At 39.2% G+C, this 67687-nt stretch overlaps 4 protein-coding genes across 7 annotated transcripts; 3 read left to right on the forward strand and 1 right to left on the reverse strand.

Moving 5' to 3' along the window:
* The first annotated feature begins 520 nt into the window (after positions 1-520).
* LOC102722465 (DNA polymerase epsilon catalytic subunit A) lies at positions 521-21611 on the forward strand. The gene is made up of 49 exons (XM_015833123.1): positions 521-739; positions 1240-1305; positions 1374-1433; positions 1541-1636; positions 2604-2764; positions 2977-3065; positions 3146-3363; positions 3746-3832; positions 3929-4063; positions 4452-4574; positions 4868-4951; positions 5110-5274; positions 5412-5588; positions 5995-6108; positions 6350-6454; positions 7675-7793; positions 7860-8001; positions 8078-8172; positions 8634-8739; positions 8988-9067; positions 9154-9330; positions 10808-10892; positions 11002-11082; positions 11202-11345; positions 11478-11573; positions 11681-11881; positions 12078-12132; positions 12215-12357; positions 12454-12887; positions 13250-13391; positions 13510-13707; positions 13789-13863; positions 13939-14129; positions 14555-14726; positions 14816-14880; positions 16239-16371; positions 16449-16550; positions 16637-16720; positions 17378-17452; positions 17539-17598; positions 17682-17938; positions 18199-18247; positions 18424-18584; positions 18657-18723; positions 18819-18944; positions 19068-19238; positions 19713-19916; positions 20122-20228; positions 20881-21611. Exons 1-49 carry the CDS (start codon positions 521-523, stop codon positions 21239-21241), a joined length of 6657 nt encoding a protein of 2218 aa, XP_015688609.1. The 3' UTR covers positions 21242-21611.
* Positions 21612-23177: 1566 nt separating this feature from the next.
* LOC102709144 (auxin-responsive protein SAUR19-like) lies at positions 23178-24192 on the reverse strand. The gene has a single exon (XM_006647206.3). It carries the CDS (start codon positions 23704-23706, stop codon positions 23284-23286), a length of 423 nt encoding a protein of 140 aa, XP_006647269.1. The 5' UTR covers positions 23707-24192; the 3' UTR covers positions 23178-23283.
* A 6989-nt stretch (positions 24193-31181) lies between these two features.
* LOC102708685 (RNA pseudouridine synthase 7) lies at positions 31182-37667 on the forward strand. Of its 4 annotated transcripts, none has more exons than XM_015833349.2 (13): positions 31182-31516; positions 31613-31656; positions 32285-32362; positions 32644-32744; positions 33326-33413; positions 33990-34068; positions 34206-34288; positions 34417-34482; positions 34772-34828; positions 35249-35371; positions 35853-36094; positions 36181-36336; positions 37347-37667. In XM_015833349.2, exons 1-12 carry the CDS (start codon positions 31432-31434, stop codon positions 36308-36310), a joined length of 1176 nt encoding a protein of 391 aa, XP_015688835.2. In that variant the 5' UTR covers positions 31182-31431; the 3' UTR covers positions 36311-36336; positions 37347-37667. The 4 variants fall into 4 exon arrangements, with proteins under 4 accessions (XP_015688835.2, XP_006647268.2, XP_015688834.2 ...); XM_006647205.3 differs by lacking the exon at positions 37347-37667 and adding an exon at positions 36816-36968; XM_015833348.2 differs by lacking the exon at positions 37347-37667 and adding an exon at positions 36692-36780.
* Positions 37668-58189: 20522 nt separating this feature from the next.
* Positions 58190-58597, forward strand: LOC102708407 (glutaredoxin-C3). The gene has a single exon (XM_006647203.3). It carries the CDS (start codon positions 58190-58192, stop codon positions 58595-58597), a length of 408 nt encoding a protein of 135 aa, XP_006647266.1.
* Positions 58598-67687: the final 9090 nt, after the last annotated feature.

Consider the following 67687-nt stretch of genomic DNA (forward strand, 5'->3'; position numbering starts at 1 on the left):
CTCACACTTCTAAAGTACAATTTCTTAAGAAACCTTCTTACACTGCATCATTAACTAGACTATCTATTACCGAGTACAAGTTATTTATGAAGCTTATCTATTAAAATATTAATTTATCGTGTTAAACAAGCCAATACTCCACGTCAAATAATCCACGCAAAAATCAGTTTCAAACTCCAAGAAAACCTTCAAGTTGGGCTGTCTAGGTTGGTTGGCTTGCCGCGTGGCCCAAACGCAACAAGCAACAAATCTGATGGGCCGTGGGCTGGGCTCCCAAATTGAAAACAACGAAACCGGAGGGACCGGGATGCAAAATGACGCGACGGTGGCAGAGGCAGAGCGCGGGAAAACCCCCGCCACGCCACCCCGGACTTTGGCGCCCATCTCATTTCGCCGTCCCCCAAAACCCAAATCTGATCTAGGGTTCCTTCTCCCCATTCCCGCGCACCACGGCGCGAGCAGCCGAGGCGATCCTCCTCGTCACCCCGCGCCCCGCGTACCGCACGCGCGCAGGGGGAGCATGGGCGGCGGCGATGGTCGGCGGCGGAAGCCGTCGGCCGGAGGAGGAGGAGGAGGAGGAGGGGGAGGGGCAAGGGGAGGCGGTTGGAGGTCTGGGTCGTCGGCGGCGAAGGAGCAGCGGCTGAGGCTCGGGGCAGAGGAGCTCCTGGAGAGCAGGCTTGGCTTCGCGCCCTACACCGACGGCGAGCGCCGGCTTGGATGGCTCCTGACATTCTCCCCTGTAAACTCTCTCTCTCTCTCTTGGATTATTTCTAGTAGCTTAAATTTGACTATTTCTAGTAGCTTAAATTGAAATGGAGTATCCTTTTGCTTTAGTTTAGTACTCGGTGAAATCACCGAGCGAATTGTCTTGCCATTGGTGAGTTGATTTGCCTGGGAAGGGGATTTTCTCAAATGCCATCACAGACCGTAACCAATAGCAACAGTGAACCCTTCCCCGTCCTCTTGATGCTCGTGGGAGATATGGGGAGGGGTTTTTCTTTCTTTTTTTTTAAAGTAACTGCATTAGGGAGAATTTGTGTTCCATAAATAATTCTCCCATACAATCTCTTAACAAAATGATGAAACCGAGCTGCTGTTGCCATATCTGGTGGAACTATTGAACGTAACGCAGATCACAGAAATTGGACAAGCTTATTAAGTTAACTCTCGCTGTTTTGCAAAATGTAATCAACTGCCTTTATTCATGGCTTTCTTGATTCACCTCAAAACACCTTGCAGTCATCATGGGAGGATGAGGACACTGGGAAAATATACAGCTGTGTTGACCTATACTTCGTGTCCCAGGTAAATTGCAGTTTTAGCAAGAAACCTTTTGACCTGTCACATGTCTAACTGTGTATGATTTCTTGCAGGACGGTTCTACATTTAAAGTGAAATACAAATTCCCCCCTTACTTTTATGCCTCGACTAAGGTGACCTTGAGCTCGTGGCTTGAATCATAGGATGACTTTTACTAGTTTCATCTGTTGCATGATTTTTCTTTGCCGATTTCATATTTTGGAATTATGAAATGTTGCAGGATAAGATGGAGTTAGAAGTTGAAGCATACCTCAGGCGACGTTATGAAGGCGACATTGCTGACATAGAAATTATTGAGAAAGAAGATCTTGATCTAGTATGTGCCTTGTTTTTATGTTTATTTCAGCACTTCATTTCTTAGCAGCATCAAATGCTATTATAGTGATGAATTTGGCTGGTTAAGAGTTTTGATCTTGGTAAGACTTATTCACTGGTGGTTGTCTTTTGTCTATTTTTCCTTAGCTGTTTGTTGTAGAAGATTGACGATGCTGCAGCCTTAGGATCCCAGTCACTTCATGTACTGCTTGCCTGTGCTTGGTCTAACATGTCACAGCTGTGGTGACCTGATCCCACATTGCATTGTGGTGGTTGTGTGTGACACAACTGCACCAATGTTACTGGTAAGAAATTCACCAAGGGGGCCAACATCAACCTGGTTGAGGAGTATGTTGTGGACTATGATGGTTGAGAGAATGACAATGACGACTTGCGATTGCGGGGTTGAAACTTTATGGTCAGTTAGGGTTGGGACCCACCTTTGATACCATATAGAGGATATGATTTGAGTGTTGTACTTGGGACCCCACTCCCACTCTCTAGTAATAGTGCTTAGGACTACAGCTTGACTAGCCAAATACCCATGCATTTCACTAAGCCTCAAATAAACATATAATAAAGTTCAGTTTCAAATTTTTATCTAAATCCTAGAAGAAGACATATTCGTAACAACAAATCAATCCATTAATAACATTATTACAAGCCACATGCTTACAAACAACATGTAGAAATGATCTACTTAATCTTTGACGATCCCACCAACTCAAAAGGAGGCGGTGGAATAGCAGATTCAAAACAACCACCACCACTAGCTTCTTTTATGTAAAAGAGATACTGAAACTTGTTACGGTAGAGTAAGATTCATGGATTGGGTAGTCCCTGAAAGCTTTGAACAGACTTGTTACAAAAATGTGCCAATGTTCTTATTCATATACTATATTTTTTTTGTTATCTAGAGTTAATTGGGTCAATTCTGGAAGGTAATTATAACTCTATTTGTCTTTCAGAAAAACCACCTTTCTGGTTTGAAGAGGAAATATTTGAAGATCCAGTTTGATACAGTACAACAATTAATGCGTGTAAGAAATGACCTATTGCATGTTGTCGAAAAGAATGAAGAAGACCTAAATGCTGCAGAGGCATTTGAATCAATTTACGGTGTAAAAAGGTACCTGTAATGTATAGTAGTAAATCTTAATAGTCATGGGCTAAGATTCTTCTGTACAGTACCCGTCTTAATAGTTATGAGCTATGCTTCTGTGATGTGTTTAAATATACTCTTGTTTGACTCTTTCCACATTAAGTTAGTGTAAAGTACCTTTAGCTGTCATATACGGTATTTTTTAGCCTATGTTCTGATGATCTTGTGCACTATGACAGAGTAGAAAGGCCACAAGATTACATAAATTGCATCATTGATCTGCGTGAATATGATGTTCCCTACCATGTTCGGTTTGCTATCGATAAAGGTGAGTCTTATGCTTCTTATTTTGAATGTCTCATGCTTCTTATCATTGACACTTCTTGTTTTGCTCTAACTTACTTGCAGATGTGCGGTGTGGACAGTGGTATGATGTTAGTGTATCTAGCTCTGATGTTTTGTTACACAGAAGGGAAGATCTACTACAACGTGCAGAAGTTCATGTATGTGCATTTGATATTGAGACCACGAAGCTACCTCTGAAGTTTCCAGATGCTGAATATGACACTGTAATGATGATTTCTTACATGATCGATGGGCAAGGATACCTGATAATAAACCGAGAGGTTACAGAAGTTCTTTCTCTATAACCATTTATCAGATTTCAGCTTACTACATTCAAGTTATGGCTTAATTCTTTATCTGTATTCATTAACTGCTATCTCTCTCTATACACACACACATATTCCAACTTCTGAAGTGACATGCAGTTATCTTTAATATGTGTACAAAAACTCTTTGTTGTTTTGTGGTCTTTTGTGTTTAAAAAATGCTAATGGCCAAAAGGCCAGTTACATTGTATACTCACCAGACGATTTAATGGTTGCCTTGTACAATCGAACATTTGTTTACTCATAATTTCAGCCGGACTCTGTGATTCCTGATTGCAGTTGCAAGATGCAAGTTTTTCAAAATCAGCATAATATATTAGTTTGTTGTTCCATGCAGTGTGTAGGGGAAGATATTGAAGACTTGGAGTATACACCTAAACCAGAATTTGAGGGGCAGTTTAGAGTTAAGAATGTTGCAAACGAGGTATCACCAACTTTTTTATATTTTTGTTCAATGTCATTTTGATTTAAATACACCCTAACTATTTCATCAACTCCACTTTATTTTCTGTCTCCATAGTTGGATCTACTCAAAGCTTGGTTTTCTCACATGCAAGAGGTTAAGCCTGGTATTTATGTTACATACAATGGTGACTTTTTTGACTGGCCATTTTTAGAGAAGAGAGCTGCTCACCATGGAATTAAAATGAATGAGGTAGCTGTTTATTTCTCCTTAAGTGCCATTTCTTTAATATGGCTTATGTAGTCCAATCATAACTATATAACGAGATGTCCAAAATCTCGATCAAAACATAACTGCAAAAACAAAAGAATCTAAAAAGAAGTCATCCACAGACCGCACTTCTGCAGCTAAGGCGACAAGGACTGAGTTGTTTTTACTTGCATCCTCTGTGCTGTTTCCTTTCGAAAAACATAAATGCTATGCACATATGTTTTGCATCTGCCTCTGTGCTGTTTCATTTCAAAAAAACATATATCTTATGCACATATGTTTTACACTTGTTATTGTTATATACATTTCCTTGAAATGCCAAACAATATATAATCTCATATTTTGTCTCATACCCTCTTTGTTCTTACAGGAGATTGGATTCCAATGTGACAATAATCAAGGGGAATGTCGAGCTAAATTTTCTTGCCACCTTGACTGTTTTGCTTGGGTGAAGCGAGACAGTTACCTTCCACAAGGAAGTCATGGTCTAAAGGTGGTACATTACTTGCTGAAAGCCTGAAATAAAACCATCTGTTTATTTTGTAACTAATCTAAGCTACTGGATGTGTCAGTACAGAATAACATATCAAACTTGGATTTTAAAGAAATTACAAAGTTTTGTAGTGATTGATTATGTATAAAAAACCATTCACAGGTTTTTAGATAACCACTCAGTGGTATCATGTCATTTTTTCCCCATTATACGCTTCTTATCCTTCTTATTCTGAATATGCTGCAATTACTTTCACTTCTCTTAATTTTTATTTTCCATTTTCACACTGACAGGCTGTAACAAAAGCCAAGTTAGGTTATGATCCTCTGGAGGTTAATCCAGAAGATATGGTTCGCTTTGCAATGGAGCAGCCTCAGGTACCTTTAAGTTTGTCTATGATGGCGTGTTTTAAATACATGAGCGCATAACAACTAATGCTGAATATTGCTGCTTCTCTATGTGTAGTTCTGCTAATTTTAATTGTCTTTGTTAACCTAACATGTTCTTCTGCTCATTTTCTGTATTTTTTTTGCAGACAATGGCTTCTTACTCTGTATCAGATGCTGTTGCAACGTACTATCTATACATGACTTATGTCCATCCGTTTATCTTTTCCCTTGCAACCATTATACCCATGTCACCAGATGAGGTTTTACGGAAAGGAAGTGGGACATTGTGTGAAATGCTGCTAATGGTCCAGGTTTGCTGAGTAAACTTTTCTGCCATGTCCCCTAACCTTTTGAGCTAATCCTTACATCAATATTCTGTCTTATGAAAATTTTCAGGTAGAACTGTTCTTTGTTATGCTTGCTGACTTCATTTTATTCTGATTCATAGGCATTCAAAGCTAATATCATTTGTCCTAACAAGCACCAAGCTGATATGGAAAAATTCTTCAATAACCGTCTATTGGAAAGTGAAACTTACATTGGTGGTCATGTTGAGTGTCTTGAAACTGGTGTATTTAGATCTGATCTTCCTACAAAGTTCCAACTTGAGCCGGCAGCATATGAGGTACTGAATTATACTATTCTGAAAGTGTTACTTCATTTTAGCTTAAATATATAAATATTGGAAGAAATTTTCTGAACTATTTATCTTACTCTATTACATACTTCCTCCGTTCCAAAATATGTTTAACAAATATTAAGGTTGGGTCAAAAGATACCCTTTGTCACTTTAGTGGTCAATTTTTGAATTTTCAATGTTTTAGACTCCCTTCCAAGCTTCTGATTGGTTGAGGAATAATTGATGTGATGAGAATCATGGGAATCAACTCAGGAGTGCTTATATTATGGTACAAAATTTGAATCCTAGAAATGCTTATATTTTGGAACGGAGGGAGTACTAATGTTGTCCCAATTTGAAAATTTATGCATATACATTTAGTATATTAACTTGATGGCATTTCTTTTTCCAGCAACTGATTGTCAATCTTGATCGTGATCTGCAATATGCCATTTCTGTCGAAGGAAAGTTAGATATTGATTCTGTAACAAACTATGATGAAGTCAAGGATGCCATTAAACAAAAGGTTCTATTTCTAATCCTGCTGGGCTCTTTTATCTTCACTCCCTGTCCAGTCAGTTAAAATGCCAAAGTGACACATGAAGATTTTTAAGTAAAGCTGATGCCATGAATTCCAGCTCTGTAGCTCATATATTGTACGGACACCAAGATATTTATTGTTCTTCTGACTACAGAAACATTATTTTACTATGTTTTGTAATTTGTGTTGAGCTTGATTGGCTTACATTGCTATGTCAAATTTACAGCTTGTTTCCTTGCGAGATCACCCTACTCGTGAAGAACGCCCTCTTATATATCATCTGGATGTTGCTGCGATGTATCCAAATATCATTTTGACAAATAGACTCCAGGTATTCTCTTGTAGTCTAATAAGTATTTTGAATTCTGTTATTATCTGAATGGCTAATTCAATAGTTCAACTTAATTCCATAAAGTTCTATTGTTGTATGTACTGTTAAGCAAAAGTTTTCTCTTTTGGTATGGATTTTTTTACCCTAACTGTGTGCACATAAGAAGTTACTTTGATGAGTGACCTTTATTGATATAGGTCCAAATAAAAAGTTAAATAGGTCGTCATATGGTGATTTACATGGTCAACTAAGGCTGCGTTTGGCACCATCCTTTACTTATCCTTACTCATCCAGATTCCCTCGTTTTCCGCACGCACGCTTCCCAAACTGCTAAAGGGTGTATTTTTTGAAAAAAATTCTATAGAAAAGTTGCTTGAAAAAATCATATTAATTTATATCTCAATTTTTTATTACTAATAATTAATTAATCATGTACTAATCTATTACTACGTATTCCGTACCGGATAACTATACCCCAAACGAACGCAGCCTAACTTTGCTAGCACTTCTGGCCAGCTAGTAATTTGTGACAATTATCTGGTTGAGCTGCAAAATCTCTTTGAGAGCTCTATTTTGCTCAGGCATCATTGTGGGATATATAGAAAACATAAAGAACTAATCCTAAATTTAGGCTGTTTCGCCAAAATTTCATGCACTGACAAATGTGCCTAAAACTAAAAGACTTAATCTGTCAGGGGAAGGCCGGCAGTCTACTCACATCTCAATCCCCCGTCCTCAAGTATAGTCCCAGTCAATCCTATGATGTGGATTATGTGGACACAATGCAAACTGGTCACAGGAGTGCATTAGCACAATAGGTGTTGGAGGCACAATAGCACACCTGAATTTCATACTGACAGGCTAACAGCGCAAAATGCTTGAAATATAAATTATGGTCTCCTGCTTTTGTACCATATTGTGTTTCATGTGCAAATCGATTCACGGGAAAGCTCAAGTTGTTTAGGAAAGGTGGTCAACGGACTCATTTTAGTATGAACTCTTATGGGGTGTTTTTAGTATTAGTTATATATGGCTGTTGATGAGAGTCTATGCTAATATGAAATAAATAACTGAAGCAGCTTGTATCTATGCCCTAAATTACAAAGGAGTTGTTTTCTTTAAAAAACATTTGATTTATTTCTACTAGCTTTACCAAGATACTAGATCTGTACATGATTATGTAACTTAACTAACCTTTTTCCTTAACCGCCTTTTTTCAGCCACCATCCATAGTTACGGATGTGGACTGCACAGCATGTGATTTCAATCGTCCTGGAAAGAATTGCCTTAGGAATCTTGAATGGGTATGGCGAGGAGAGACCTACATGGCAAAAAGGAGGTAAACTTAAGAAATTTATAGACTGAATTGATGTATTTACTGATCTAACAATATTCCACATTTTAGTGACTACCATCATATAAAGAGGCAAATTGAGTCAGAGCTGATTCAAGCTGGTGGGGTGACACCTTCAAAGCCTTTTCTTGACCTCTCAAAACCAGAACATTTACTAAAATTGAAGGATCGTCTGAAGAAGTACTGCCAAAAGGTGATTTATTTGAATTCATAGAATAATTAAACCTTTTTGGTGGGCATGCAGTTACTATACTTTTGTCAAAATGCAGGCATATAAAAGAGTGGTTGACAAACCAATTACAGAAGTGAGGAACGCTGGAATATGCATGCGTGAAAATTCTTTTTATGTAGACACAGTACGAAGGTCCGTCTGATGTTTATTATATTTTAGTGTCTTATGTTAATTTGATAGTTCATAGATATGCAACACTGATTTCCATTTTTAGCTTCAATTAGCAAAATTCCCATGCTTTGCTACGGGATAAAAGGAAAAACATATCAAAATATTACTTTAAATAATCAAAAACATATTTTTCATGAAATATGTTACCCACCTTTTTGCTATAAGGGGTACTCACCCCAATTTTAATTTTATATATGTGGCTATTCGTTTAGATATGTAATATTAAAAAGTTCAAGGGATAGCATGTATAAACTACAATCAGAGTTGGTGGGGATGCAGATTCACTACCACCACTCCATTCATTTAAAGGAGTATCGGTATAGATAATAGCTCTTAGAGGAGCAAAGTGCATTTATCTGGCTGATAAATATTTGCTAGTTCTTTTTCGAGGTTCTGTAAAATGTATACTTTGAAAATTCCAGCTTTCGAGATAGAAGGTATGAATACAAAGGTCTTAACAAAACATGGAAAGGAAAATTGGTGGAAGCAAAAGCCAATGGAAATTCTATCAAAATTCAGGAAGCACAGGTTCGCAATGCAGTATTATATTATACATCGAGAAAATTAGATCAGTACCATCACAGAGGTGCAAGTTGGAAAATGCCATCTATTGTAAGGGTGACATGTGGGGCCTGTGACCACATGCCATTGGATAGTATTTTCCAACTAGGTGATCTTTGTGATGGTATCAAGCAATGTTATTCATTTTAGAGGTCCATCATGTGTTTCAGGCATTTTGAGAAGTTTTTTGGGGCTACTCCTAATGCTTTTTGTAGGACATGGTTGTGCTATATGATTCTTTGCAACTAGCCCACAAGTGTATATTGAATTCGTTTTATGGATATGTTATGCGCAAGTAAGTACGATTTATATAAATAACATGCTTTTTCTGCCTTCATGTACTATGATAAGGCATGTAATAGCTATGCCTTTCTGATTTAGGGGTGCAAGATGGTACTCTATGGAAATGGCTGGTGTTGTGACATATACTGGTGCAAAGATTATCCAAAATGCCCGTCTACTTGTAGACAAAATTGGAAGGCCACTGGAATTGGATACTGATGGGATTTGGTGTGTTCTTCCTGGTTCTTTTCCAGAAAACTTTACCTTCAAGACAAAGTGAGTACTGAGTACACTAGAACATATAAATTGGTTTGCCATGCAAGTTGTTTGTTTCTGATATATCTGAGATTTCATACTTATGCTATCACCAGTTAATATTAGATTATGCAGCGTTTCTTATGTCTATTTTGATTGAAGCAATGTAATGAGTGTAGTGCTTGCATTGCTAGACTAATATTAATCCTTATTTGTCTCACTTGGTAATGTAAAGGGCTTCTTTCATGACCTGAACTTTGGATTTGGTACATGTGTTAGTGGCAAGATATTTTAGTGTACAATTAACATGATTTCAAAAGATCACTGCTGTTAAAGCAAAAAGCACATTCAAGGCGCAAGGGCGTCATATCGCCTTAGGCACAAAGCAAAAGAAAAAAAAAAAGAAAAAGAGCCTGTACCTAGACACATGAAGTGCAAATATAAAAGTGTAAATGTTTAATCCTAAGGAAGCCACATACCTGATTCTTGCAGCCATTGTAGTTGACGAACAAATAGTTAAGAAATGTACAATGTGCCTTAATATAAGATTAGCAAAATGCAATAAGCAGGTGTCTACGATCTGAATGAGTGTGTTCGTTCTTGGGCCATATTTCTGGGACCATAGGACAATAAACCTTCCCTATTTTGTGTTCTTTCTACTTGGCAACTGGAGGAGGTTGAAGTGAGTGACTTATGATTTTAAGCCTTTAAGGAGCGCGCCTTGCTAATGGCACTGTGCCTTACACTACTCAAGGCGATTTAGTTGCACCGTGCCCTGCTTTTGTGCCTAGGAGAGCAATTTTTGTGCTTTTGGCAATGCTCTCAATTATTGTTGCATGTGGTCCAAGTTCTAGGTGTTGGTTTGACATCACACATTTCATTTTTTTTGAACAACATAGGAGAGCCGCGTGCCATTCCATTAAGTAGAATGAAAGAAATATTAAAACAGTACCAAGGTCCTGACTGAACAAACTCACCCAAAACAAACAAAAACAAAAAGAAGAGAGAGTGGCCAAGCTGCCTAGAGGCTAAAAGCCAAGGTAGCAAGTCCTTCGTGCCAGCCATGCACCAAAGGGAGCTCTCATGGGCTATATTGTGAATAACCAGGCTTACAATAGTTGCAGCCCCATCGAACAGACAATCACACCTATGATTTCAGAGGTCGATGAGAGACGGCACATTGGTCAACACACCACTTTGACCACTCATTCTCATGGTAACATGCTAGTAAAATAAAAATATTGTGATTCTATGCAATTAAGATTTAGCATTTTATGAGTTCTACGGAAAAATATTTTAATGACCAAAACGAAGAATGTTTGCCTCATATGAAAAGACATCTATATTTGGACTGGATGTAGACATGCATGCAAACTGACTAGTTTATCAAACTTAATTTTAAGTGATCATTTGCATGGTAGTATGTTAAAACTAAATGCTCCCATGCTAAGACTTCGTATGCAAATTTCTAAGTTAACACCTGTTGCCGATGTTTCAGTGCTGGGAAGAAGTTCACAATATCCTATCCCTGCGTGATGCTTAATGTTGATGTTGCGAGAAACAACACAAATGATCAATATCAAGTAAGGAATACTAGGAATATTTAGACTCCTAGGTTTATCCCAATTTTATATTTTGCCTTCTGACTATTGGAATGCTGTTCATTGATTGATTTGTTTATTATCCTACCAGACATTGAATGACCCAGTAAATAAACTATATACAACACACAGTGAATGCTCCATTGAATTTGAGGTAGACGGACCTTACAAGGTAAAGTAGTCTAATGGGATCGGTGCTTACCTCATACACTGTTCATTGTGCTTAAATAAGTCTGAATAGTTGATCTCACTTATCTTTGCAATATGCCACAATGTATGCTGAAATAACAGGCCATGATTCTACCTGCCTCTAAAGAGGAAGGGGTTCTTCTAAAGAAAAGGTATGCTGTCTTTAATGAAGATGGCACCTTGGCAGAACTTAAGGGTTTTGAAATCAAGCGTAGAGGTGAGCTGAAGCTCATCAAAGTTTTTCAGGTATATGCTCCCTTTCTGTACACTTACTAGTAAGCTCATCAAACTTACTTACCTGTGGTTCCAAAGAGACACTGGGACTTCTGCACCAGTTAGTATGGCCAGTTTATTTATAAATCCTTTTTTTCTTTATAGGCAGAAGTATTTGACAAATTTCTTCATGGTTCAACTTTAGAGGAATGCTATACAGCTGTTGCTTCTGTCGCTAATCGTTGGTTAGACCTACTGGATGTGAGTGGTTTGCAAAATTTGGAATGATGTGCTCCAAATTCTAAACAATCCAACTGGATTGCATTGTTAAAACCATGCAACATTATAAATTCATTTTTCTGTTGCAGAATCAAGGGATTGATATTTCTGACAATGAGTTGCTTGATTTCATATCTGAGTCCAGCACAATGAGTAAATCGCTAGTTGACTACGGAGAACAAAAATCATGTGCTGTAACTACAGCAAAAAGACTAGCTGAATTCCTTGGTGATTCAATGGTAAAAGACAAAGGACTGCATTGCCAATACATAGTTGCCCGAGAACCACAGGTAAGTACTGAATAAGTGAATAGTTCAGCAATTGACATCATGCACTTACCCATCAATTTTGCTTAGTCATGGCATGTTCCTTTCAGTGGGCAAATATTCCCTTTATTTTGTTTTCATGGAATCTGTTTGCTCTAATGATCTAACTTACTTTTTAATAATATTCCTATTGCTTTGTTGACTTGCTGAAATCATGTAGGGCACTCCAGTGAGTGAGCGTGCTATTCCAGTAGCTATCTTTGAGACGGATGCTGGTATTATTTTACCTTCAAATCCTGATTTTGCATGAGCCGAACTTTTCAATCACTTAAATTCTCTTGCTATCCTTTCTTACAGAAATTGCAAAGTTTTATTTAAGAAAATGGTGCAAAATCTCCTCTGAAGCAAGCATCCGATCTATTGTTGACTGGTCTTATTATAAGCAACGCCTAAGCTCCGCTATTCAGAAGATTATAACAATTCCTGCAGCAATGCAAAAGGCAATATAGTTTTTATGTGTTCCTTTTATTATACTATACAGTTTTTACTTGTTCCCTTTGATTATCTGTGACATTTGTGAAACCCTGTTCCTACAGATTTCGAATCCTGTTCCTCGAGTTCTTCATCCTGATTGGTTGCACAAAAAGGTCAGAGAGAAAGATGATCGATTTCGCCAGCGCAAACTGCGCGATATGTTCAATCCTTTGGAAAAGGACAAGGGGATGCGGACTTTGGATGGAACAGGAGATATGGAAGATTTATTAATGCTAGAAAGCAGTCTGAGAAAAACTCATGTACCCAATGGTTTAGGAAAAGAAAATAAACCAAATGGCGCACCGTCAGCAGAAGCTGGTTCAGATAATAACAAGAATCATCAAAAATCTATAACTAGGTCAAATGAACCCCTTGCTTTACATATTCAAAATGATGCTTCTGATGAACAAGTTGATAGAAGTACCGATTATCAAGGATGGCTTGATGCTAAGAAGAGGAAATGGAAATATGTTCGCGAACAAAAAAAGCGTCAAAGGTATACAAATTTATGTTGTACACAAGTTTCAAATCATTTTATGCTCGTAACTGGTACTCCTAGATTCAGTTCATTCAGCATTTTGTTCCTCTCCTAGCTCCTAAACAAACTACTCCTGGACTTGATTTCAAGTATGTCATAGTAATATGTAGTAGTTTTAGGTTGATTATATTGGGCTTTTGCAAGCGTGAATCAGCGTTTTGAGCATCTTATTACCTGATAAATCCTAAGTTATATTGATATGATGAACTAGTGACTATTGTTTTTTTGTAATGGCACTATTAATGTAATGGAGAGTACACTAAGTAAATTAAATAGCAATGAGGAGAAGTCGATGCTTATATGTCCTTTGCTTTTATCAGGTTGGGTGCTGCAGCCACTTTTGATGGCCCTACCAAAGATTTGTCTTCTGCAAGGAATGTTAGTCAGTTACATGTCAATGCTAGGAACCGGTCTACATTTTTCCAGAAACAAGAATTGGCCCTCTTTAGATCACATTGGCAGGCATGTTACTTCCACTATTTTATCATGTTATGTAACATCTATATTGAAACATTAATCTCTTTCAGTAATATATTCATTTAATTTAATGGTTGACATGGTTATATATTGCCCACAACAGATAATACAGCTTGCTCCAAGTACATTACCTGGCCGTTTTTTTGCATGGGTTGTTGCTGAGGGGATCATGTTCAAGATTCCTATCAATGTGCCTAGAGTCTTTTTCCTAAACTCGAAAGCTCCTGTCACAGAAGAGTTTCCAGGGAGGCGTGTGAAGAAGATTCTTCCACATGGAAGGCCATGTTTCAATCTCATTGAGGTGAAATGTGAACAATATTTGCATAATAACCATGGGTGCACCTTATCTTGCTAACAGAACATACTAACTGCTATACTCCAGGTTGTAACTAGTGAAGAACAGTTCAGGGTGGAGGGCAAAAAGCTTGCTGCCCATCTAGCAGAGCCAGATGTTGAGGTGAGTAAACTTGTGTGTGTGAGAAGTCTTTTATTTTTTCTTGTATCTCCCTTTTAACTTTGGAATTGCACCTAGGGAATATATGAGACAAAAATTCCAGCAGAGCTCAATGCCATTCTCCAAATTGGTTGTGTATGTAAAGTGGATAAGTCTGCAAAAAGACGAAATATCCAAGATGGATGGGATCTTGCTGAATTGCAAATGAAGACAACTGCAGAGTGTTCATACCTGGAACAGACAGTTTCATTTTTCTATCTATACCACAGGTAGCCTTTATGAGAACCTTGTAAAGATGTGATGCAGTATCAGGCTAGGTTTAGCAAATTTTTTAATACTCTGCAATAATATGGTACTATTGTCATCACTAGAGTTAAAAAATATTATGATAAGCCATTTCTTTTCTTTAATGACATTTTGTGTACCTTGAGTTCATTTATTCAAGCACTAATATTAGAGTGAAATTATAGTTCTCTTGTATGCTCTCCTCTGGATCCCAAGATTGCTCTTCCTATCAGTTATTTGTGATATTACTCCTACCTGTTTTTTACCAACTAATACTGCAAACCTTGATTGTAGTCATGTTCCGTCTGTTAACTTGAGTACTCTATCCATCTATCGTACCACTGTATCCTTCTGATGATGTATACTTGCTTTAATTTGAAAATTGATCTATGGATTCTCTTATTTTCAGCCTGTCAGAAGGAAGGGCTGTATATGTCATGTATTTCCCCACATCTTTCAGAATACATGCAGTGGTTGTCAATCCTTTCCTCAATAAAGAGCTATCATCATCATTTCTTGAAAAGCAGTATCGAGATGCTTGCCAAGCTCTTGGTTCTTTGCATGACAACATCACTTTCCATGTAAGAATGACATCATGTTATCTGAATAAAAAGAATGTACATGCTGGTTTAGCATGCTAACTTCTGACCTTTTTTGATTCACTACTTAGGTGGATTACCACACATCACTTGATGCAGGTAGCAAGCATGTGCAAAGAATGTTATTTGAATACAGGTAATCTCTTCTGAGTATTTCAATTTTCGTGAACCAATCATATTTGTCAACCCCTTTTTCTGCGAATTGTGCATTACTTTTTTTGCCTGGTAGGCTAAGATAGCCGACCAAATGCATTAAGATAGTGTGTTGGGGGGGGGGGGGGGGGGATACAAGGGGTTTTTACAATCTCAGCGTAAAGTGCTGAGTCTGGCTATTACAGGGACGGGCTACAGTACAGACAGATCCATAGTTGGTTGCAGGCCTGAACAACCAGATTAAAATCTCCTCGGATAACATTGAAAAGTGCTGAAGGAGTAGCTGCTTTAGCTTGGAAGATTCTTGCATTGCGCTCTTTCCAGATTGAAAAGCGCATAACTTTATTGGATCGGCTGCATTTTACCAGCTATAGGCATGGTTTGGGTTGTTGGAATTGGGCCCAAAACCTGGCAGTGTTGTCCTTTCCCCAATGTTCTTTTGGTATATGTGCACTTTGTGATTTATAATATATGGACGTATAATCTTACTGGTATATGCAAGAGGTTTGAAATATACCACCTCTGTTTTTAAGGGCATTGACGACCTCCAATGGATATGCTTGATCATTACTTCTTGTAGAAAGATAGTTGGATGCCCTTCACAACATCAAACATATATAAAACATCTATATACATATCTAATACTTCTAAGTGTGTATGTGTGTGTGTGTATATCTATCTATCTATATATCTATATATACAACATCAAACATATAATTGGATGAAAGTATTTTTCTTGACAAATATACCAATGGTATTTCACATATTAAATCTTAATATTTTTTCAATTATTAGCGAGTTAAGATTTTGAAATTTGAGTGCACATGTTGTAAAATATCATCCATTTCAGAGCGGAGGGAACACTTTTAGAGGGGTGTACCAGACCCTACCAAAAACATGGACCGGCTTGACCATTTTTGAATGCTAACAATACAAGGATGCAAACACGATTATTTTGTGCACTATTCTTTTGTCTGAATTTTGGATTTTGGTAGCAATCAACTGATTACTAGTAGCTTGTCACAGACTAATCTTATTTTAGAAAACTATATTGGTTCAGAATAGTTGCAATTGAACTCCAAATTTGAATACTGTATTAAAAATGTAAAATTGGAGCAAAATCATAATATCATATCCTCCAAAATAAGATACATCATTCAAGAATGAAGTACACCTCTTTTTTGAGAGAAAGGTGGAATACAGTTCTTGTACTACTCAGATGATGTCAACTTAAATGGTCTTTCTTATTCTAAGCTAGCATCTGGCAGTATAAAAATTCACCATGCAAGTGTGTAGTGTCATTTGTTTTACTTACAGTAAACTAAACGAAATGCATTTTAGACAACAACATCCTGGACCTGTCATAGGAGTCTTAGAATGCCCTAAACTTCAAGCTATAAAGGCAGCTGTACGAGCACTTGATGATTTCCCATGTGTAACCATTCCTAGCAATGCACGAGACAACAACTACCAGGTACATAATAGGACACCACTTCTTACATTTTACTTTTCATTTCTTCCTATTCTGTTTGCTGAATCATATTGGTCCAGGCTCTTGGTTGGCAAGCAACAGCTGGTAGAACAAGCATGCAACGTTGTGCTGCATCAACCCAATGGTTCAATGAAAGAATTTCACTTGCTAGATATGCACATGTAAGCATAGTCTAGTATGAATTCTAATAAGTTATTTAGTTACATATAAAAATGACATGACCGATTCATCAATGCTTACTGAACAGGTCCCATTGGGGAACTTTGAACTAGATTGGCTTCTTTTCACTGCTGACGTGTTCTTTTCAAGGGCACTACGTGATCAACAGCAGGTTTGTTGTAGACTGAGTCAATACAATTATGTTTTTTTTTTGCCTTTTCAGATGTGTGCGTGCGTTTAAATCCTATGCCACTTCTATGTTCTGCTCCTTGATGTAGAATATCTTTGCCCACCATAGCGTTCCAAGTTTAGTAAATAACATCTTCAGTGAATGCCAGAGCTACTGGCCTAAATTTTAAAGCATGATGAAGCTGAGGTGTGGACGAAATGCCCTATGTGGAACCACCAGGAAGGGAAAGAACTACAATTGCCTTTTGCGATCCAGCCTTGAGGAATTCTACCTCAGTGACTAAGCAAAGCACTCTTTGATGAAAGTTGGACTCACCTTGCTATCTTGATCAGATTGATTTTATGTGCTGAAATTCGTTAGCGCTCGCTGTCTTTTCTGAAAGTCTGCACAGAAATAGAAGAAATTATCCAGCTGTTATCATATTGTGCCAGGGGTGGAGACAAGCCTAGGGCAGGCAATTAGGGCTGGAGCCCTAGGCTTCTCTCCTCAATATACTTTAAATCTATTAAAAAAACTTGTAAGATTTGAATATCTAACGAATTGCATTACTTGAGCCATAGGCTTATGAGTTTCTGCCTGTGGTGGTATGGATTTATTTTGTAATGTTTAAGCTTCTTACAAACTTTCTACATATGCTAGGTACTATGGATATCTGATGATGGTATTCCTGATTTAGGAGGCACATATGAAGGAGATACTTGCTTTGCTGATGAAGTAAGAAGCCTTTATTTCCTAAGATTGCATGATGCTTACCATTTACTGTTTTTTGCTGCTTTACTAAATATAACCTAAATTTACAGGTCATTCAGCCTGCTCTTACTTATCCTGGTGCATATAGACGAGTTGCTGTTGAGCTTAAGGTAAGCCTTTATAATATACAATGTGATATGCTGGTTTTGTGACTTGTGGCAATTGAATTACATTTGCACATATTTCTCCCCAGATCCATCATTTGGCAGTCAATTCTCTCCTAAAGTGCAGCCAAGTAGATGAATTGGAAGGAGGGCCAGTCGGTAGCTTTGCAAATGACACATCTACTGGTCCAAATGGCACTGAAACTGAATTTGATGATGCTAGCTTATGTATACCTGCTTTCCAAGTGCTGAAGCAACTCATTCAGCGATGCATTTCAGATGCAGTATCTTCTGGAAATGTGTTCGCTGATGCAATATTGCAGCATCTCTACCGTTGGCTTTGCAGGTAATTATTTATATGTTTGCATTGGACCAGTTAGCACTTAATACTCCCTCTGGAAAAAAGTGCATGTTATTTTGGACAAATATTTATCCTGAAAAATGTTATGATTTTATCAGGTTTTATGAATATATTACAATATAAATTAGTTCTGAAAGTTGGACTTTGGGTACTGCATCGATGCTGAAAATGACATTTATTCATGACTGGATAACTATTTTTCTATTATAATGTGTTTTTTGCACATTGACGTATGTGTTTTTCAGCCCACGGTCAAAACTTCATGACCCAGCTCTCCATCGTCTTCTTCATAATGTAAGCCATGTAACTTAAGTCCACCACCATTTCTTCTGTTCACATTACAAATCTTCTTTTCATCTTGGTCACAATAAGTATCCTTTTTCTATTCATAATCTTCTTACCCCACGTCAGTTTTTTTTGTATAACTTTTCTTATCCTGTATTCTCTTTTCGGTTCTCAAACTTTATCAGGTCATGAAGAAGGTCTTTGCTCTCATGCTGGCAGAATTTCGAAAGCTTGGGGCTAATGTCATCTTTGCAAACTTTTCTAAGATAATCATAGATACTGGAAAAGTTGAACTGCCATCCGCACGTGCATACTGTGATAGCTTACTGAAGACACTGCAGACAAGGTACTGTTTGATCTCCCCCCTGCAAATTTGAATGGGGTATCTCTTAAGTGAAACTAAAAGTATTTGTTTTAGGGATATTTTTGAGTGGGTAGAGCTGGAACCTTTGCATTATTGGCATTCCTTACTTTTCATGGACCAGGTTTGTCCATTTCATTGCCACCAGAAATGATTTCTTTTATCCATTTTTTCCCTTATAGAATATGTTTTCACCTTCCATGTTTTATTTTGGTTCAGTATAACTATGGTGGGATTCAGGCTAAAATGCAAAATGAAACATCTGAGGACGGTGCAGATGGTGACAATGATATTGACATTGTCTCAAGCTGGAACATAGCTGAATACCTTCCTAAAGCTACACAAGTCAGTTTTTTTAATGTCATTCTAAAAATTAGTAGCTTCTGTTTGCTCATTGCAACTTTGGCATCTATCTTGAAATCAGAATATTTGCTACTTTACTGTAACATTCCCTAAAAAAAATTTCAGGATCACTTTGTCTTAATTGTATCGGAGTTTCTATATGTTCCATGGAAATACATGAAAGAACAAGTAGCTCTTCGATCAACTACAAGGGATGATACCTCATGCACTCCGTCTATAACAATCCTGGCTGCTGAAAACCTTGAGGTCCAAGTCATAGGATATCTCCGTAATCAGGTGATTTTGTGGCTCTACAGCACAATCTGAAATTGGTAACCAGTAACCATCTTCCAGTTAAATGAAAATGGTTGGTAGGAACTACCACATTCAGTTTTGAGGTTAGAAACTGTCATGTCACTTGGAAATTAAAGGAGAAAATCTAGATTATTGACATGCTAAGCCTTGATTATGATGTTGAAAATTGAGTTGAAATATGTTTTCAATCATAGCAGTTAGAGTTGTATAAAAAACTAAATATAAATACTGCAGTATCTAATGTGAGTAATTCAGATAATTTATATAACAGTATGTTAGTAAAAAGTTATAAGAAATATATATGATGGGTTATAAGGAATAGTTCTACTTAGATTGCGGTCTATTTAAACAAGTTCAAATTTGAAATGCATGTTCCTCAATCTCAAAAGTACATACATATTAATGTTGGAGTATCCTTTAGTGACTCTAATCTGAATCTCATATCTGATATTGCAGATAAGCAATTACTTTGCAGACAAGCTTCTCAGAATTGTAAGCGATATACTTCATCATTTCAAAGGAAAAGGCAAATCCGAATCAGTTGAACATGCAAACCAAGAACCTGATCCCCACACACACAAGGGAGATGCTGCATTAGAGTTCATTAAGCATATCTGTGCTGTTCTTGCTCTTGATCAGAATGTTCAGCATGATATTCTGGTAATTGCCTTTTTAAATCCAGTTTTAACTTATGGCAACTACTTTTACTGTAGAACTTATATCCAAAAGATACTTCGTTTCATTGACTTGATAAAAGAAAATTCACTGTTCAAAATATATGTCGTTCAGCGGTTTTTATTACAAAATTGAACTATCTCAATTCTAAGGAAACAGTACCACCTCTGACTTGAAAAATATCTGACAGAGAATGAGGAAGAACTTGTTAAAGTTAGTTCGTGTAAAAGAGTTTTCTCCGGAAGCACAATTCCAAGATCCATGTGCCTCGTTCACTCTCCCAAATGTGATTTGCAGGTATTTCCTCCAAGTTAAATTGTAGAAACCATTTATTTTATTTCGTATAATCAACTGTTTAAGATAGAAACATTTCCGTCTATGGATACAAACCAATTCACTTAGAGTATAAGCCAATCCACTTAGCATATGAAAGTGACACATCAAGCTGAAGCACCAATGTGTCTGTGTCTTCGTGTTGTATTCTTTGGTAAAAACCGGAGACCGGTAATACCGAACTGAATTTGTTCTGTTTTAATCTTTATATTACTTATTTGGAAAACCGATTTTCTAAAAAACTGAGACATAATCCAAGAAAACTGAAGGCCTAGACCTAGGTAGGCTATTTGCTGTAAAAGCATTATCAATTGTCATTTTGTTAAGAGTCAAATGAAGTTATGGATGATTTTGGTCTATTTCAATAGACATGGTTAACAATATTCTTTGAAACATAGAAATGTTTTCAGAGAAGGAAAATAAACTAGGTTAAAATGCTTTTTTGTTCACAGCAGAACATGGCATGCGCTTGGCTAATATGCTCATGTAGATACTATTCTGTATGTCCTGCCATGGCATATTCCAATTTTTAAAACTCACCAGCTTGTAGGTTGGTGAGTAAGCACTTTTACCACCCTTTGATGTTACCGAGTCTTACGTAACATCATGTTTGCAGCTATTGCAATGACTGTCGGGATCTTGATCTCTGCCGTGATTCAACACTCCAAGGTCAGGAGTGGAGATGTGCTGTGCCGCAGTGTGGGCAACCATATCACCGTGAACAGATGGAAAATGCACTTCTACAGGTAGTCCGTCAGCGAGAGAGGCTCTACCACTTGCAGGATTTGGTCTGCCTCCGCTGCAGGCAAGTGAAAGCAGCACATTTATCTGAGCAATGCTCCTGTGGAGGTGCATTCCGATGCAAGGAAGAATCATCACAATATCTCAGTAAGATGCAGGTTTTCCTAAATGTTGCGGTCAGTCAAAAGTTCCAGCTGCTTCAGGATTGTGTCCAATGGATTCTAGAAGTTCGATGATGTTCATCACTACATCAGTTAACCAACTTGACATAATATAGTTGATCTCTGATTTGAATCACCAGCTTACAGACGAGAGCAGCCAACATTGTACAGAAATGGGTGTACAGCACTAGCACTACCGTTGCGATTTTTCATACATGAGGTGTACTGTAAATTATATGCTTCATTTTTTTTTTTTGCGAATTCATGATTTTCCGCAGAGCTAGATTGCCCCATCCTTTTGCGGTTGGGGCTTGACCTGCCAGAAGTGGTACAATGGTTACTAAAGATATATGTAGCTGTAACATTAGTGCAAGCCTTCAACCCTGATGGTGTATAGTGATAGTTATCCGTTTCACATATTTAAATGTGAACCGATTCATCTTTATATTGGATTTGTGTTCCTTTCTTATTTGTTTGATTGATGCTGATATATTGCCGACAAAAAAAGGTGATGCCGATACATTTTTGTAACCATCAATATGCCTGGAGTTACACCTGTCGAGTTCAAGCGTTCAGTCGTCATGGTTGTTTGGTTGGGTTATCATTATTGTACACAGGGAAATGTAATCCGGCAGGCTATGAAGGCCTGGATTTTCTTCAGGGCGGCATGCAACCTGACCTCAGCCAGCAACTTGCCCCAAGCCTGATTGTAATTGCTTGTCTTGTTTCTCGAATCCATTTTGGATCCCTGCCCATTTCTATGAGCATTGTCAAACTTGTCCTCTTGTTTGCGGTGACGGTTTGTTGATGTTTCTGACATTTTGAATGAAAGGACAGAGAAAGGCTTATGTCATGTTTATTGTATCATAATGGCAATGATTGTATGTTGGATGCTGATTTAGAGACCTAGAGCATCTCTCCAAGGCCTGCAAGTGGCAGGGTCAGACAAACCTGTGCCTCATGCACGAGGCACAGCTCAACTGCGAAGATGAACTTGTCTTTAGATTATGGATCAGTTGGCTTTAGATTAGACTCGTGTGATTTTGACTTTTTCATTGATCAAGTTGTAGCTACACTGGCTCTGGAACCAAACCGCTCAAGAAAAAAAAAAGGCTGAGCCGTCGAGTTCAGACTCCGGGGAGGCTCACCAAACGGTTGACCTTGAGCTCGAATCATGAAACACGAAGCCATGGTCATGGATGGATGTACGCATCAAATGAAGAGCTATCTTGAAACTATTCAAAAGGGAAAAGAAAACACACGGATCGATGTACACTATCACACATCTTTCCACTTATCCTTATATTTATAATCTAAAATTTAAATTTTTGAACATTAAATTTGGAGTTCTTTTTAGAGAAAATCTAAAAAATGCCATTGACAAATGTCTAAGTCTAAGAAATGCCATTGACGAATACGAGTACTAAAAAATGTCATCTTACAAACGAATTTGTCTGAGAAATGCCATCGTCATTAGAGTTCCGTCCGTTTCTACCATTAAATACATTGTTCATACTATAACACTTAACGGAAAATTTTGACGGAACCCTAATGACGATGCCATTTCTCAGACAAATTCGTTTGTACGATGACATTTCTTAGAATTAAGTGTTTGTCAATGACATTTATTAGATTTTCTCTTTATTTTACTAAAATTTATTTTTCAAACTTTTAGATCACTAAGAATACATATTTAAAATTTTTATTTACAAACTATTTTTCGTTTGTAAATATGTAGTTGGACTTTTCTTTTAATAAAACACTCCAACAATCATCTGATGAAATTAAACATTTCAGCATATTATTCATAGTTATGACTCGAGAAACACCATGCATGCATGTACATCGATCTTTTATCGACATGTGGGTTGAACACGCATGAGATCGAACTCATTACATATACAGAATACGAGATGGAAGTAAACGTTGACATGAACACCCTACGTACCTACCTAGCTAAGATATCAAAGCAAAGTAAAAGCATGTGCAAGCAGGTGAACAAACTTCTGCATGCGCCAACACGTGCCAACCGTTACATCACGAAACGTTACAATTTATTAACTAAAGAACGGGCGCGCGTGAGATGACTGAGCTGCCGGCCGGCCGGCGGAGAGCGATCAGGAGCGGCCGGCGACGAGGAACCTTGCCGGGGTGCTCATCATCTGGTACCCCTGGTGTTGGTGGTACCCCCTGCATCGGGGCGACGCGGTGGGGTCCGCCTGCTCCATCTGCCACATGACGTCCATGAAGGCGTCGACGTCGCAGGGCAGCTCGAGCGGGCCGTCGCAGCCGGCGAAGCCGTACTCCGTCTCGGCCTGGTCCAGCAGCGCCCGGAACAGCGGGTGGTTGGCGCACCGGGCGCGCACCGCGAACCGCTCCTTCTCCGGGCCCACCAGCACCGCGAAGAACCCCGCCGGCACGCCGGAGGAGGCCGTCGACGGCGGCGGCGCCGGGGGCCGCCTGCTCGTCCGGTGGCCGAGCGACCGGCACCTGTCGATCGTCTTGGCCAGGATGTTCCTCCTCTCGCCTCCTTCCTTCATCGCAACAAAGCTACGCACAACAAACAGCTCACACACTAGCTTTCCTCCTCCTCCTCTTCTTCTTCTACGTGAGCACGCACGCCGCACCCTAGCTAGCACGGCCGGTGCAAGGAATTCAATGGGACGAACACTAGCAGTAGTTGCTAATTAGCTAGCCGCGGTCGTAGGCCTGGTGGAGGCGGGACATGTCCTCGGTGGCCTTGGGCACAAGGAGGCGAAGCGTGTTCCTGATCTCGACGTCGGTGCAGTTCATGGCTCTTGGTGCGCGGCAAGAGGCGTCGTCGGCATCGGCGGTCGGCGGAACACGCGCGATCGATTGGCTCAGGCTGATTCGGCTGTGACCGAGGCACAAGCCAGCGGCAGCGAGCGAGCGAGCTAGTTTTATCTAGGAATCGGAATCGGAAGGGGTTGATCAAATGGTGGAAGAGTTAATTCAAGGAAGGAAGAAGAAGCTAGGGCGAGCGCCTCCGCTGGTTTCTCGTCGCGTCGTCGAGAGAGGAACGGCTCAGAGAGAGCGCATGCGTCCCGGGTGCTGCAAAGGCGCTAGCTTGAGCGATGGGTGGGGCGATTAAATAGGGAGGAGCTGAGGCAGGCGACGACCCGAGGCTAAGCGGCGACGACGAAACGTATACGCAACGGGCGAGCTACTCCCTTTATTTATTTTATTATCTGAGGCAGATAATTTTAGTTTGGGTCTCTATCTGACCATCATTTTATCAAAAAAAGTTTACATAGCTAGATAGATACATACGTATTGCTGCAGAAAAACTGCGTGATAATATAGTAGATATGAATTTTTTTTAAAAAAAACCTTACTTACCATATGATATATTTTTGTGCTTTTATTAATTATCCATAAGTTATAAATGGTTGGATTGTATTGGGTTTTTTTGGAAAGAAATGCAATTTGCACTCTTGATGAATCATCCAAAGACAAAAAAAAATTGAGGTGATGTGAAGAGATGTAATTTACACCCTTCATATATTATCCTAAGGGTAAAAACAATTGAGATGGCTTAATTTACACCCTTGATGTATCATACTAAGACTAAAAACAATTGAGGTGGCGTGACTTCATGAGAAGGGGATTATCAATTATTTGATATAATTTAATTATTATTAAAGACAACTTATAATCTTCGTATTTGCACAAAAATTTCAATTAGAGAAAGGTTAACGTTAGATTTAAAAGTTAACTCATCAAATAAAAGCCCATAGAAAGTATATGCGTAGTAAATGTTTTATTACTTTATAAATGCCTTTATTTTCTAATTTTTAAAATTAAACTCCATCAAAATTTATTTTTAAGTACAGAACTTTTGTCCATGCCATCTCACCTGCCAAAACCAACATTGTCACACCATAAGGCCCTCTTTGGTTAGGAGTAATTTTACAAGAATTTTGGAGAAATTGAACTGTTTTCTCTGAGATTTTTATAAAATTCCTGTGATCCGAAGAAGCTCTAAGAAATTAATTGGTCAGGGGCGGAGCTACTCATATATATGCATTCCCTCGATTTAAATTTAGCCACTTGCTATAGTCTAGTCTTAATTCAAAGCACCGAGAAACAAATGAGTGAAACCCCTCTATTTTGCTCTAGCTCCGTCCCTGAAATTGGCGTAACCTTCTTTTGCCATGAGAAGATTTATGTCTATAAATAAATTCCGGTGGAGTTTACTTTTAAAATCAAAAGAAAAAATGCTGTCATTTTTTTTAAAAAAATCTTAGTATATACTGCCGTGAGCTGGGCATCTAATGGATGGCTATAGCCGACGTATGCGTTTGCATGGTGAGTATGCATATACTACTACTAACATGCAGGGGCCGTGCGTAAGCGGGTGGGCGAGCGTGTCGTCGAGATCCGGGAAGGACGGTAGATGCGGCCGGGGGCGTCGCCGTCTACAGGTCCAAACGCAAGACAACTACGTGCCATCGATCATCTCGACCATGTGTGATGCAAGAGGAGGCCGAATTAATAGTTAAGTACCACCTGCTTGTGCTAAGCTGGGAGAGTTAATTGGACTTGAAAGAAATCAGGTCAATCTTATCTGAAAGTTGTTTTTTTTTATGCATGGAAATATATGTGATTATACTTATGACTTATAATTAGCCTTTGTTAAAAAATATAAGCGCATGTATATTTGTTTTATTCTATAAATAAATTATGATATCTATACAATACTAAAAAGACTTTAGCAGTGGTGACAGTGAATATGCTACCACCACTAGAGTCAATGACGTGTGGGCCCCGTTTGTCAGCGTCACCAACTCCACCCTACCCGGCAATCTCACCGCCGCGCCATCGCATCATCCTGGACTTCTGGTCGGGGTCCCGGCGCCCCGCAACAAACGTTGCAGAGAGAGGGGAGACGACTCACTGTCACCGGAGAGCAGTGGCGAACCTATGTGTAGCTACCCGGGGTCCTCGGACTCGGGGTAAATTATTTAATTCTTACTAAATTATATCATATTAATTAGTGTATAAGTAAAAAATTAGATAATTAGTACGTATTGGCCCCCGATAATTTTTATTCTAGGTTCGCCACTACCGGAGAGGAAGACAACGACGCCGGCCGTCGCACTGTTCCTCCGTCCTACCACACCGCCGCGCCATCTCGACGTCTCCAGCCCACCCCACGGCCACTGCCCCACCGCCGGTTGCCCCTCATCGCCGCCGCCGCCGCCAGATCGTGAGAGGGGGAGGGAGGGAGTGAGGGAGAGAGAGTAGGGTTATGGTTCTTTAAATGGTTTTTTAGGTCACATGGGCTTTTATTTTTACTGGGTCATATCAGTTTTAAAGTTTATAATGCCCCCTCTTTTATTTGTACTCTGTTTAATGATATTTTTGAAATATAAAATTCTGTTGCAACATATGGGTAATTTGCTAGTTAAATATATAAATTAACATAGCCATCTCATATGAATATGATTGAACATGCATACGACAGTACTGCACACGAACATATAGACGTAGTAAACAGTGATTAAACTGTAAACATGAGCATTTGCAGCAGCAAGTACTACGCGGACGACGTAGGATTGTTGATGTTGAAGTCGAGTGGTGGGAAGACGTCGCAGTGGATGAACAGTGAGCAGTCCCATGTAATGCTTCCGAAAAAAACCTTATTCACTCTCTATCGGTGCAGGGTGTTGAACACGATAATTTTGGAGACCCATCGATGAGTATAATAAAGTAGATGTTGTGTGACGGCAATACACTTGGCAATCGGGCGAGTTCTGATAACAAGCACCGTATAATCCGTTGATTTTCACTAAAACAAAAATGCAAAAAAAAAACAGTGTCCGTGTAAGCATGAGGAGACGGACCATTCATGTGCATGTGCATGCGCCACACCTGGTCTCAGGCCTAACGAGGCAAGGGAGCACACACAAGTGTATTGCTGAAGTGGCTATAAGATTATTTGATCTTTTATAAGGTCTTTCTCTTTTATAACTAGCAAGGTGTGCTTAAAGGTTCACATGCATGCACATCTCTTATGAAATGACTCCTTATATTTTTTTTAGGAATTATTTCTCTGATGTGCTAAAGTCTATATACAAATTCCAATAGCCTTAGCTATCTTTTATCTTTTATTGTGTTAGTTCATAAGGGTATGTAATGAGTGAAGCTGGTGTGTTATGTTAGAGTACTGGATACAATATACCCTATGATCAAGTGTATAAGGTAGCCGATGAAATATCACATACCTAAGCATATACTCCCTCGTTTTTTAATTTAAAACCATTAACTATTGGATCAACATTTGATCGTTTAATTCATCTTATTTAGAAATTTTTGTACAAATATACAAAATTATATGTCATCCCTTAAAGTGTGTCAATAATAAATCAAATCATAATATAATAATTAATAATTATATAATTTTTTTAATAAGATGCATGATCAAATGTAAGCTTAAATGTCAACGATGTCAAATAAAAAGGTGGAGGGAGTCCTGAAGATGATAATCAAATATGGGGGGAGTATTACTTCATAAAATAGAGAATGAATAGGTTACAAACAATCTTCCTAAGAAAAACTCCCAGTTAGCTATCTTGAACTCCTCAGCCAGCAATAATTGTGAAACCTACGCAGGCATCTCGAGCAAATGGATAAACACAACTTGTAAAAAGATTGGAGTAACAAGTTGTCAACTGTTTGTTGCAAGTAAACGGGACATTATTTAAACTATAATTCATCATAGGTCGTCAACCATGATTCTGTCTTACCATTCGCCTGCGTTTTGATACTATATATATGCAATACACTACTGATTATACGTGTCTTCTATTTGATAATGGAAATGTTTGAATGATTCTTTTCAGTATAATTTATATGCTCTTTCGTTAAAATTGGACACATTATCCCTTTTGTTTTTATTTTAACGAAACAAATTGTTAACATTAATGTGTCCATTATTTTTCCATAAAATATGTATGTATTAATTGCTATATATACTACAAATTCAATTTATTGACATGCTTTTTTATACAAAACAACGACTAGTCATATTGATCAAAATCTACACAATCTGAGTGTGGAATTTGCACGAAAATAAAAAATAAGAATTCTTGCCATAAAATATTTTCCTATGAGTTTCTTGTCATGAATAAAAACCCATAAGGTAATTTCTGAAAATAATTTCTTGCAAAGATATGCTATATAAGCCATATTTTAGTTTATCAAATATACTGGTTTGATATATTTGGTGTGGTAATAAATCAGGTGCTTTGATGACACATATATAAAAAAAATAAAGCAAAGTTCGAAGTTTTAATTTGATACATATTGTGCAGTTCAGCATATTAAGCCCTTATATATTTGCTTGTTTTGATTGGAAGCGACGCCTGAAAGGCGAATGGTTTGATATTTTTCATTCATCAATTCCAGGTCAAATTCGAAGAAACTAAAAGGATGACTGCATTATTGTCCCCAGGAATATCAAATCAATATATATAATGCACAACTACTACTCATCATATTGAGTGCACAGCTTTTTTTAGCATGCCAAGTTGCTCCATAAATTTAACATGCACTGCTTGAATGGAATCCGGTAGATTCACCAACTACGTACTCTTTGAATGCCAAGTAAGTAATTAAGTATGTAATTCTTCCATCAGCATTAGTAGTATTGGGATGCCAAATCCGGTGGCGCAATTCAAGAAACAAGCTGTTTTATTTGAACACTCTCTGCCCACATATCATATCTTACAATTTATTTCATACTACTAGACTCATTCTTCAACACATTACATCACATCCACAGATCTAGAAAAAAATATATATCTTAGCTAAGGCAAATGACTAATTCCATACTGTTTGACTCAGAGGCCAACAAAGTAGCTTGAATAACCACATAAGAAACATGATTATTCCGGGTAGGAACATATAGATCTTAGCTGGCCAGATTGACTGACCGATCTAAATGATACACATCGTCTCATTGCTACAGATATGTGATGTCTATAGACATACGCTTAACTTGGTAGGAGTACCACATATAATCATATACAGTTGATGAAGGGAATTGAACTCAGATAAGAAAACATAGATAGTCTGATCCAAATATAATTCTACCTACCTAGTTGTTTTGTTTAAAGACTTCAGAGCCCTACTTGGTTCATACTAAGATTGTATGTATAGCCTATTGCCAATTGGTGCAATATGTTATCGAAAATAGCAAAATTAAGTCTTGTTGAAAAATATTTTTAATTGGTTGAAACAAGATTGCATATATTTATATTGTGTTTAAAAGGTACATACTTTTTTTCTTCTAAATACATAAAAAGTACCAAAAATTAAGAAGTTGTGGAACTACACAAGTACAAAGATAGAGCATTCATATATATATATTGTGTTCATTAACGATCCACATGTCGGTGATGGTGGTGGTGACAAACTCTTAATAGTAGTATAAAAGTATAGATGATGGAAATAGATCACCTATTAATGTTACTCAGATAAGTGGTTTACCCGTTCATCGTACGTATTCGATAGAAACTGGACTGTATCCAACTTTCTATGTCCAAGTTTTCATAACTAGTCGGATACGGTTGGTTTAGATATAATGGATGCTTAGTCATATTCGGTTAGGTATCTATCTCATGTAACTCAATCCCCTAATATATATAAGGGGATGTACGGGCATCCCTAGAGAACCATCAATCTTTGCTTCTTGCATGCCACCCCGTATATCTACTGCTGATATAGAACATCGATAGTTGGCGTGCAATGTAGGGGTAGTGAGAATTTTTCCATAGTTCGATGGATCCCAATTCAAAGATAACGAAGACAAGGTTTGTCCCCCGGCAAACCAAAGAAGATGAGTCTGGGGTGCTTTCTTTCACCAACTCCGAGTCAGATTAGTCGGGAGAGAAGGTGTGCCAATTCAAGCTCAAGCCATCAATAGCAGCTCGATACCAGATGTAATCTGGATCACGATCATTATTTTTTCTATAATCTAACCAGGATGTATTCTCGACAACTTGCAAGATTGTAAATATTTTGTCATGTGTTCGAAGCAATAGTATTAGAAGTTTCATCTTCGCGCAAATGTTTTATGTGGTAATGCAAACTTTTATAGCTAGAGACCTGGACTTTAGGGATGCCATTGGATTTAACTAAGATAAGATATGCACTCTTCTTTTCTCAGGTGCCCTAATCACAAGACATATGCCTTTTAGAAACTATATCAAAATCCTCATGTCATTGTATTTCCACACTTATGATGAATGTGTCTTCTATATATCATATACACTATCAAGTATCAACTTTACTCATCATCGATACGTAGTCTCTTAATGCGCACATATGTGAAATTGTTTATCTTTATAAATAACTCCATGAACCAACATTGTTTATAAAACTTAGGTGGTTATATTAACTATGTAGCACACTTCAATAAGAAAATGAATGTGTATGACCCTATTGTCTGGCTCCTGTGTGGCTAGATATGACTAGGATCATGAAAAAAGGTGCCATGATGGATGACTCATGCTGTTGGGAAGCTTGACATGTACCTATCAACATGGTTCATACAATAACATAGTTGGACAATAGTGAAATATTAGTATCATACATATAACAACACCCCACTTAAATTATATAGCATCGTCAATTTTTCTTCAAAAAAGATGAGCAATCCAAATTTAAATCTATAATAGTGTATGTTGGCATATATAAAGGAGTTGGACAGCAACACATGCTTTTAGATGAATTCTCCCAAGGTTACTTTCAGAGATATAGGTATATGTAGCTGTAGCTGTATATATACTTAATTAAACATCACATACAATTGTTTCTCATGCTTTATGGGACGAGCTATGTTTTTAGGGGCTTTTAACTTTTTGTCACTCTTACGGATTTTCATAACAGATTTACCACTGGACTTATATGTCATAGACTCATGTAGATCCACATATAATAGGCCCATGATGACAAATCTGTTTTGGTCGCTTGTGAGAGTGGTAAAAAGTTAAATTTCTCCCTACACGGAGTCCTCACCAAAATCCTCCACCGATTTTCGATCCTGTTCCGGTGCTCCGACAGCGCCGCCGCGCCGTCCAACCACCGCGTCCTCGCCGCCCGGCGCCCGCCGTCTACCATCCTCCTTGACACCATGCTCTTCGGGCCGGCGTTGAACTGCTGCTGAGCTGAACAACCACCCCTGCCGCGGGGCTCCACCTCCACCGCGGCCGCCGCCGCCGAGAGGTTTTTCGCCTGGTATGGCGGCGGGGCCGGCGGGAGCGGGGATCGTGTGGCAGACGCCGTCCAACCCTCCGGAGCGGCAGGACTACATCTTCCGCAACGGTAACCCTCAGCCACCAGGCCGCAGCGCATCATCTTCTTCTTGCCCCTCCGCCGGACTAACGGTTGGCTATTCCCCACTTCTCTCTCTCTTCGCAGGGCGGCGCTACGTGAGACCCTACTACTTCGAGTTTATCTCCCATGTAACCAATCCTCTCTCTCCTTCCTCCTCGGTTTTGCGAGGCACAAGATTCTATTGCCTTCTGGTTCGTGTGTGGATTTAGATTCATATTTATGCTAGGATTTGCTTGTATTCGGTGCACTCAAAATAATAATAATAATGGGACTAGATACTTGGGGTTTTAGCTTTACATTCGTCTTAATCTTGTCTTTTCCAAATGTAAGGCATTGAAATATCCAAGTTCGCCCGCCCCGTCCTTTCCTCTACACTGCCACTGCATTATATGTTTCACTTGTTTTCATATCGTTTTGATGATGTGATGATGTCATATATGTTTCATTATCTCCAGCTGTTCTTGTCGAATTTTACTTGGACCAAATCCATCTACCCCATCTCGTCTTGGAAACATTTCGTTTTGGACGTGGACATGGTCTTTAAAATACAAAGGACCATTAATTTATATAACCCAACGAAATAAAAGTTTTGTGAAAGTACATTCCAAACAAATGCTTCTCATGGATGATGCATTCAACCTAAATATTTAGAAAGGTACTCCAGTTTTCAAAGTTTTAAAGTTTAACTTCAAACATGTCCAAAATGACATATTTTGATGGTTGGAGGGAGTAGTTTATTTCTCATTTGGTTTCCAGGTGAAAAACAGATGGGCTGGGAAGACTATTGTTGACCTCTTCACTGATGAGTTCAAGGGCCGGCCACGTGAATACTATGTATGCCATTATCTCTCTCTTTTGAATATTATCATGTAGCCGACAAGTTCTTTTTTCTTTATGATTCACCTATGCATATATAATCATTGAGTCATAATTGTAGAAATGAACTCACAAAACTCATATTTTGAATGTGGTTCCTGCCATTTCATGCATTCTGCCATCTAAACTTGCAAAATAATCTTATGATTCATCCCTTGAACGTTTGAAACTAGATAAGCTCTCTTGGTACTTGGCGGTATCTGCAATTTCTTAAAATTAAAAACAATATGAAATGCTAGGTTCGTGCAGTGAACTGTGGGAGGCTTCAGGTGGATGATCAAATGGTTCACACAGACTATATTGTGCAATCATCACAAAAAATAAGCCATTTCTTGCACAGGTGATCAGCTTCATCATTTCTAAAAGTTCATTTAGATTATTGATTTGGTCATTTAAAAAAATATTACTGAATTAGATGTTTTAAATTTAACCTAGAAAAATGTGTACATGCAAATAGTCCTGAATTGGATACAGCATAAGTTATGCTGCTCAGTCAACAGTCTCTTGCATATACCATGAAAAATTAAGAGAAAAGGACAATGAATATCTTACTCGTATCAAATTTCTTTCTTTTGCTTGGAAATTTGGGTAAGCTAGTTTAGGTAGAAATGTTCAGTTGTATTGTGTGAAAGGTTTTTGCAGTTATTATTGAGAATTTGGCTTCTAAGTTGATAATAATAGAATTAGATTTTAATTTACTATGGAGATGAATTGTAACATGCACGGAAACTATAGCTTTATTGCTTTCTGAGCCAGTCAGCACCAATTTTGTCTATAGTTTTTATTTCCCATGTTAGGTGTTGATCTTCTCCTTACATGATTACCTTGGCTTTTTGACAACTGAAGCTCTTTATTCTTGGTAAAAAAATGCTTCTCAATTACAGTTAATCATCATATTTTTCATGTTTATTACTATGACAGGCACGAACCACCAGTTTTGGGTGGTGACATTACAATCCTTCAAAATGAGGTTGATGTTGTGACAGTTTGCAAACCTGCATCAGTTCCAGTGAGTTCATATCATTTTGTTCAGGAACCTTCCTATACTATGTGATGTATAATAAAAATATACAGCCATCCTTTTTATAGCACAACTGTTTCTGTATAATTTATCTTTGATGTAAAGTCATCCAGCTGGCATTTTTGTTGAAAGTGTGACCCATTAGTCAAAATATGTTATCTGAACTATGTAGGTTTGTATCAACTATTCAGTCGTCAAGTCCTGAGTCATAGGCTTATGGCTAACCAGTGCCTGGAAAGTTATATGTTAATATGTGATAGGGATTGTTTGAGTTATGTGCAGTATCTATAGAATGTCAAAGGTACATGTTTATCTACTATAGGATTGTGCGATTTTATAGTTACCAGCTGAAAGTAGTACTTAAGGTCTGCCATGGTTGAACAAGTTGGTGATGAAGTCTCTGATCTGTCAGGATCAACAATATCTTTTGACAACTCAGTAACTTTGGAAGTGCTTATTCCAGTGCTTTCAAGGTTTTCTCCAGTTATAACTTGGTCTGGTTGTGCATATTTGATTGAATCGCCTATTTTTATCTACCAAAAAGGAAGTTCTTTTCTTTTATAGGTTCATCCATGTGGTCAGTACCGTAAGAATACTGTGGTCGGCATTCTTCAAGCTGAGCATGGATTGGCGTCCCTATTCCGTATCCTTTGCCCCAATTATGCCATTATTGCATGGTAGCTTTCACTATTCTGTTTATTATCTTCCCTGTATGTTTAAACTCTGTCCTTTATTCATAGCTATACCTGAATTCCTTGACCACCACTATTATTTTGACAGCTGTGCATCGGTTAGATCGGTTAGTCTCAGGTCTCCTTATATTTGCTAAAAATGCTGATAAAGCTGAAAGTTTCAGACAGCAGGTGATATTTTTCAATTAGAATTCACCTTTTTATATTCCTGTTTATTCCTTGTATCTGCACTCTATGTGTTTTGATTATTGGCATATTTTATTGTGCACTTATTTCTTATTCCAATACTATTACTGCAGATTGAAACTAGTTTGCTGCAGAAAGAATATGTAGCCAAGGTTGTTGGGGTGTTTCCTGATGGTGAGGTGCGTCACTTATTTGGCTGAATCCAAGAGAAAAGGTTTTTGCCAATGTAAAAATAACTTGAATAGAATTACAGTGCGAAAGTCTGTGGACTATTTTTTTATGTGCCTAGTCACCCATAGTCTCATGTTATTTCCCATGTGAGAATGAAGGGTTGGTTCTACCACCTAGGAAACTGTTCAATGGAAATGTCTTGCCAAGTTAAATTATTTCAATTAACATTTGTTTTCATAATTTCATACATAAATGTTGATTTCCCTGAAATTTCTATCTAAAATAATTCTTTTTCAGCAAATCGTTGATGCAAATGTACACTTCAATGCACGGGAAGGAAGGAGCACTGCAGAGGTATGTGATTATTAAACTTTCTTATTCTCTGTCTATTTTATTGTGTTTGTGAAACTAAATATAGTGAAGATACTGCTAACTCTCTCGAGCAGTTATTGAGTGCCACCAACCCCTCTTCTCATGCAATGTATTGCCTGAGCAATTATAGGTTTATTGGAGATGTATTTGTGCCAAGCAGTTCTAGGACTATACAGTTTAGTTTTGTGCATGCTCTTAACAGCGATAGTGCATATTACTATTTATAATAAGCAAAAGAAATATATTTGATAGAGTTCCTGTAGAGTTTATTCTTGTAGAAGTATATTGAACAATGTATTCATTTATGCATGAATTATTTCTCTGTAGAGCAATATTGTACTTGGTAGGAGGCAATGATGGTTTAAAGCACATATCTGATGTCAATTACTGAAATAAATCCAGGTTTGTGATGGTAATGGCAAAGCCCCAATTGGAAAACAAGCTTGCACCAAGTTTCAGAGGATTTGTACTGATGGGACCCACAGCATTGTCTTGTGCAAACCTGTGACTGGCCGAACTCATCAGGTATCTAATATCACTTTACCTTATAAAAAAAAGGAAAATAACCTTGCACTTACAAAAAAAAGGAATTTAAAAGCCTAGTGAATATAAATAGTTCAACTGCCCTCTTGACTTACTGTACTATCTAAATCATAAAGGTGATCTTGGTCACCTGCTAGAGCAGGGCATCAGTAGTGAAGAGCTTGGCAAAATGCTTTTAGGTGTACATGGGTGACATTTAAACTATCGGGTGTCTCTTTATTTAGCCATAGCTCCCCTTGTCCTGTTTTGATAACATGTTTCATGCCCAATTCATTATTTTTAAAAGAATTGGATTATCAGACATTTGTTTACCGTAGAATGTATGTGGTGCTAGGAATGAAGATGGCAATGTGATGTCTTCTTGTCATTTCTTTTTAATTACTTCTCTACATTGCTTATACAACCTTTTTTTTACCAGATTACTCATACAACCTTTTGTATGACAAATGTTTAAAAATTGTAGATAAGGGTACATCTGAAACACATTGGTTACCCAATAGCTAATGACGAGGTGTACCTTTCGGAGAATTTTTCTCCACGTTCATCAAAAGGAACAAGAATCAACAGAGCAACCACACTAGCTTGTTCATTGCCATCTTCAGAACCTGACAGCTGTGCTGATGTTGGCAACAAAGATACAGAAGTTGGTGAGGAATTCAGCATCGATCCGATGTGTACGAACTGCCCAAATCTTGCTCCACTAGGGTAAGTGCTTACTGTCATCCAGTTTGTAGTTAGCACTTGAGCGTATGAATTCTTCAGGCCTTTTTAATCATTTGTTCTTTGGGCAGCTATGATGCAGATGAGGAGGGATTGTGGCTGCACTGTGTGCGATATACTGGACCTGATTGGAGCTACGAATGCCCATATCCTGATTGGGTTTTCCTTGATAATGTCTCGGGGAAGAAGTTGAAATCATAATCTAACATTATCATTCGTGGATACCGGTACGGTCAGCCTGCCTACCTGAATGGCTGAAATTTTGCCAACTTTATGATTTATTTCATATGTATTCTGTTGCATTTTCTAGCAAGAAGCCCTAGAATCTAGATAGTGTTGTATCCTTGTTTTTATCGTACCTCCCTTTCTCCAAAGCTTGCATGCTTCAATATATTATTATCTCCGTCCCATAATAAGTGTAGCCTTGTTTATATTATTATCTCCGTCCCATGATAAGTGTAGCCTTGTAGTTCAACTGCAGAGCTGCACTTATTATGAGACGGAGATAATAACTTTTTAAGATGTTAAATATGGATTATCTCTAGAAATCTAAATATTACTGAATTCATGTGCAATGGTCAGTTGCAGAGGTCAACTTTGCTTGCTTCGCAGCATGCTCCATCGTTAAATCTCATGCGTTCGTCCAAAGTCATCTGCTACATACTGTATAGTTCAAAGTCCAGAAATGACCTAGAATTTTTACCAGTTTTTTCAGTTTACATTCTCTTCCGGCAGTTTGATTCCAACGCCTACCAGAGCCAGATAAAAGCCCATGCTAACAATTGGGCCCCTAGCTGCAAGCTGCTCTTTCTTGTCTCCCTACCTCCCGAAGAAATAGAGAAAACTATAGCAATCCTATCGACAGAATAAACTTTTGGAACATTAACCATTAGTTTTGTAATAGAATAAATCATATAAAATATAATAAATTTATGATATTATGATAGTGCTTTTCATAGTAAATCTACATGTACTAGTAGAATATAAAGAGTTTTAGAGTTTGACATGGTAAATGAGAATGATATGATTTGTTGAGAACAGAACATGTCAGAAACTTAGTTGATTGGTTGAAAAGAGAATATAGCCGTATAGTTTTAGGGCTTTTTGGAGGTTTGCGAGAGAACGATCCTCTCCTTTCTTGTCCTAGACCAACAAGCTACTCTTTTATATTTTCAAGAACTCCTGAGCAAGGGAAGTAGTGCTCCATTCCCGAACTACCGATGGGCTTTTCTTTCAGCTAGCAAGGTCTCTCACACTCGGTGTGGGTCGTGATGATGTACGTCGTGGTGGTGCCCCCCCCAAAAGCGCGCATGCATGATGTCATGGACAAGGAAAGGACACGTGGGCCCCTACACTGTCGTTGTCATCTCGATCGGAGCCGATGCGGTTCCGGTCTCCTCCGGAATTCCCCCAGGCGCTCATCATGCCCCCATGATCGTCGATCAGGTGTACATCGAGAGGGATTGCAGGGCGCAGATTTGGCACCGCCCTTGGGCACTGTACCTTCTGCTCCAACCCAGCTACTGTAACTGCACCATCTTAATAATATATACTACCTATATGATATTATGCTTTGTTAATTACTGTATAAGTAATTCGCAACACACTTAACCCCACCTCTAGATTCTAGAAAATACCATATTGATTATGGCACTCCTCACTTGGGTGTCGAAAAGTATGTTACATGATGTTAGCAATGAAGCTCTGCCTCTAGGAGTCACTCTGTGAGATTATATTCACAACAAACGTAACTCTACTCAAACTAGAGTAATACTCCAATGTAGTTACAACTATAACAAACTCTAGAAGTATGGAGTATTTATAAACTATCAAACTTTACGATGATGTGTTTCTTATGTCGTCTCCCACACGTTATACTTGGATTATTGATTTCTCCTAAATATATTATGAACAACTATAATATATACATCATATGAAAACATGTTATAATGTTTTATGGAAAGTTGGCCACCTGGGATCATGACCTATGTGGTGTGACGCTCATGTGACACATAAGAACTGGTTCTTGAGGAATTTTACTGAACTATAAGTGCGACCACATGAGTTGAATTGGATACCCTTAGCCAAGTTACACCGTTTAGCAGTTCAGAAAGCGTACGCGTGAAAAACAAGTAAATCTGGGTTGAGAAGAGGGGGATGAACGCAGCCTAAATAAATATTGTGTATGTGTCTAAACGTAGGAATTTCATTAAAAATAGTGTGTATATGGCATAATTATTAACACAATAATTCGAGCAAGATCCCTATCCCAAAACCTAGCTTCCAAACGTGGTCGAGAATAAATTTTGTTCCACGGTGTTATTAGGTTTACTTTTTTTAATCCAAAGATCTTGATCAAATATTTAATTAGACCCTGCTAGTACATGGATATGATGTCAACAGGGACAAAGGCATCGGTCGAGGAGAAAGAGAATTTTCATTGTGCTTGTAGATGGTGTACATAGCGCAAAGAATATGTGGGAACACACTGTACGCATCCTTTGCCTTTTTTTAATTTCATATCTTTAGGCAGTAGTTAGTGCTGTACGAAGCACTTCGCAATTCATATTAATTTTGGTCTAAGATACTACCAGTGTGGCACATTACATATCTGATGTCTAGCTTTAATTGAAACTAACATTTTAGAGCAAAGCTAATAATATAGTCAACAAGTTGGCTATAAGATTCATTGTAGTCTTTTCTTAGCCCTATATAATTGTTAACTCTTTATCGTTAATACATGACCTACATGTCTCTCTCACATAATTTTTTGATTCTTGTGTTCAAGCTGGCTATAAGATTATATGCCACTACTCATCTCTCTCTTCTCCTCCCTCTCCTCCACATAAGCATTTAGCCAACTTGTATTCTACTATTATATTTGCTCTTAATACTACTCATATATAGTGCAACGCCCCAGTCGTTTAACAAAATGCTAAAATGACCGTGTTAAAAATACACTTATGATTAATAATAATACCTCACTTAAGGGATATATATGAGAGTACTGACAACATTCATTTAGTAACAACAAAGCAACGGAAAAAAAAAAGAAAATGAGAGACTAGAGGAATTTTCCCACGCTATTTTACACGGGCTAGCTAGTTGAATTGCGTTTGATATGCTCCTTCCATCTAAAAACAATCGCACTTAATAAAAATGATGAATTCCAAAATGATCTTCATATTAGAGCCAAGCCGTCAATGTATCCAACTATTATTAGCTCCAAAAATTATCACATAACCTGATCCACCACATTCTCCTAGGAGCTCATGCTGCAACTGGCTTTATACATATCAATAATCCATTCATCTTCTCTCTCCTCCCCTCTTTCATTCAATTTACCGTAAATATAAGGTGATCATTTATATCATCCTATTGTCCATATTCATAGCATGTTAGGTATATCCCCTCTCCCGGGCCAACAGCCCATGACTCATGGCTAGCTAGTCACTGCCTCCGTCGACAAGGCGGTCACCCAATAGAAGCACGTGCCATGAGGCATGGCCGTTAGCCGGCTGCTCCTGGGAAACTGTTTTTAGCACACGGGTATAGGTACACCCGTGTGCTTGCATCAAATCTAAATAGTCATCAAAAATATAAAAAAATTGATAAGATAGATAAATATGAATTATATCACTCCACAAACATGCAAGTTTAAATTCAACTTCTACAAGTTGTAGAAAAAAAAAACAAAATTGAAACTAACTATATGCATATTCATAATTGTTTTTGTTATTTTTGCTACAATTTATAGAAGTTGATTTTAAACTTGCATATTGGTGAAGTGATATAACTCATATTAAACTATCTTGTTAAATTTTTTTTATATTTTTAATGACTATTTAGATGACATACAAGTAACGGGTGTATATACACCCGTGTGCTAATAAACTGCTTCCGCCTGCTCCCCTCTTCCTCCTCCCAACACTTCTCTCTCGCTGTTGCTCAATCTCTCACACACACGCTCGACAGCATCGTCGTCGCTCACCCGTCGCTGCCCTGCTCCTGCACCAGCAGCTGTGTTGCCACATGATGTTGTCCTTGCTGCATCGTGCATCACCTCGCCACCCCCAGACTCCTCCCTACTGCCTCCATGTTCTCCACCGGCAAGGAGCGGCCGAACCCGGCCATCGCCTCCACACCGTTTCTCGCCGATTATGAAGGCATGCAAAGCCACCCCTCTTCCCATGAGCTCCATCGGTGCCTTGCCCGTGCCTTTCCTTGTCTCTCTCTGTCGTATCCATTGCCATCTGCTCACTTCCTCCACTTGATCGGTGCCTCCTCCTCTCCTCTGTAACGCCAATCAAATCATGACCCCGCACCTCACCTCCACCTTCTCTCCCAAACCGAAACCCCTCCCTCCCCGCCGCTCCCATTGGTCACTGTTGGCAACCGCATCCCGTCGCTAGACCCAACCACCATTGCCATTGGTCAACTTCGTGCCCCCCGGCCCTCTCCACAATCCAAGATGGCTATTGGCAACGCCGCACTCCCCGCACCCTTTCCCCCACCTCGCTGTCGTTGGCCGAGAAGGATGCAGCCGCCAAGCATCATCGATCTCAGCAAGGGTCAACGCTCCGTTGTGTGCACATGTGGCATGGCCACGTGGCTGCACATCAGACCAAGCGTACCATCCATGCCACCTCGTGTCCGCACTAGCTAAGACAGGCTAGGCCAGCCCATGGCCCACGAAGACTCGGCACTTTCCTTTCTCTCTTCCCCGAACCATTAAGCCTCAGCCTAACCCGATGCCCTCCAGGCCTAAAGGCACAATGAGCTCAATCCTCCACACAAAGAATTAAGAGAAAATTCCCTACGTACCTCTAAAAATTTGCTCAATCCCTTCAATACCTCTGAATTTTATCTCATTCCTTATATACCTCTGAGTTTTCATTTTGATCCCCTCTATACACATCTCCGTTAGTTGACCATTAGTTGACCGTTAAATATTTTAAAATAACTATACTACCCCTCCTATACATATGTGCTACCTACCGAATAAATTTTTATATGAAAAAATTAACTTATACTAACATACAAGCGATATAATCATTTAATAACCAACTTAAAAAATAAAACTCATTATTTTAAAAAAAATTATGATTAAATCCATACATTAGTTTCACCAGAAAATTAAGAACTGAAACTAAATGTTATTTAGGTTTAAGTTTTTGGGATATATATATATATATATATATGAATTTCATCAAATTTGATCTAAAATTTATTTAAAAATTTTAAATATGTTTTCTAGTTTGTGAAAAACTAATTACATCCCTTTGTTTTTTCAAAATGAATCTTTTTTTCAAAACATATTTGTTGAAAAGTAATTTTCAAATTTGATGCAGAACTTTTTTTAAATAAATCTTTTTATTTTAATGAAATAATGTTTCATTTTTAAAATTCATAACAAATATTTGGTAATTTATTTCTTATTGGTTTTCACAACTCAAATAGTTTACACATAAAACATTTATAGCTTTTAGTAATATACCAAGGACAATAAAGGAATTTCTACCATACCTAACGATTAAACTAATGGTCAACTAACGGAATGGGTATGTAAGGGATCCAAATAAAAACTCGGGAGTATATAAGAGATCAAGTAAAAGACGTAGAAGGGATTAGGTAAAATTACATGGGCATGTAGGGAATTGACCCAAGAATTAAACTCTACTTTAGCTCCCTTAGTCTAGAGAAATTCAACCCATTCAACAAATGAAGTCCAATTTGCCTCCATCCTACATCAACCCCACCTGTCAACCACTGATTTACAATTCTTTTCCAAGAATTATTTTATTCATTTCTAATATTTCAAAAAATATTCATTCCTTTCAATATTCTAGAAATTCAATTAAACTTCAAAATGCTCGTATCTTTTTTACCTGTGGCTCCAAGTCTCATTCAAGTCTCCAAATTTTTCTAAAATTGAGATATAATCAATGACACTAGTATTTACCAATAATATTATTTTATTTTTTATGGTTTTGCTTGGTTTTTCTCATTTTGCATGTAGTCAACCTCAATGGATATTATTGAGGAAGTGGTTTTTCTTGAGAAACTTGACCCGAGACAAGTCATCCTTGACCATGTTGACCCCATACTTTTTTTTGGGTGAACCATGCATAGACTTAGAAACATAGTAATTGGCCGCAGCCAAGTCAACTCGTGAGGTCGTGAACCAATTTGAATCACTACTTGCCCTTAATTGTTGTCACCCACTATCATCTTGATACTCGTGCTCCCCGAGCGCGAGTGATCATGACACCCTTATCATATCAATACTACGATGGGAATAAAAAAGGATTTGAAAACGTTTTGAAAAGTTGGTCCGCATGATCGGGATTTTTAATTGACAAGAATGTTTTATGAAAAGTTGGCCACCTGGGATCATGACCTATGTGGTGTGATGCTCGTGTGACACATAAGAACTGATTCCTTGAGGAATTTCACTAAACTTCGATAAGTGCGACCACATGAGTAGAATTGGACACCCCTGGCCAAGTAATTAGTGAAAATAGGACAAGTGCAGAAGTCACTACATGTGGAGTTGTGTCGAGGTGTGAGATGCACTATACGTGCATGCTGAGTACTATAGTGGAGTCACTGCACATGGATCCTATGTACGAGAGGTCTAGGACCTGCCCAGAACTTGGTTTGGGACCCGTCATTGGATGACCGGCTATCTAGGGAATTCTTTGGAATAGTCTTGACGCAAACCTACCTCACTCGGCCAGTGAGGGAGTAAGCTCGCGTTGTGTGGGTACCTATGTAGAGGTTTGATTAGACAGTTCAAACAATTGTGCCTCATGTCATGGACGTTAAGAAGTGATTTCTCTAGCGTATTTTTAATTTAAAAATGTTTAGTTAAAGTGTTGTGGAGTAGGTGGCGTTACCATAACCACCCTTTGTGGTCGGTGGAAGACCTGAGTGGTCATAAATGAGTTTGTGTGACCTGAGGTGTCATGGGACACCCAGTTGTGAGTTATGAAGTGGATTAAAGTGATGTGATGTGAGATGTGATTGAAAGAGAAGGCTGAAAAGTTAGGTGTCGTCTAGGATTGTTCGCTCTGAATTGGACTATGACAAGTCATGAGGTGTGACTTCTAGAATGATTAAGACGTGAGTCTCTTTCCGATAACGTGGTGAGTTGTTGAAAAGTAACTTAAAAGTAACTTACAAAATGATTAAGGTGTGAGCCTCTCTCCGACAAGAGAAAGAATTTGAAAGTGATTTTCAAACGACTTGGTTGCAAAATAAACTTGAAGCCTCTCCTTTCAAACTCTTGCATAGCATTTATAATCTCTCATGACTTCCTGAATATATTCTTTATACTCACTCTTGTTGTTATATATACTTAGCGGTGTGAAGAAAAGATTCAATAATTGAAGCAATTGAAGATAAAGCTTCAAGTTTCTTTCCTAGTCCCAAGCCATTGCTTGTGGATTGGATCTAGTTGCGCTAAGTTCCATTGTTACTTCTATGGTTGCTAGTCAACCTCAGGGTGTGACCCACATGTGTGACCTACTACAATTATAATTTTTATTAACAGCTATGATCATATCAGTCCAATCACGGACACCAATGATGTTTCCTAGGACTGCTTTCAGCAAAGCGGTCTCGTGGGAGGCGGTTCATGCCGATCTCATGTGGCGCATCCCCTCTGGTGTCATCACTATAGACGGTTCCAGGGTAGGGTAGTATATGATGTGTGATGCCATAACACAGAGGAGATGGCAAACTCTAGGTTGATTTCCGCATGTGTTTTATGGAGGCGATGACTTGATATTTTCAGAGATATTAGGATGTATGGACAATCTTCATAACTCGTACCTGAACCAAATAATTCATGTGTGATTTATTCGGATTTTACTCCAATCCAACGCATCGGACTATTACATAAACATATAGTTATTCTAGTTCATAATACTTATCGTTTTGGACGTTTTCAAAAAACAACTTTGACCACTACTATCTATTACAACTATATATATATATATATATATATATATATATATATATATATATATATATATATATATCTATCTATCTATCTATCTATTACAACTATATGATTTTATTGAAGTAGATTTCAAGATTAATATGTACATATAGTCGTCATGCTTTTAAACTAAGTATTTTAAATGTTATTTATAGTCTAGGTCCTAAAAGTTTAACCTCAAAATTATCCAAAGATAAGTATTATAGAACTAGAGTGAGTACTAGATAGTACATTCAAATTCACACATACTCTCATACTCTTAAGTGGTTGGATGCGCACTCATCTTTTTAAGTGGTCTCACTCTACAAGTAAAAATGGTGATATTACAATTAATGCACATACACGTCTCACGTGAGGTGCACCTTTTATCATCATGTTAGGGTCTTCACAATGGGGTGACATGTCGAGTGGTTCAACGTTGCCCGCTCAACATGCATCCTATGTGGCTCAAAATCGTCAGACTCTGCCAAACCACAAGTGTCCTGCAGTGGAACATATGTCCTTGTCAGAAGGGAGGAAAAAACAGCAGGCGTGCACTACGGGGTGGGGGGCATGCCCCCGTCGCTAAGCGGCTTGGCTCTGGCTGCTGCCCGAGCTTCGGCCGCTGTCCCCGTCGTCGGGCCCCAAGCCACTGACCACCTTCTCCACGCTCCGGCCACCACCACCCGTCGCCGACCCCTCGATCTGTCGTTGTCGCGCCTCGAGTTGCCACTGCAGCGCCTCCTCTGCCCGCTGCTCGCTGTGACGGCTCGATTCGCCGGCGTCTTGCCTCGATCTGCCGCCGTTCGCTTGCTCCGTCGCTATCCAGCCTCGATCCGCCGCCGGTAGGGCTCACTGGAGAGGGAGTGTGTCGCCCGAGGGTTGTTGCTCGGAGAGAGGAAAAGCAAAATCTCGAGAGAGGAAAAGCAGCAGAGATAAGACCGCTAGCCACTTGCAAATGAGACCACTCGCATTGAGGGAAGGAGAGTCTTTGTTATTTTTTTCTAGGTGGCATGCTAGAGCTACACACATGGATAGCTTGCACTGCGAGAGTCCATATGAACTATTCTTCACATGGGTCAATTCTTACCCCCATTTCATGGATTTATATACATATGGAGTTAACTTTTTCTCGAGTCATATTTGTCCGGGCATTGTGAAAACTGAGTTAGTTCACCCAACGTCAAATATTTTCTGATAAGAAGTAAGATGCAATAAATTGGTGAAAATTTGGTCTAGAAATTGTATGCAAATGTCGTCTAGAATAGATATATACTGAACTCAAAAGATTAGGTAGGAGTAGGAGTATACACTGTATACAGCTATGTACGGCGCGGTATCCGTGAAATCCTACTACTAGTATCAATCACGGGCAGCGTACGGTACGGGTTAACGGGACGACGGAGCAAGAGGAGATGGGGTGTGTGGTGGGTAGGTCAGCACGAAGATATGGCCGGCCGGCGGCATAGCGTCAGCCTCGGGAAGCCGCATGCCCGCCACCATCATCGATCGCAGCGTTGCGTGCGTACGCCCCCCATCTGCTAGCCGGTCTCCCGGCCGGCCCCCCTCTCTCTCTCCCATACGTAAATGAGAGCAGCATGCATGGCCATGCTTTAATTTCTCCCTACTAGTACTGCACTACTGCCTTCTTTAATTTCTTGGGCATCGCAGTAGCTGCATCCATTGCATCGGAGTAGAGATAGATAGAGAGAGAGACTAGTAGTAGCAGCAGCAGCAGCAGCGGTGATAGGTTGTGTGTGTGCAGCAGATGCAAGAAGATGGATGCGCCTTTTCTTTCGCTTTCGCGCGGCTGGGCGTCGCGCAACTTTGCATGCACGACGACGGCAGCGAGCGGCAGGAGACCAGCAGACAAACGTGTCCTGACATCCTCGTGCATGCCTCTTTTAGTCCCTCCTGTACTCTACGTCGTCAAAGGTTGGTTTAGCGGGGAGCATTATTCTCTCCAGGTGCTTAATTACTTCGCTTTGCTTAAACTTTTTGATCCAGCATGTTATGTTGGCCGCCACAAAACGGCCCCACCACCCGCCCCACAAGTTTTAGTGATGCTCAAGGTTTAGTCCTGAAGCCAGCCAAACCAAAATTACTCTTACTCCTTAGCTTTAAACTCATATTAAAACAAGCATATCTAATATATCAAAAATAAAGTTGGCACTAATTTGTACTTATCTTATATATATATATATATATATATATATACCTCATAAATACCTTTAGTATAATTTTCTTGGAGTATTTGTAGACCAAGTTCTTGCATGAGAGCAACATTTTTTCATTCTCTTCCTCCTCTGCATTAAGTCATAGTCTACTATCATGACACTTGCTCTTAAAGAAATTTATTGTTTAACCTATAATTGAGGGCCATTTATTATAGCAAGGTCAATAGTATATCTAACTACGACCTTAAAAAACAACACATCATTTATAACCAACGTATTAAAGCAACTCATAAAATAGTTACAATATTAATACATAACACATATATCTCACATTACTCACAGGTCCTGTGACGCAGCTTGCTATATATTTTTTTCTCTCCCATCTTCTCACTCCTCCCCCTAAACATAAATATGATATGTCAATTCTTATAATCTGTCTATACCGTTTATTTACTCACTCTTATATTACTTATGGTAATCACTTTTATTGACTATTATCATGCCATTATAATTATTAACCGCTTTTAGAGACTGAAATGGTATATCTATGTAAGAAGAGTCAATAGCATTTTCATTGATAATTATTTATAATTAAATTGCTAAAATACTAGATCGAGAGTCCAAGCAAGCGACGACGACATCATATATATTAATTACGAATTACTGAATTAGTATTTAAATTTAGAGTCCGAGTTACTTCCAATTGCATAATTTATTTTTAGACTATCAACACGTTCTATTATCACGACAATACGACCCATCCATCGATGGCCGTATATTCTGTTAACATGAAAGCTCATATATAGAAAATGCATATATAATTAGTATACATATAGATTTGAAATAAACATGAGCGGGTTAGAGCAGAATATAGCGCAAGTGTTTTATTTAGACTGACGTTCTTGTAAAACATTGACCCACGTTGCTAAAAGGGGAGACTAATATAACTTTGTGATCATGTAATGGAGTAGTACTGATGAAGAGCGTGCTAGACAGGATCACAGAGCCTGCTTTCACTTTTATTGGGACTCCCTTTTAGTTAGTTACCGGTAGTTAATTAGTTCTTCTGTGGCTGATATTTCTTCTGATGGTCCATACTGCTGTTTCTCTGCCCAATAAAGCTGATATATAATTTTTCTTGGAACCTAAATGGAGTAGTTATGGTCAATTCTCCCCAGCAAATCAAGTAAACTTAATGGTGGTGCTGCTATCTGTTTGTTAGTTTGTATATGTATATTGTGTTCTACTCACATATAATGGTTGCTTCTTACTACTAGTCTAGATAATGTATAGGACTCCATCCGTTTTAAAATATATGACATATTCACCCACCTATTTTTGCTTTCCATTTATGCTTATAAGTTAAAACATTTGAATATTTAATCTTAAATTTAGAGTTAATTTTAGGATTTTTTATCGTAGTTTATTTTTCAGTCTTATCTTTTAGATCGGCAAGAACACATACATAAAAGATTTATTCATAAGTTAGTTTTTCTTTGCAAATATGTTTTTGTTTTTCCCTAAAAAAGCCTAACAACACCCTCATTTGTTCCGTTATTACACGAGTTTAACTAATAATTATTATCTCTGCCTTGAAATGAGTGTAGGTTTGTAGTCCAAATTTAAACGCAGTTATTATGGACGGAGGTATATTACTATATTAGAATATAATTTTATAACTTAAAATTGATTTCATTATATTCATATTTGAAAGTATTATCTTATTATTATAATATTGTGTCACATAAGTGATAAGTGATATAATAATAGATTAATGTTTGGTTAAAGTCTTGCCCTAAGAAAATAAAATAAGCCTTATATTTTAAAATGGATGGAGTACTAGAATTAATATCCTGAAATTTTAAATTTATTGCAATTTTTTGGATAGAGAATTCTTATTGTCAGTCCAGCAAACGATCGAGAGAGAGACCGCCTGATGGAGCCTACAATAATATAATCTCATTTCAGCCTACTTTATTTCAATTTATGGTCCTTACATTCATTTAAGTGGAACATTTGAAACCCCTACAATACATTTTTTTTAAATTACCCCACGGATCCGAATATAAGTTAATTTTGGAAAGATATATTCTTCCGCCAATTGGATCAAAACAAATTGTACATGCTACTGTTTTTCTCATCTCTCTATTAATTTCTAGTGGCAGTGATCCAAACTGTCGTCGTTTGGGCTCGTCTCCGAACGCATAATAACAGAAATCCGGTGCCATTGTGTCGTACTTTGAGCAAGTTCAATAGTATAGCCAACCGCTGGCTACAAATTGTCTATAGCTAACTTAATAGCCAATTTGTACAATAGTCATATACTACATAATTAATATCTGGCTCCACATGTCATACACATATATGTCTTGGAGTTCGTGCTGCAGCTGGCTATAAATCTGTAGTCTGCTGCTTTTCTCTCTCCTCTTATCACCTAAAATATGTTTATAACTGACTTATAGTCTGCTATTGTACGTGCTCTTAGTGATCGAAAAATATAATGTTCACATTAAAATATATTGTAACCTAGCTACCGTCGTACATGGCTCTACATGACGCATGCGACGATCGACGACATGCCGCAGGAGCTAGCATGACATGAAAAGCCATAAAAGCATGGAGTGATCGATCAAGACTCAAGAGAATCCATATAGTCAAAAAGGCCCGAAAGCATTGCGTGCAGTCGCCTGGTGGACGTGATCTTAACCTGGATATGGAGGTACAGGGTTCAGATGGAGATGAGAGTCACGAGGCCCAAGCTTTTAGCCATTTCTGTCGAGAGGCCCGCATAGTTAAGCACAAAGCACAAGCATGGATGCATGCAAAGGATCAAGAAAGTACAAAGTGATTGGAGAAAAAACCAAATAAAAACTCCCAAAGAAGAGATCGGAAGATACGTATCACCGCCCTTGGAAAAAGTTCAGAACAGGCATCACCTGCGTCCTACTCGGTCGATCTACCAGGAATCCATCCACCTGCGTCCTACTCGATCACCTGCGTCATTACCGGCGTGTTTGTCCAAATCCATCCACAATAAAATGCGACTATATAAAGAGAATACATTTTTAGATATAGAAGTGATTCAAGAGAATAGAAATATTTTTTTATTGAAAATGGTTTAAGGAAATGACAAATATAAACTAATCGAACACGTACGTACACACCGGGCTAGAAATTAAGACGTGGGCATGCAGATGCAGTGGATCGAATCTACAGTGCTAGGTAGTACAGGCTCCGTCCCATGTTACTTGCTCACGCCTGCTTTTTTCTCGTGCGATCAATCGGGAGCACCTTTCCTTTCGCCCATGCATCGCCGGCTGCGCCACGGAGGAATAGCTACTCCAGTTCGCATGGGATGGGACACCGCGTGTATGTACTGTGCGGCAAGCAGCAATAGCATCCGCCGCGCGCAGTACTGTCCCGTTCAGTGTTGCCCAAACCGCGGCAGGTCCTCCAACCGCACGCCGGCGGAGGAACGCGGTAACCGCTAGAGGCGGACTCCGGCCTAGGACAACTATCCTGGTCCTCCTGGACCTCTAGTTCATCAATACCTTTAAAATTACATAAATTACCATGTAAATTTTAAAAATCAGTTAATACTATAAAATAGCTTAGCCCTGCTATTTTAATTTTTTTTGTTCCGTCCCGGGTAACTACGAAAACAGTGGAAGCGGACATAAATTTAAAATTTAAAGTTTTGAATTCAAAATGGCCAGTTACCGTGGCATTGCGGCTCAAACAGCGTGGTAATGTCAAAACTGCACGGTAAGCCGTCAAAATCCTATGGTTTTAAGCGAAAACCGTGGATAGTATAAACTGAGTTAAAAATTGTAAAAGAAATCTAAAAAAGTGTAAATGGTAAGAAAAATAGGAAATAGTAGTTACCGTATTTATGATAGTTAGGACATATTTTTGAGCAAACATGACCAGGAGTTCTCTACGTTCCCACACAAGATCAGAAGTCCTATCTACCATAATGCATCTACATTCATTTAACAAACAAATAAATCATTTAATTTGTATCAAGAATAATGTGTATTTATCTTACATATATATTCCTAAATGTTACATATGTTATGTAAATTAATTCTCATAGAAAGCTATCCATAACTAACAAGTAACAACTATAATTTTCATTTTCCATAATAAACTGATCGGACAATGTACAGACATATCCTTACATGTTTACAAATTAATCTCATGGCAAATATCATCCTCATGTCAAAATTTTCATATAACTATATGCCTACAAACAATTTCTACCTAATAAACTATTATAAATTATTCTTTTCATATATTTCTTTCACCAAATTTCACTGCAAATTATATTCTACCATATATTTTTTGTTTTCAAATATCATTAAAAATTTTGAATTTGCCTCGAATTCAAACATCCCTACCGCTGGTTATTGAAACTGAGCCCTGATGGAGGCTACAGTTACCACGGTGGTAACCACAGTTTTGAAAACCCTGGTCCCATTCTCTGACCAAGAGGAAGAATCCCTGGTCGCCCCGGTTAAGAATTTTTCCTAGAAGACATCTTCATTTCGTGGTTTCAGCGACGACAGGACACCACACGAAGTAACTTTTGAAGAAATAGACTCTTCAAAGTTGGATATTTTTTGGTGGACACCGCCTCCATTAAAATAATAACTTCTAGTTAAATAGGAGAGAGAAATCATTGGACCCATTTGTTAGCTCTCCTATCTCTCTTCTTTCTATATCCCGTTCTTCCACATTGCTTGGTCAGCACCATGTCACATCACCACCGCAAGCCATGGCCGCCGCCGTCATCACAACCTCCATTAGAGAGGACGATTGGGATGACCTCTACATCAACATCAACCTTAGCTTCCTCCCCATCTCGCCACCATCATTCTCCTGGGTGTCCCTTCCCGAAACCTCCTTCCCCGATCGCTCCGTAGTAGTCATCCCCATTGCCACTGAAACAAAGTCATGCCCCCAAAACCCTAATTGGACCTAGAGCCCTAACCACCAAATCCCACCCCTGTAATAGCAGTACCCGTTGTCGCTCCTCTCGGTGGCAAAACCCACCCCGCCGAGATTGCACAACCGGTCGTCGTAGACACAACACGCATCGCACTACATCGGTGTTCATTAGCAACCTTCCTAATTGGACATCAGACAAGGAGGTGAAGGGCGTGCTTGTGCCACACGGCTCGCTCCATGGCCTCCACTTATTCATGAGTGATGTAATGACAATTGCCCTTGTGCCGCCATTGTGCTCTGCGGGCTCACCTTTGACAGTTGCCCTCTCCTACCCCAGCACTACCTGTCAGCTGTGATGACACCTACGACACCGACCAAGTAGTGTGAACGGACGTGATATAGAAAGAAGAGAGATGGAGAGATGACATTTGGGCCCAGGGATTGATTTTTCCAACATTTCACGTGATTTCTCTTTCCTTTTCAACCAGAAATTATTATTTTAGTGGGTCAGTTTCCACTAGCAAATATCTAGAGTCTTCCCCAAAAGTCACTTTTGCAGTGTTGTACAGTTAAAACCACAAATTCACGATGTCTTGTAGACAAATTTGCTAATTCTTATGGCCATAAACTTTTAAAGCTGTAATTATTACTACCTCTATTTTATAATATAAGATTTTAATTTTGTGTATATTTTTATAGATACTAATGAATAAAAATTGCCTAAAATGTCTTGTAATATAAAACGGAGAGAGCGATGACTTTCAAATAATTAGTTTAACACACTATGACAATATATATAAATTAATCATAAATAGTACTTTAATAAAAGTAAACATTTGATTATTTTTATATGTTTTAATAGAAAATCACAGTAAAAAATAGATTTAGAAGACCATGTCATTGTCTAAAATGACAAGAATTGTCAGATTGGACGGAGTACATCTATTTTCTGTTATAAAAAGAATTTATTTTTCTCTTCCATCTCGTGCTGAGGTCTAAGTCAAGAGACGGTCCTCCAGAGCGGTTACCACTCGCGGTATTGCTGCCAGTTGGCCTCCCTGATCTGGGCAATTTTGAGGAGTGGGCATTCGACCGAGATGGAGTATTGCCAGCGTGATGTTGGCACTATTGGATCGCAATCGTAATGACCATCACCTTGATTTTATGGACTGTTCCCACGATCAGGTGATCAGGGAATTGCTCTACAATATTGTCAAGTAGTGCAGCTACCGTGCCTACATTTTTCCGACGGGTCGTAAACTGTAAACTAGGGCTGGGAAAATTCACGGAAAACCGAACATCATAACCAAAACCGAACCAAAATAACCGATTTATATGGTTATTTTGGTTTTCAGTTTTTAAATCGGTTTTGAAAATTAATTAGTTTGGTTTTCAGTTTTCTAATCGGCTTTTATTTTTAGAAAACCGAAATCACCAAATTAACCGAACTAACACCTCGCTAGTTTGTATTCTGTAAGTTGCGGCCCAGCCCAATCCAATAGGCAAGTGTGAATTTGCGATGCAACCTCCACTCTTCGATCTCCTTCCGTGAGTTAATGAGCTGTGCGTGAAGTGTCTGTGCCTCCTCGAGTTCTTGTCAATGGCGTCGGTCCGGCACAATTGCAGGTCTGCAACTCCTCACCTCCTCGATGTCACACACCTTGATTTCTTCCTCGATGCATGGTGTATTGAACTTATTGTTGTCATTTTTATCGGTGAAACTATGATGATTAATCTTATAAAGATCTGTTAATAATTTTGGTTTTTAACCGATGACCAAAATAACCTAACCAAAATAATTCGGTTATTTATGTTCGGTTACTAATTTTCTAGTGTAAATTTTGGTTTTCAATATTCAAAAACTGAAATATTAAAAAACCAAATAGATCGAACCGAATAAACAGTACTAACCGATTGCCCAGTCTTGCGTAAACATGTTGTGACCCTTAACTTGAGCCTGTAGTATGTCACGCTAGAGTTTGCACGACTGATTTCTTAGTTCCTCGCGAGCTTGGATCTTGTGATGTCTTTTCTCTTTGTCTCCATGGCAGTCTCGCTCATGGTCTTGACGCCTCCCCTCAGCTAGTCGGGTCGTCTCGTCTTTGCATCGTTTCTTCTCAATATCCGAATCTGGAGTTTCCTGAGAAGTTCCAAGGATTTTTCGTGGGGAGAGGAAGCTACCCGTACTGTTGCCCGACACATCAAATTAGACACAATGTTGTGCGTCGTCTTTATATCTGAATGGTTTAGATCACATCTTGGATGGTAGATTTTCTGCGGACTGTGACCCAAATTAGATCTTGTCCTCGGGTGGTGTTGAGGTGCTAATCTTGAACTGGCACACCTCCTCTACCGATTGGTCAAATTTTGAGTCAGTAAAAGTAAGCGCCCCATATTCATTAGCCGAAGTCGAATGCTGTCGAACTTGAAAGTTTGTCTAAGGACAAATCTGGTCTTCATAATCTTTGAATTTGGGTCTATCAAAGTTAAAGAAATTCACACTACACCCCTACCTGATGTGTTAACTGTTTATGATCTAGATCAGCAGAAAATACATGGGTGAAAAATAAGAAGTAAAGATCGATGTTATGCAAGAGACATGGGTTGCCTAGGTTCAATATCTCAATATATATGAGATAATACTCTACTCTTCCATATATGGATTTATTGTAGAGGACAGAGCGCAATGAATATTTTGCACAATCTATTATGTCATGATCACTCAAGGACCCCTACCTCCCTTTATGGACTGAGGGGCAAAGTTACGAGAGAAAGACATAATCAGATATAACTAAACCCGACTTATATCCGGTCGGTTATGAAAACCTGGACATAGAATAATAATCCCTGCCATATTCCTAAGTGGTTACAGCTTGGTATATATCTTTACATCTTGCTTTGCTTTATAATGCAGAACCTCTTACCTATATAAATACATATAATATACGGATATACCCCTTATCCAGTTATCCTACAATTTTAAAATAAATTTAGTAAAAAGATCAATTTGTTAAACTTAGGGTTGTGAGACAGCGGGGACGAAAGGAGATCATGGGTGGCCAATCGGACCCACAAAACTATTGTTCCATGAGATATGGTCCAACCCGGCCTCAACATTACAAGTTTACAACACCACAGAAGACAATAACCATGTCCCATGAATGTGTGCTAGCTGCCATAAAGCGAGCACAGGCAGGCACCACCACGCAGAGAGAAAGAAAGATGGCCGGCCGGGGACAATCCCCACTGTACAAACCCTAGTGTGACGAGGAAAGAACAGAACACACATGATATCTCCATGTTAGGTGGAAGAAAGCAAGCTAGCTAGGGTGTGATGCTGTAGCAGCACATACATATTGCTTTGTACGTGCCGGCACCATGTATAGAGATGATCACAGCACAGCAAACGCAGAACAGTGCATGCATCCTTTGGCTTTGACTGTGTCGACCAAAAAGTTGGTTTTGGCCATATATATGCAATGTGTGTGTTGTTCTGGGCTTCTGTCTGGTAGGTCCTACGTCCTGTACTGTAGTTTATATATGCAGCTCTGCATGCATATTCACAGTTGTCCCGACAGGAAGGACGAGGACAGCCGCTATTACCCCCACACACTCGCTGTCAAAGTTGCATATGCATGCCCGGCCGTTGCATCTTCCAAAGGCCGTACAGTACCACTCCTTTGGATAAAATCTCTCTGCTGGGGTTTCAAAGTTGCTTCATTTTTCTTCCAAAGGAAAGAAAATTCTTCTTTAGATCTCTTTGAAAGCTCTTAATTCCACCGAGGGTTTTATTGTTTCATCCCGGGCCCCTCCGTCCCAAAATGTATATAAGGGTTTATCTTACATAGAGAGCTCCAAAGCCACCGGACGGCGGAGCATGATTATCATGATTTTTTCGTGGTTTTGAATGGTTTCTCGCTGTGATGATTGCAGTTATTGTGATAACCGCGACGGAGAAAACGTAAATTTTGGAAACGTTGATGTACATACCTATGATGAAATACTACTATCTACTACTAGATGGTGAGCCATTGCTTTAGATCCAAGTGTTCTGTTCTGATTGTATTATAACACACCGGTCGTAGTTGTAGTAGAACTTTAATGGGGTAAAATAAGAACTACTAAAATATATAACATTGCATAAATCTGTGTGGCATATATCATTTTAAAATAGATGAATTGGTAAATATATATTACCAAAGTTTTAAATAAAATTTTTAATATACTTATTAAAAATACATAGTTAAATTTAAATTTACTACACTATTAACTAGTAGTCTAGTAGTGTGAGGTACCGTAACATTGCCCAATCTAATCCTAGTTAGGTACTCCCTTCGTCCAAAAAAAATCATTTTTAGACTATATTTTTTCTCCCACAGAGACTTTATTTTTTCGGATAAATTATTACATTTAAGTTTGGTAAGCATTAGACAAAAGTATCAGAACTATAGAAAGTATGGGATATATGTATTGGGGGTTTAAAAAGAAAACTGATATCTAGTCTTTTTAGTCTTTTTAGCTTTGAATAGATATATATGATATAGGCTAAAAATATAATCGTTTTGGGATGGAGGGACTATATTTTAGGTTAGATGGACTAATATATACTCCCTTCAACAGTTTTCCCAACGTTAAATTAATCTGACAAGTGGGATTAGTTCTTTTATGACATGATGGATCAGCACATTCAAATTTCTACAGTGTATAAGGCTCTATAGCTCCTTCTTTTAAAAAAAATAAATGTATAAAAGTTCTATGTATAGTCAGAATTTCTTGCATTTTGGTACGGAGTGACTGGTGCATATTGTACCAAAACATGTCGACTTTCATTTAGATGGATCGTTAGAGTTCATTGGTTAATCTACAGAGCTACATTTTAAATCAGTAAAAAACAATTCATGGATACAATTTTTAGATTGGTATTATTAGGCCTTGTTTAGTTCTCAAATTTTTTTTTCAAAAACATCACATCGAATTTTTGGACACCTAAATAAAACATTAAATATAGATGAAAAAAACTAATTGCACAGTTATGGAAGAAATCTTGAGATGAATCTTTTGAGCCTAATTAGTCCATGATTAGCCATAAGTGCTACGGTGACCAGCAAGTGCTAATGACGGATTAATTAGGCTCAAAAGATTCATCTCGTGGTTTTCAGTCAGCCGTGAAATTCGTTTTTTTATTCGTGTCCGAAAACCCCTTTCGATATCCAGTCAAACGTTTGACGTGACAATTCTTCTAAAAATTTTCCCAATCTAAACACCATCTTAACATTTAAAAACCATGCCGTTCCAAAATTTATAATTTCGCATCGACAGAGGCTGACAAGTTAACAAACATACGAGACTTTACTTCTTCACAGGAGTACCCAATTCTATAACGGATATGTATGACAGTTTGAAGTGATCGAACTTTTGCTTCCATCCATGCATGGATACGTGCACTTTTGAAATGTTGACCAAGAAATGATTCTATAAACATATGTCCTTATCTTTCGTTTCTACTTTAGAAACTAAAATTTAATTTTTTTATCATAATTTATTTTTCATCTTCAACATCAACAAAAACATATATATATATACAAGTTTTATTTATAAATAATTTTTTATTTAGAAATATGTAATTTGACTTTCCCTTCAAAAAATTAAACGATCCCCACCATATATGCCAAAGACTAGGAGCTAGGGGAGGGAAGCATTGCAAAAGGCGGTCTTTTGGAGGACGGATGGGTTTTTAATTCCTCTCTCACCATCAAATCTCACAGCAAAATTCATTCATTCTGGAGAAACACAGGGGCCTCTCCTTTGCATTGATAAAGACAGGCCATGCCCCGGAAAAGTGGTACGCTAGCAGAAAAGCCCAGGGGACAAAGAAACATCTTGGTGATGTAATACACTCGCAGTGTTTGCTGCAATTGCCGCGAAAGAAAAAGCCCAGCGTTTAATCCGTCCGGTTGCCTGTCTCCATGCAGCACAGCATAGATTTTTCAGAACCAAACAGTGCGTGCGTGCATGCAGCTTCTTCATCGTCTTTGATTTGATTTCCAGGCAAGGGGAAAGCACGCTAGTACTACATTCTGCTGTATTTTTTTTTAGTGATTTAGTTATACCTGTTTGCCATGAAAGATAGTCAAAGTGATGGAGTGTATCTGAATATTATGGTTGATTTGTTTTATTAGGGAACTCGTAATGGGAGCTTCATTTTCATTAAATAGAGTACCATGTCAATATTTTTAATGATGTGATAAGAAATTAATGAAGCGATAAAACCATTCCAACCAATTTCTCTCTTATATGTATCGTCTTTTGAAAAATCAAAATGGAACAGTACATTGTAGTATATGGTACTCTTAAAAACATAAAAATAAAACCTTTTAATCGGATGGCCTTAGGCCGAATTAAGCAGGCAAGGAGCACACAGTTAATGGTTAGGATTAAATCACTCCATTGATCCACCAATAGGTCGGGAAATTAACATGTACAACGGGTCATGCTTACCTGGAGTTGCCAACACAAGTCAAGAATTCACATCACCAGACAGATGACAATAAACTAAAGTAGCTAGCTAGACAGGGTGAAAGTAAACAAGTGGTGATAGTGCTAGCTACCCCGACCCCCAAAAAACACAGAAGTAAAACCGAGTAATATTGGGTTGGAACCCCAAAAGGACCTCATTGGCTTGGAAGTGCCTAGCCTTCCTTCCCTGCCCCCCTGAAATCACCATTCTACCCCTCACCCTCCTCTATATATACATACACAGCTCCCTTTCACTTGCTGCTCAAAGCCATTTGATTACTCTGCTTGCTAGCTTAATTAGCAGCACACGGCGTGCTCAGCTGCTTCACTTCAGCTCACCAGCTAGCTAGCTAAGCTTTCGATCTAGTCGAAGGAAAGCACTACTACATCTCCATTGCTCGAAGCTAGCTAGATTAGCTCATCAGGTCACCTGGTCGGTCGGGGCGGGCGAAAATGCAGTACGGCGCGGCGGCTGAGCAGGCGTGGTACATGCCGGCGGCGGCGCCGGTGCCGATGGTGGAGAGCGCGGTGGCGCGGGTGGAGCGGCTGGCGTCGGAGAGCGCGGTGGTGGTGTTCAGCGTGAGCAGCTGCTGCATGTGCCACGCCGTGAAGCGGCTCTTCTGCGGCATGGGCGTGCACCCGACGGTGCACGAGCTGGACCTCGACCCGCGGGGGCGCGAGCTGGAGCGCGCGCTGGCGCGACTCGTCGGGTACGGAGGCCCCCCCGCCGCGTCTCCCCCCGTCGTCCCCGTCGTGTTCATCGGCGGCAAGCTCGTCGGTGCCATGGACCGCGTCATGGCCGCGCACATCAACGGCTCCCTCGTCCCGCTCCTCAAGGAGGCCGGCGCGCTCTGGCTGTAGGCCCTCACGCGCTCTCTCGCCATTGGCGCGCGCCGGCGAGCCTCTCCCGCCCTTCGTTGCGTACGTACGTAGCATGCAACAACCTTACCTGCTGCATGCTGCTTACTTCTGCTGCTGCTAATGAAAATGATGACTAGCTATTAGTTGATCGATTTAGCTGCTGCTAATAGGATCCATCGAGATACAGGCATACAGCCACACGGTGCTAGCTAATTAATCAGTGTGAGTGAGTGAGGGAGTGTGTGTGTGTGTGATGAGAGTGTGAGCTAGAGCTAGAAGAAGAGAGATCGAGGTTGGTGTGTGTGCTTTTTTCTTCACGACGACTGCCTCTGTCCGTCTCGTGCATGCTGTTTGCGCGCGCGCGCATGTGGTGTTTGGCGCGTGCGCTGGATTTGCTTGCTTTGCTGCATGCTAGCTACTGAAATTACTACCAGTGTTTTAGTTTATTTCATCTCCTCTTAATTAATTTATTCTGCTTATCACCATATGCCTTCTTTTTCAGTCTCACTCTGTATGCATGGTAAATCAAGTAGTTACTGTTCTAATTGCCAGAACAAGGAAACAGTAAGAATCAGCGTATTGGTCCTATAACCATCTGAAATATATTCTCAGTAGTTCAGAATGAGTTCAGATTTCAGAACAGAAGCATGTTGCTGCTACGTTCTTTGAGATTTCAGACACTAAACTACTTGGCCTGCGCTAGATCATGTTCAGTTAGGGCCATTCTCTTTGCTTAATTCATTTCTTAATGGCAGAATTAGTTAGGACTTCGTATGATGTCTTTTTTTTCTCCGTTCGAGGTAACAACTCGGCACTGTTTGCTTCTCCTGTGTCTGCTTGCATATGGCGTCGTTTCGCTTGTACTGACGGTCTCTTCCTGATCTCCTATCCGACCAAACAAACTGTACTTTGAAGATACTCTCACTTTCGCATGCAGCTGAATATTTGCAGTACGTACCATGCACCCGCTGCATAAAAATGTGGCATGCCGGTTTTCTTTATCTAGGAAAAGGTACAGGCATGCATGTAAAAGCTAAAGTCCAAAGATGTAGTTACAGGTACGTACAATTACTGTGTCACTGGCACAATAACGAGAGGAACGTGGTTACATTTGATGGACACACCTAATTAAACTTGTCTAGTGAACTAGGAGAGCCTAAAAAGTGTTGCTTTGGAAAGATATGATCTATCTGGATGTGGATCAAAATTATTCCCATGCAAAATCGCAACATTTTGCCGCCTAAAACCTATCATTGTTGATCTCTGGCCCCACGTTCGCCAGCTCATCGTCCACATTACCTTATTCCATTGAGCTTGAGTAAAATGTCTCATAAAGTCATAATATTGCTCTCTTGGTACTATTATGATCTTCTAGGACAAGAGTGCTAAACGGACACTTGCAAATGGTACACAAAGGGATCATACTAGGTGCCTAATCATAGGTGTTTCGGCAAATTGTCGGTCACACGCATTATCACGGACAATTGGTACCAATGGGTAAAAAACGGATTTCCATATGTTCATTAACCATTTTTTCCTAACTAGTTACGTACCCATACATTACACGAAACTTTTTTTTATTTTGGAAAGGACACACGTCATACAGTGATAAGCAAGACGACGTGTGATCTGTGATTTTTTTTTCCTTTTTTCATCGCATGCGGTGCCATTGTTTTTTTAAGGGGGTTTATTATTGCTTTTTTTTTCATCATACAGTGAAAGAAGACTCGATACTCTCGACGCGATATACACTTTTTTTAAATTATTTTCTTTTTTTTGCACTGGTGCGGTCATTTCTTTTTTGAGGGGATTTCTGTATTTTTCATCGCATGCGGTGCCGTTGTTCTTTTTAAGGGGGTTTATTATTGCTTTTTTTTTTCGGGTGCATGTGCGTTCTTTTTTGGAGATTATTTTTACTTCGTGCGGGTGCAGCTGCATTTCTTTTTTGTGGATTTTTTCTCGCACATGTCGTATTTTTTAATTTTGTTTAGTTGTTGCATGATTTTTTTTTCTTTTTCACTTGTGCAGGTGCGGTTCATCATTTTTGGGGGATATTTTTTCTTTTCTTTTCTTAATTTTGCAGATGTATGTGCATCCTTTTTTTTGGATGCTTTGTTTTTTACCACATGCGGTTGTAGGTGCATTATCTTTTTTTTGAGACTTTTTGTTTATTTATTTCTCTTTTTCTTGCACAGGTCGTGACTTTTTATTTTTTTAAGTTGACATATGCATGTTTTTTATTTTTATTCTCGCACACTCCTTTTGTTTCTTTTGTGAGTTGCCATTTTATTTTATTTTATTTTATTTTCTCCGTTAGTTGTTGCATGCACGTGGGCGATTTTATTTTTTTGTTTTCTCACACACCTTTTATAGTTTTTTTAGTTGCCACATACGCAGCAGGAAGGAGAGGGGGAGTTTTTTTTCATGCGCAGGAGTGGAGGGATGGATATGAAACTACCCCTTAAGGTATTAATAATTATTAATTCTATGTCTATTTGAATTTTTATTTAAAAAATAGAATGTGTCGTTGGCCAGTGCTGCAACTAAGAGAAAGGAAAATAAAAATTATGAAAGATTGTGTAGCCTAGTCGGCTAGTGTTGTAGCTAAAAGACATGAGACTGTTGTAGTAAAAAAAAAAGAAACAAATATTGGCTCCGGGGGGGGGGGGGGGGGCGAACTCCAGACCTCTTGTTCAAGGAGGGATGTCTTGTAAACTAGGCCATCAAAACATTTGGTAAGTTGATTGAGCATGAGCTTTTAGATTGTTTGGTCACAGCATCGTCCTTGTGCGATATTTGGGTGGACGAACGGACTATGTGGGGTGGACAGATAGACGAAACTCCCCTTTCAAAGTAGTAGAGATAATTAGAACTTCCCTTTTTAGGCCTTCTCTCTCTCAGTCAATCCCTCACTCTGTCTCTCTCTCTTGTTACTCTAAATGTGACCCGTCAGGGACGGCGGCAGCGACGCGGAGGGCCGGCGGCGTAGAGGCTAGCGGCGGTGCCACTAGTCGAGGGCGAGAGCGACGGACACAGAGGCTGGCGTCGGAGCCACTAATCGGGGGTGGCGGCGGCGGCGGCGCGGAGGGCCGACATCCTCGTCTTCCTTGTCTCCAGCGATGATGAGTTCGTGCTTCCTTGACTCCTCGTCTATATGCATCGTTGTTGCAGGGTGTTGGGGCCCCTTCCGGGGACGGGGATCTGCCGGGGACGGGCAGGGATGAATTTAGCCCCGATTTAGCTTTCGGGGCCGGGGCGGGGGACTGAGCTCGGGGTCAGGGCCAGGGCCGTTCTTGCCCAACCCGGCCCCGCTGTCATGCACAAAAATTTCTCGTACGAATTTCTGAACGTTATTGTGTATTAAAATCCCCGTCCAGTACCAGCCGGGGTACACAAATAGATAATAGTTGATCACATCACCATCGTTCTTAGAAACAACATTAAATAGAATTAAAGTCTAATGACATGCAACGGAAATAAAATAAAGGCGTCAAGCTTCAACGCTGTTTGCTCTAGACCACAGGCAAAACCTTGAAGTCAGATAGCTTACTCAAGTCACTCCAGAGAGTCACCTCCATTTCAAACATACTCAACCTCTGGAGGGGAAATTAATGCAAGACTGAGTACAACCACATACTCAACAAGCAGCACGAAAAGGGAGCAATAAATAAATGCAAATAATCTCAAGGATAGGCTAGGGTTAGTTGTACAAAGCAGCAATTAAGTAAAAACAGAGATTTAAATAGAATAACAAGAATAAATAAGTAAGTAAAGCATTTGGTAAAGTATCTCACACTGTTCAACGTTACGCAATGTTGCAACAGACCCAACCACTACTCAATGTTACACCACGTTGCAGTAGTCCCAACCCGGTCCGAGTTTACTCAGGTCATTAAGGTTTAACTAATCACAGTGAATCTGGTAGTTCGCCCGTGACCCTAGGCACAACTGTTCGAATAGATTTACTCTGATCAGAGGTGTACTACTGTACCCACAAGACATAGTTCCACTGCACTTAAACGTGCGCCGACGTGCCACCATGGCACACCGAAAAGGATACTGTGATAGGACCTATCGCATAACCCTCTCTATTTAATTGCACCGCACTTCAGGTTTCACCCTCTCCTTTACACCAAGTTGGGCAGTCCCCTTTTGTGCCTAGGTGAATCCGGAGGAAACATAGGCCATCGTCTACCACGACTCCCATCCAAACTTCATCGCGCCCACCCTTGCCTAGGTACGTGAAATAGTTTGAAGCTACGCTTCAAATCCTACCTTGACCATTCTGGCTTGTGGTTAGCACTAAATTATTTTCAAGGTTTCCTGCGAACCGGTACTTAATTGTCATGGGTGCGACTCTCAAAACCATGCACCCACAACCCACCATTAGCAGTATTATAGTTGGCATTAACCCTGACCGGGTATTGAATCATTAATAGCTAATTCAGTCTAGCAGTGATTAAAGGTTCCCATGTGCTACTTGTTCTAGGTAGGGCGCGCTAAGCATGGCCTAGGCCTAACTCTACTTCGATTACCCCAGGTATAACAAGAATAACAAATGGATAAACAACAACATAATAATAGGTTAAACCCAGAAAATAAAATAATAGAAATACATTAAATACTTTAAGTAAAACCATGCAAGTTTGAATAAATAAAGTGAAAATTTGTATAACAAATAGGATCAATATGGTCAAGAGGAGTGCCACATTCCTTGCTCAGTCCCTTGAGGTACCTCTGTGACAATCTTGAAGTAAACCGACGCTTCGATGGGCTCCGGATCTAAGCGATCAAGCACAAAAATAAATAAACAGGCATAAACCCTATGGAAGAGGCAAAATAAACTATTTTTAATGGCATCTTGGCATTTTTCTGGATTTAATGAAATTTGAATGGACTAAAACGTAGACTAGATGAATTAGTTATAAATTTTAGAAGTTTTATGTATTTTTTAAACTACACAGGAAAAACCTTAATCGAATTATTCCGCAATAAGCGAGGTTTATGACGTCAGCCAGGGGGGTTCGGCGCCAACAGGTGGGCCCGACTTGTCAGGAGAGAGAGGAAATGAGGCCGGTTGGCAAGCAGGCCCGGCCGGCCAACGGGAGGAATCAGGGGAGGGGAGGGAGGAGATGGCCGATGGCGCTTGGTCGGCAGACCAAGCGGTGGTGCACGGGATGGCCGGCTCTCATCGGTGGGTGGCGGTGACGGCGGCGTGGCGTCCGACGGGCGGCGACTACGATGGTGATAGACGGTGGCGGTTAGGCGGGGCTCGGCGATACGAGGGCGTGGCCGAGGGGAGTAGCGGCCACGACCGGTGCGGTGGCGACGAGCGCGGGATGCGGCGGCTCGTCGATGGCGACGCGAAGACGATGGCGGGCACCGCACGCGTGTGGCAATGGCGTGCGGCCTAGCGGCGGTGACTGGCGAGGGAGAAAGAGAGGGAGGGAGATGGCACGGGTGCTTACTGACAGCGGTGAGGGCGTCGGTGCGTCGGTGAGGAGGCGGCACACGTGGTGATAGGGGCCGACAATGGAGTTCGACGGCGGCGCGTGGATTTTGGGTGTGAGCTCGGGCGACGGCGTTTGTCGGCGGTTGGGACAAGCAATCCCGGCGGCGGCCGGGGGGAGGGTTAAATAGGAAGGGGGCGTCGCCGGTTGGAAAGGGAGGGAAAAGATGGAAGGCGGGGATTCGGGCTCGGTTTGGGGCGTGATTGGCAGCGACGTCCGGCGGAGACGGCGGCGCCGAGAGGGAGTCAGGTGGGGTGAGGATGGAGCTGATGGGTGGGGTCCACCCGATAGTGGCTCGGGCGAGGGGGAGACGCAGTGGACTCGGGCGGCGCAGGAGCGAGTTGGGCCGGCAGCCCAGTTTGGGGTGGCGGGCGCGTGCTTGAGGGAGGAGGGGGAGTGGGCCATGGCTGGCAGCATGCCGGCCCGAGTGGAAATGGAGGGAGGGGAAAACGAGAGGAAGAGAGAGAGAGAGAGAGTTTGTGTGTGGCCCAAATTAGAAAAAAAGAAAAAGGAGGGGAAAAGAAGAAAAAGAGAGGAAACCTCACATTGCCAATTTTTAAATTAATTTTTGGGGTAAGTTTTATAATTTGAATTTCAACTTTACATCAAGTTAATGATTTCACTGTTCCCAAGATATTTTAGAATATTTTGGCGAACTTTAATTTAATTAAATTAATTCTTTAGAGGGATTCTTCCTGAGTTAATTAAGCCAATTATTATTTAACAATTTCTTTTATTGATTTTGGCTTGGGATAGAAATTTGGAGTGTGACACCCGCCCCGCCCCGTTGCCAACCCTAGTCCCCACGATCCCGCACCGCAGAATCTTAACCTTTGACGTAGTATAAGGTACAATATTCTCTAGCATAAAACTTGATTCCTTCGTGTACCGTAAATTTTCATTTGCGATTAACAAGCTGCAAAAATGGACATGACAACATGATGTATAATGAAAAATATTACTATTATATAATAGTTTTAATTTATGTTTAATTATTTATTTGTATTAAAAGCTAAGAGCTAATGGCGCAATAAAAAATGAAGGGTTCTAACCCACAACGACCTAAACTATTATGCTCAGCCGAAAGATCTTTGCAAGATTCGTCTTTTTTTTCAAGATAATGAAACAACAATATTTCCGGCTGTTAGACTAGAAGATACAATGTGTCATAAATTCATAACCACCTATTAAAAGTCTTCTACTTCGAGAAAGACCAAAGATAGAAAAACATATTGTGGTAATAATTGAAATACAAAATTTTAATCACACACAGACTATTGTTGAAACTCCTGCTAGGCTTGTTTCCATAGCCTTCTTTCCTAGCTCTTATCGTCAAAATATAAGGACCAAAACTGCAAAATTATTGACGTAAAGGTAGTTATATTTTCCTGAAAATATATATTGATTTTGATTTAAGCATGTGCATGTGAGCATTCAAACTTTGGAACTAAATTAAGTTTAACCAGTACAAGAACATGCATTGTTTCATAACATGATACTCCCTTCACCCAAGAATGATCAAGGGATTTGTTACTTTAATTTATGCGAGCCCTTTAGATGCATGAAGATGGCCCACTGTACCCAATTAATTAACGGTAATAAAAAAAGTTATATTATGTCCATCCTAAAATATGTATATTTCTAAGTTATTTAGCAAGGATTAAGGTTATAAAGAAAAGACTATGATGATTCTTAATAAATAGATAATAAATGGGAGTGGGAGCGTACGCGAGCATGCATGGTGATTATCCCTAACCTAAGTGGTGGAACCCGAGATAAAAAAAAGATGGGGTAGACTTGATAAGGACAAAAAATGTAATCCATAACATAATACTACAATATTATATAATTCACCATACACACACAATATATATATATATATATATATATATATATATATATATATAGACACACACACACATACATACATACATACATACATACATACATACATACATACATACATACATACATAAAGTCAATTTGAAAGTCACCTAGTCAAATATATTTTAAAAATGGTTATTTATTAGAAGACATACCACAAAAAATCACCTTACATTTTTACAGACTCTAGAAGGCTTCGGTAAATCTATTCTCCGATCACACATAGTGTGAAACCTTTTTAAAATCAAGTCCTCTAAAAATGTCTTTTCGGTATAGCGCAATATCAAGTCATTGAGCTTATCATCGGACATCTTAATGCGCAAATCAGTCATGATTATCTTCATATCTGAGAAGGTTGTTTCAACAGATGTTGCCATAGGTATAAGCAATGCTAACTCAATTAGGTGATAGATCAACGGGATAGCATTGTGCTATTGTGTTTGAAATGATCAATACGTCGTACATGTATAATGAATGTCTCAAGTTGATCCCTTATATTAGATCAATCTATAGGTGAGAAATCTTGGTCATAGATGTCCACTAATCGTGCAATATTGTCAACATCAAACTTTTAGAAAGAGTCTCTTGGATCAAAATGATAGAGGCATACAAGCAACTCGGATGATACCTCATTGAAGTGATGATCCATCTCCCTGATAATAGAATAAAGAGAAGCGAAGAAAGTGTCAACATAGAAGTGATGCCATTAAGCCTTGATTTACTCCATCTTGGTAACGGTTGATCCACATTTGGTAATGGAATTGTCTTTTCCACACAAAATAATTTGGCTTATTCAAAGAATGGATCCCGACATAGGTTTCTCGGAATGATCAAGTGTGCTTTGATATCAAGAACCAATTGCATGGCTTGTGCCATATTTTATCCACTTGTTTGTAACAAAAGAGACAACTAATTTGTAATGCGGAAGATTTTCACATCAACCTCATATTCAACAGAAAGGGGGAACTCTCCATTTTACAAACCAAACTATCGGCTCGACTAGGATTGCGCTCGTCCACATGAACTATGGCTAACACCTACACCCTAGAATCCCATTGGTCAATGCAGATTAATGTTGTAATTAAAATGAGAACCCCATCTTCTATCTCCAGGTCTAATCAACTTTTTCATTTGATTCTTTCCCCCTTCCTAAAAAATCACCTCTTTCTAACTTTTCCAAAATGTTGTCATGGTGCTTTGCAAGTAACACAATCTTTATATTGCAAGATGCACTAGTACATGTCACAATCAAATTTACATAGTTGAAGAAATCATTAACAGATGAGCAACTTTTGTAATAGAAACAATAACTAACTACAATTAATGTGCAAAGCTATGGACATAGAAGGCATAAGGGTAGTCACCATGAATTTGTTTTTGTAAGCCATTGAATTCATATCTCATATTATATGCTCCATCGTATCCTTTCCCTCTTAATCTTTAAATAGGCAAATTGTACTTAGCAAGCATTTCAAGTAAATCTTTCTTTAATGTATTAAATGCTTTATCTTCCACATGTTTGAGACCCAAAAACCTTTCCACAACCATTCCTTCGTGGTTCACAAACTTGCAAGACAAATCACACAATCAGTCGAGTAAGACAACAACTAAGAGTAAAAAGAAAATATAAAAAAATATGACTCATCTCACAATAACATCCATTTTCTCCGCAGTTGAGATATCAAGAGACTCATCA

This window comes from Oryza brachyantha, chromosome 2 (genome assembly GCF_000231095.2).
Source record: "Oryza brachyantha chromosome 2, ObraRS2, whole genome shotgun sequence".
Taxonomy (NCBI): Eukaryota; Viridiplantae; Streptophyta; class Magnoliopsida; order Poales; family Poaceae; genus Oryza; species Oryza brachyantha.

What these genes read in the sequence shown, in the direction of transcription:
- LOC102708685 (XM_015833349.2), top strand. Translation starts at nt 31,432, where the DNA reads ATGGCGGCGGGGCCGGCGGGAGCGGGGATCGTGTGGCAGACGCCGTCC. An exon ending in GCCGGCCACGTGAATACTAT is followed by an intron (nt 32,363 to 32,643) that starts GTATGCCATTAT and finishes ATGAAATGCTAG; the next exon opens with GTTCGTGCAGTGAACTGTGG. An exon ending in CCAAATCTTGCTCCACTAGG is followed by an intron (nt 36,095 to 36,180) that starts GTAAGTGCTTAC and finishes TTCTTTGGGCAG; the next exon opens with CTATGATGCAGATGAGGAGG.
- LOC102722465 (XM_015833123.1), top strand. Translation starts at nt 521, where the DNA reads ATGGGCGGCGGCGATGGTCGGCGGCGGAAGCCGTCGGCCGGAGGAGGA. An exon ending in ACCTGATAATAAACCGAGAG is followed by an intron (nt 3,364 to 3,745) that starts GTTACAGAAGTT and finishes TGTTCCATGCAG; the next exon opens with TGTGTAGGGGAAGATATTGA. An exon ending in TTTTGACAAATAGACTCCAG is followed by an intron (nt 6,455 to 7,674) that starts GTATTCTCTTGT and finishes GCCTTTTTTCAG; the next exon opens with CCACCATCCATAGTTACGGA.
- LOC102708407 (XM_006647203.3), top strand. Translation starts at nt 58,190, where the DNA reads ATGCAGTACGGCGCGGCGGCTGAGCAGGCGTGGTACATGCCGGCGGCG.
- LOC102709144 (XM_006647206.3), bottom strand. Translation starts at nt 23,706, where the DNA reads ATGAAGGAAGGAGGCGAGAGGAGGAACATCCTGGCCAAGACGATCGAC.